At 29.9% G+C, this 72,089-nt stretch overlaps 2 protein-coding genes across 5 annotated transcripts in view; both read left to right on the forward strand.

Annotated features, from left to right (window-relative positions):
* LOC107456992 (zinc finger SWIM domain-containing dorado) overlaps positions 1 to 4,861 on the forward strand; it is a 59,337-nt gene extending 54,476 nt beyond the window's left edge. For all 3 annotated transcript variants that reach the window (XM_043047858.2, XM_043047860.2, XM_043047861.2), the window contains 2 exons: positions 2,007 to 2,184; positions 3,699 to 4,861. In XM_043047858.2, coding sequence (XP_042903792.1) covers positions 2,007 to 2,184; positions 3,699 to 3,915 — 395 coding nt within the window. In that variant the 3' untranslated portion in view covers positions 3,916 to 4,861. The remainder of the gene's footprint in view (positions 1 to 2,006; positions 2,185 to 3,698) is intronic.
* Positions 4,862 to 23,615: 18,754 nt separating this feature from the next.
* On the forward strand, positions 23,616 to 55,765 carry LOC107456996 (protein spaetzle 5). Of its 2 annotated transcripts, XM_016075012.4 has the most exons (5): positions 23,650 to 23,792; positions 40,968 to 41,116; positions 47,536 to 48,330; positions 50,921 to 51,073; positions 55,312 to 55,765. In XM_016075012.4, the coding sequence occupies exons 1-5, from the start codon at positions 23,778 to 23,780 to the stop codon at positions 55,496 to 55,498; spliced, it is 1,299 nt and encodes a 432-aa protein (XP_015930498.1). In that variant the 5' UTR covers positions 23,650 to 23,777; the 3' UTR covers positions 55,499 to 55,765. The 2 variants fall into 2 exon arrangements, with proteins under 2 accessions (XP_042903791.1, XP_015930498.1); XM_043047857.2 differs by lacking the exon at positions 40,968 to 41,116 and having other exon boundaries at positions 23,616 to 23,792.
* The last annotated feature ends 16,324 nt before the right edge of the window (positions 55,766 to 72,089 follow it).

Below are 72,089 nucleotides of genomic sequence, written 5' to 3' on the forward strand. Positions count from 1 at the left end.
TTTTTTGAAATGTTTGAGGATATTTTAAAATTGTATTAAAATATTTTTTTGTTAGGAAATATTTACATTGGTACCTTATTTAAATTAATGTCTCACACTTATTACTTTTTTTTCCTGTTAAATAACTTTATTTTTTCAAAACTTATTTTCTGCCAGTCAAACTTAAATAAAAAAAAATTACTATTTTTCTCATTAATATTAGGTCTTATTTTTAATTACCTGAGCTGTTAAAAGACTTGCTATCAGTTTCAGGTCTATTGAAGATGAAGGTTAGATATTACATCAGAAAGGTTGCATTGCGAATACCTTAAAAAATATGCAGTATTTTTAAAGCTCCTATTTTCTCACATCTACATTCTGTTGCCAGGATAGTGTGACTGTTAAATAGAATTATTAAGCATATTTAATGCTCACAAACAAATTAATGACCTTCGCAATATCTTTTTAGTTTTGAACATAATAAAACTCAAATTTTGAATTTATGAGGTATATTGTTTGTCCTTTTAAAAATTCCAATTTTTCCCACACATAACTATAACAATATAAATTCTAAACAGGGCTATATAATATAATTCTAAAATAATTTCATTTTTTAACGTCAGTAGCAAAGTTTGTTCATGCAAAAAAAAAAAATTATTGTTGCAAAACCAAGGCAAGTAAAGTGACATTGCATTTTCATTTTATGAAGCGGAAAATTCAACAAAATCATAAATGTGTGACAAATCTTAATATAAAATGGTTATTAAAACCATTATTAAATTGGTAATTACATGTTAATGCAATGTTATTAAAACAGGTAATTTAAATGTTTACTCATTAAGAAAGTTTAAATAGCACTGTTTTATAATATTGTATTATATTATATTAAAATTATGCTCTAAATTTGGCACATTTGACAAAATGCAGAATTTTTACCATGAAATGTGGTTCCTTTGAAAAAAAGATAGTTAACTGATGTAAAAAGTATCGGATAAAACTATAACAATGTGAATTTATGATGGAATCATCGCTAATTTTCCAGATGTCAGCAGTCGTAACTTAAATTCGAAATTTGTGAGTCATAACAATGAGTAAATCATTTGAAAAATTAAATGGAAGTAGCAAAATTAAAAAAGATTATTAGTTGTCAAAAAAATTATCCAAAATAGATTTGTATCAGAAACATCACAAACTGAGCATGTCAAAAAGTGATTACTCAAATATGAAATTCTTGTATCATAATAGTATTGTATTGAAATACCAAAATTTGAAAAGCCTTGTAAAAATTGGTCAGAAAACGAATAAATAACTGTTTAAAAAAAACTATCACCACAAACTGACCATTCAGTCTATAATCTAAAACCATAAAAGGTCTCTAGCTATTTTTGCTCCTTGCTAGTCAACAAAATCGCACCCTGTTTCTAAATATATATAATTTTTATCCTCTTTTTAATTTCAGCAATTTGAAAACAAAATTATCCAATTTTTAATTTTCAATAAATATCTTTGTTTCTTAATAGTTTAAAATTTGTCTGCATCTGAATGGGGAGGTGGAAGGTTTCTGTTAACAATAATGCTATTAAATTACCTTTCATAAGCTGTTTTTCCTGTAATTTTACTGATTTAAATTTTTGAGAAGAAATCTTAGTAAGTTCTAAGTTATCATTAACTATTTTTCTAAAGATTTTGTTTAATTTTTAAGACTATCCAACTTAAAAAAGTTTTATTAATCTATATAATTTTAGCAAAGAACAATTATAAAGGACTTAATCCTCACAAAATTTTATTTTCACATTGCTGTTATTAAACTTTCTAAGCTTATAAAAACAAGTGTGCAAATTCATTTAAAAATAACAATTTTGACAATGCTGGTGAACTTTTGATATAACATGATAAGAATGTTTTTCAAAATTTTATGATTGCTTAATAGATTGCAAAAAGTGAAAAATTTTTGCAAAAAGTTTTTTTGAATTACCATTATTGATTTTATTCATCTTGATTAACCAATTTATTTTTCCCGTTTTTAGGAACATCATATTTACAAGATTTTTGTATTTGCACCGTAAACAGTGTTGCCAGTCCATTCATATTGCATGAGATTGTAGTGGAAGCTGCACAATATTTAGCTCGCTCAGCATCACCGCCTCTTCCTCAACCATTGCGTTCACATCTTCTCACTCCACTGATACAAAAGTGTCAACAAATGTATGCAATTTTTCTTCCTTTTCTTTTTAAAAAATTATACTATTTATATCTTGGTTAACCTGTGCTTTTTTTTCCTTTGTTCAGAACAGTCTACAACAGCAATTATATAAAATGTAACGTGTTTCAAATTCACATTAAAATTAAAAGTTCTGCATAGCTGTTAAAGTGTTTGCATTCATATTGTATTTCTTTTTCTCCCTTTCCTTTCATCTAATATACAACAATGAATAAAATAGTTATAAACAACATAGTTTCCTAAAGATATTTGTTTCTGAATTAATAATGTAATAAGTCATTATCTTGACATTTTTTTAAAGGAATGTGTGGAGAAAAGCTAGTAATAGTTATCATAAAATTACCTACATTTATTTTGTTATTCATCATAATTTTGAGCTGAAATAAAATAAAATCTAAGCAGCAGTCAAAACTTTTTTTTATTTTTATCTAAAAGTGACTAAAACATTTTCAAAATTAAAATGAGGAGATAATTTTAAAACAAGCTATTTATTTTTCATGTTTTCTAAATTTAAGGAGATAAGTTAGAGTTAATGATACATTGTAACGCAACTTAATCAAGTAATCAAGCGAAAAGTTTTAGTTGTTTAACCTAGTTTTTTAAAAGATAGTTTTTCATATACTAATAGTCTACTGAAAATGCCTTCATTGACATTCACTTTTTATATCAATTTACATGTGCTGTTTTTTTTTCTATTTATTGGTATGTTCTAATTGTAAGCTAACATTTAAAGCTATTTTTTGTTGGTGTATTCATTATTAAACAACTAATATAATCTGATTTTTCTCATATTTTTTTTTCTTAATCTTTAGAATTGCAAATAAATTTCTAACTGATATAGTATCATAACAACTGTAATGGTAGAATAATAATGCTGCCCCTCTTAAAAGTGGAATATAAAAAATTATGTTAGATAAATTCTTGTATCGTATTAGATAATAAATTATTCCTAGAGCCTGCGCTAAGCATTCGCCACCTCACAAAATTCAATAAAATCGTAAATTTGGTGAATGATTTTTTCCATTGGAAAAAAAGATATATATATATATTTAACTCTATCCTCAAAATTATGTCAAAATGAATTTTTCTGAATGAATAAGTATTTTTTATTCGATTATAATAGTTTTCGGTAGATGCGGCGCATAACCAATTGGGTCCAAGTAGTATAAGCCTGGAGCAAACTACCGTAAAATAGTTTTCTATAGGAAAAAAATGAATCATAATAAATTGTTAAGATTTGCATTTGGCATAGACTTTCAAATATTAGCGATTACCTTTAATATTTGGTTAATTTGCTGGATAATAATTTGAAATCCTTACCGCAGGCCCTGTTACATGGGAACTGAAAGTTTTTGTTTCAAAATGTTAACAGCTTTGCAAGAAAGTAAACAATTGTTGATTTATAATGATAAACAATCTGCAATTCTGTGCTTGTATTACAATTATTATTTGTATAATGATACAGTACTTAATTTTTTGTTTTTAATTGCATCATTAGGTTCACAGCTTGTACACATTTCAAAATGTATCACATTACTCCAGCTGAATACGATGAGTTTGTCAGCATCATCCGCAGTGCAAGAACTGCATTTCAGCTTACACCAGGAGGGATTGTACAATTCAATGAACTTCTTCAGAGCTTGAGGCGCACCAAATCCTGCAAAAAGGAGTTGTGGCAAAGAATTGCGAACACACTGGCTACGCCAACCATTTGATGGTGAAGTACAAGTAGCTGAAAATTTTTGTCAGTTGCTTTAGAAAGGGAATGACATGTTGCTGTCCATGTTTTGTTATACTGTTAATTACTGTATTCATTTGTGCAGATTTTACCTCCAAGGACTGCTAGTATATGTTTTGTTGATGTCATTGTTTGTTACTTTTATTTAATAAACTGTTTGCTATTAGGCTCAGTCAATAACCATCTGCTCTATCTGTAACATTACTTTTTATCCTAGTTATAAAGGGACATAATTCAAGAAACTTAATAGAAGTGTGCCGGTTTATATTATTTGAAACATTTTCTAAACATCCATATTTAAGTTACAAATAGGAAATTTTGTGATTTAATTTCTTTTTGAAATTTTCTATTTGCAGACTTAGATTATTGCATTATAGAGTGCTTACTTAAGCTGTTGCTGTTAAGCACATAAAGCATCATCCAGCACACCAGCTCTGGTGGAAGATTTGAGTTTTCTGTTTTAGTCACTAAACTTAAAAGGAAGAGCAACTGAAGAAATAATTGTATGAACCAAAGTCACCACTCCAGGCAAAATTATAATAGATACTAATAAGAACATAAATAAAAATCTGCATTGGTATCATTGTTGTGCTCTGAGAGAAAAGTTTCTGGTTCAGTTCAGTTCGATGGAAGTTTTAAGTTTCTCACTGAGCTCTACAAACCAGAGCAACAGAAATTGTAAGAACTAAGGTCACAAGGCAAATTTATTTCAGATTCTAATAAGAAAATGAATAATCAAAAATCTGCATTGGTATCAGTGTTGTACTTTGAGACAAAATTTTTTTAAAAAAATGCTAAGGTGGCAAAATAAAATTTCTACAATTTATTTTATAAGATTTGAAAAGCGTAAATAGAATTGGAATTGTTAAGAATGTGCTAAGTTATGTTGAGAAAACACTTGCCTATAATAAACTAGGAAAAGAAGTTGATTATTTCAGTTTAGAAAAGGAATGTTATAGATTTAGTGCATATAGTTATTGTCCTTCCTACATTTTTAAACAATTCATGAACTGTGGAAGGGATTGAAAATAATCAGAAAGTTTCTAAGTGCCAAACATTTATTCGATTTTTCTTCTTTTTTAGTGTTTTGTTCTGTGCTCAAGTTTAAATAATTCGCTTTATTTATTTTTGTTTCAAATGATCTCAGTAATTGTTATTTTATTTTTTTTAATAAATAGTAATTTTTCTTTACCTGTGTTTGGTTAAAAGTTTTTCATTTTTTGTACCTGTTTTAATAACAAATGTAAAGTCTAATCATATTATTTTTAATCTCTACTATTGTAATATTGCTGGCACTTAGCATCTTTCATGGGATATTTATGTGATTGTTTACTTTGTATCTATTGTTGTATACTTAAAAAATTTATAAAAAATTATTCATATATCATTTATTATTAATACCTTTTTTCTGCACTCAAAAAAAAAGTACTACACTGCACTATTCAAAACAACATTTATTTTGGTGAAGTGCATTTTTAGTTAGTTATTTTTCTTCTCTTTTTATTTTGTGATCTTAGTATATTTATTTTATTTATATATGTTATATTTATTTATATATGGTCTTATATAGCTAAGTATTTATTTGTTTTATATTAATTTATGGGTTTCCATTTGTGATTTAGATTCATTTGAGGATAGTACTTTATGATTATCAACAATTTTGTTAGTGTAAGCAATTTGTATGTGTTTGATGTAATGCCTTTAAGATTGTTTGATGGATGTTAACAAAAACATTTTTTTCTTTTTGCTATTATGTACTTTTTATTTCATCGATAACACTGCTCTTAAAAAAAAACTTTACGCCATTTCTGCTGATCATTATGTCTTATCACCTACGAATATGATCCCATTTTCTCCAATCGCTCACCATTTTCAGATGATGTCTCCTCTTCATGATTATCTCTTTTGATTTGGCTATAAAATAGATTCAGAACAAGGAAAGTATATAAGTTAAATTTTCAAAAATAATTAGTTGTTGAGGTCTTATCCTACATTTAATCTATCAAATTTTCTTGCAAGGGCTTTTGGATTCCCCTTCTCAAAATACCTTATTTAATATTTGGGATTTCACTTCCTATAATACCTTTTTCAATATTTGGAGTAAAAGGGAATTTGGAATGTGTGGAAAACAAGTAGTTATATTACTTTTTTTTTTTCACTTAAGGGGCAAAACCTTTAAACCTCCTTACTACTCCTTATGTACTAAACCATAACTTAAGGCCCTTTAAACCTCCCTCTTTGCTACCAATGTTCATGTTTTAAAAAAAAAATTCTCGCCTCTCTAGCGCCGTTGAAGAGATACAACCCTTTTCATACCAATATCCCCTTTATATATTTTTTCTGACATTCTAATTACAAGCAAAAATATATTTTTCATGTTATTTTTTTAATTATAAAAAACAGTCTAATAGTTGCTAAAAAAGATCTGTTATATTATTGGAAGAATATTTGTACTGAAATATAAAGTCTAATAAAAATAGTTCGAAGTTTTTTTTTTCCATTCATATTCAAAAACATTTTAAATAATTGATTTTGTAAGTTAAAGAAATTTCAATGATGAATAACTTTCTCTTAGATCTAAGAAACTGCAAATAAGTGCAAATTCGAAGAAAAAAAATATTTTTTGGAAGTGAGTTCTGTTTGGAAGATTTTACCTTTAATGCAGAAAAAGACACAACTGTTTCATGCTGTATTTCATAACCATAAATTATTAAAATGCTAACCATACTATTTTTTTACTTACTTTGATCTAGAGTAATCCAAAATAATGAAAAATATGTTCAATAAAATTTCTGCATCAAAGGGTTAGTGGTTAAAACAAATTCCTTCCCTGGATTCAAATCAGCTTCATGGCCATACAATTATGTACTAATTATAATATTTTTTACTTTGATCTAAATTTACACAAAATAATGAAAAATATGTTTAATAAAAATTCTGTGCCTAAGGTTTAGTGGTTAAAAAAAATTCTTCTCCCAGATTCAAATTAAATTCATGGTCTTAAAATTAGATAAAAAAGTTATATGGGGAGGGGGGATTCTCATATAACAGTGAATGATGAGGTAAATAGTGATCGTGATTACAATTCATGAGTTAATCAGCAGAAATGGTGATTGGGTTGATTTTCATGTAGAGCAGTGTAATTGAATTAGTTTACTTCTTTGTTTGTGGTAAATAAAAATTGTAGAAAATGGTGTATCAGTATTTTATATGTGTAAAAAAAAAAAAATTAGTGCTTAGGACAAAATTTTGCGTGAATTTTTCACTGTTACTATTTAACTATTCTATATGATAGCCTTTAATTTTGTATGTGTTAACTCTGTTAATTAAACTTTCTCTTGCATGCCTGGTGTGAGATATACCTTTTATGGTGATAGAGTAATATTTTATAATATATCTTTGGATTGTGAGGTAATTAAGTAGCAGAAAAAAGTTAGTTAAGATCTTAACCAAACCCTCAATTGTCAATACATATGCAATATAATTTTCCAGTCTCACTTATATTTACGGACTAAAGAAATTAATATGCAAATAAACAATTTTGTTGGTATCAATGAATTTGAAAGACTTCAGTTTCAATTGAAAGCTTGTTGCTACCTGCACAGCTATTATCATGTTATAACCTATGCAAACTTTTCAGTGCATTTTTCTAATATTCACGTTTTTTGTCATTAAATTGATGTCTTTTTCTCAACTGTGTTGACATTTATTGATGTGAAAATGGTACTCAACATATTTTATAAATGTTTTTTACGTGTTATGAATAATATGTTCGATTGTTTGTGGAATCTCTTTTTTAAAAGTATATATTTTGCTTATGTGCATTGCTTTTTCAAGAATTACTTTAATTTTGTAAACTCAAACAAAAGTACTGTATTTTCCTACTCAAATACCCATTGTAACACCGATCGAGCGAGATTCGCTTTAGACACTTTTTTACATTTGTTGTTAACGTGTTATTTGATGCTACATATTTGTTATACTGCAATCAGAATTTAAATCTCAATCCTCTAGTTATACTAGTGGATTGCAAAATATTTTTATGAGAAATATCCGGCATTTTATTAATGCACATTGACATTTTTCACAAAGAACAACCTCTACTCATATAGACTACTATTTATTAATTAATTGCACTATAAACTAAATCTAATTCATAAAAAGCACTAAGTGTCTTAGATTCAGAGCACTAGATGAAAAAACAAAATTAGCACTTATGTTTTTGTTATGTGTTTTGCAATTTCTTCACCCTTAAAATTAACCATATGTATCATAATTTATGCAGAATGACAGAAAACTAAAAGTTTCTATCTAAATTGTTTAGTTCCTGAAAGTACTTTTGAAAATTTCCTTTCTATGACTGTTTAAGAATTTGTTTTTAAAAAGATTTTAAAAAAATAAAGCATTAAAGATTATTTTTGTTTTTAATATGTTATTCAGCCACTGTTTTTAATTTACAATTTTTAAATTTGGTTATTTTTTTCTAGTTTTTGGTATTTTCATTTTTTACTTATTAATTTTATTTTTAATTTTAATTTAGCAATGATTTAAACTGGTGTTACTTACTATTCAGCATACAAACAGCTTGTTTACGACTTATTAGACTGAATTCTGTTTTTTAAAAATTTTATGAAATTATTTAAATTTTTGTTAAATAAGTTTTTTTTTGCTGACAAATAAAGCAATACCTAAAAAAGTTATAGGTAGTGAAGTTATACCCAGCTATATTGCACAATCTGTGAATTCAACAATAAATCCACTATTAATGATGATTAATGATAATATTGTTTGAAATTATTTGAAATAATAACTTTTAGTATATGACAATAAATAATATTGTTGGAAGCAGGAATTGTGATAGTACAAAATTTGCTTGTAAATTAGTAACGAATTACGCAAATAATCAATCAAATATTAAGAAAATAAGTAATTAATATCTAAAACTCAATTTTCTTTTTATATTGTATGAACGAAATTAGTGGTTTTCGACTTAATGCAATTAAATTTTAAACAGAATTCTCCGATCCCCCCCCCCCCCCCCNNCCCCCCCCCCCCATCAATTAGTAAAGAATCCAGCATTTTGTGGTTTGAAAAAAAAAAAATTCAAGACCTTTGCTGGAAATTATATTTTTGAGATAGAAAATGATGAAAATTTATCTTTTTCTTCAGCATTGGGGTAAGAGAAAATTATGCATTTTAATAATTATGAATTAATAATGTATTTCATTAACGGATTTAATAATTTCTTTCCCTTGTTTTAGGTGATCTGAATTTAAAGAACCGAGAAGAAAAAAAAGTTATGGTAAAGGGAAATTTTAATCCACTATAAATTAACTAACACTTTCTCAGCTGTCCACTATCAATATATGTACTCTAAAAAAAATCCCTACCACAGAAAATTCATTAGATCACACAGGTAGATATACCGAGATTCATTAAATATAGCAGGATTTAACTGAAGTAATAATAATTATTAATACCTTATTTTATTTTAATGGATTGTTCCACACCAATGCTACCATTTTTTGCATTTTGATATTTATAAAAATATCAAATGCTGGGTCTGCTTTGAAAATAAAATTTCATATTTAACTACAGGTTTTATTGGACAAAAGTTAGTTTACTCAATTATTAGTCTGTTAGAGGGAGGTAATATCTAAATTCCCATTAAATAAAGTATATTATTTTTGCAATATAATGTGCATTAGTTAATAAGCATTATGCTTTAATATAAGAATGTCTAAAAACAAGGTTATATCTGTTACAAAAGTATCTTTTTTAATTATAATTATTTGAATATTTTTTATTTATGGCTCAATCATATTTTTTTTTATTTATGACTATTGTGCTGGGATTGCCCAAATATATAACTAGATTATTTTTTTTAAAGTAAAGCTTTTTAACTCACTTCTTTACTCATAAGGATCCATATGATTTGGCTCATAGAGATTACTAATTACAGAAACAAAAGGAGGAGAAACAAAATAAATATATAGTAAAACTTCCAAAATACGAATGAAATGTTAAGAATAATTTGTTTTTCTCACTTGTGTCAAAATTTATATTTTTACAATTATGATATATATATTTAATCTGATTTTGGCCATATTTAAAAAATATTATAAATCATTCTAACCTTAATGTTTTTTTTAATTGTCACTTAAAGTATTGCCATATTTTTGAATAATTTTAAGCTTCACAAACAGTTTTCTTCCCTGAATTTTATTTCTTTAAACTATTATGTGCTGTTAAATGTGTTGCTTATTTTTTTTATTTAGTTTTAAAACTTGTTGCACATTTTTTTTATTTATTTTATGCATTACTTAGTATGTATAAATCTATTATAAACTTGCCTGAAATACTCTTTAGAAAATTTTGCTTGAATATGCAAGAAAGCCTTCTAAATTCCTAATCTTTTATTAGATAAACATAATAAGAAAAATAAAACTGAGTAAGAGTCAGCAGTCCTTTAATTCAGTTTTTTGCTCAATAAACAATTTTTAGGTTAAAATTAAATTGATAACTTAACTTTTTTAGACTTGTAGGTTGATTACCTTTCTAAGCCTTACTTAAACCAAATAGATACAACTTATTAAATATAAAATGCATTACCTTATAAATCCAGAGCTTTTAATTTCAAAACCAGCACATTTATTTAAAAAAAAAATAACAAAAAGATCTTAGGGGAAAGAATTCAAGTTATATAAAAGCTTGCATTTAATGAAACTGCATGTACTGTGAGCCACTGAGCTGTCGATGTATAATATTTCGAGGTTAGATCCCCAGTAGTGACTTCAAACTCTTACGACTTCAGATCAATGGATGCAAGTCTAATCTGATGGGTTAAAACTGCTAATGCGCAATTTTTTTCCAGTAGAAAGAGTTAGGTTCTTAACAGAAGCTGCTACGATGTTTTTAAAAAGTTAAAATCAGAAATAAATTGTCTTGTTGAGTGTGCTGATTTTGAAACCAATTGCATTATTTTAAGAGGTTTATAATTTAAAATTTCCTTCAACAGGAATTTGCTTATCAACAGGTGTCTTGATTATAAAAATTTGACCCATTCAATAAATTCCGTTATTTGCTGGATAACAAATATTCTAACTGAATGACATGCCGAGCATTTAGCCTAATGCTTTTTTTAGAAATGTAACATAAATGCTGCTTTATTTTAACGACATAGCTTTTTAACACAATTTCTTCTAAAAGCGAAGAATTTTGTAGCTATTTCTTTGTGACTCATTATTAATATAAACTCTTGTGGCCAATTGTTTTTTCAAATCTCATCATGTAGATATAATCACTTTCAGATCAGAAACTGGCTTTTTAACATTGCAAAGACAAAAAAAAGAGATTATGTAATATATAAACTGAGCCTAGTTCAGTGCATAGTCTGTGTGTCAATTTTTACATCTAAACAGTTTCCAGTGATTGTTGTACAACAGCCACAACCTGTTATAGTATTCTATGTTGTGAAAATTGTGTTGTTTGTTACATTCTTGTTATGTAATTGATGCTCTTCACTTTTTAAATTCCGTAGATTCTTTGTTTTACCACTCGTGTAAAATAACCATCATCATTTGCATAAACTTAAACTTTAGGTCAATCACACAATTTGAAAATAAAAACCAACATTTAAAAATAATCATTCTCATGCATGTTTTATGCTCTGCGGCATTGTACCCTATTAAGATTTAATGTAGGGATATGCTGCTATCATATTTATATAATAGACGATGAGCCATTTTATTGTGAATGTGTCATAATATCTTATGTTTAGATGTGTCATCTTATATGGCTACTTTTAAATAAAATAACACAGCATTAAATTAAGTACAATAGTTGTTGATCTCTTTATTTATTAATTCGTTGTATTCAATTATTTCTTGACCGGCGATTTCAAAAATAGATTTAAAAATATTGTGGGGATAAAATGTGCAGTTAGGCTTTAATTAAGAAACGATAATTCATTCATATACAATTTCATAACTATTTACATAGTCCGACAACAGATCCCAAAAATGCTCGTTTTCCCAAAAATGCTCGTTCTTTCTCTTGGTTAACTAAGAAATATGAACTTATAGTTTTCGTATTATCTATTCTAAATACTTCGTAAATTGCATAAAAATTAATAGTTAAATAAGACATTTACAGAAAATGTTAACATAACTACTTGTCCTAAACTAGGGCATCGGTTCCCATTACAAATATTTACATGTCTGACGGGATAGCTTGGTTGGTTGGGCCCATGTTTAAGAGGTCGTGAGTTCGAACTTTGGAGGTACAGAAAACTTTCCGTGTACAAAATGGTGACTGGTGCATGCTACATCTATCGAGGTTAAAAAGTCCTCCTAGTTCCCATAACAAATCAATACTTATGGGAGTACTGGATCAGAGATGGGTCGTGCTGTGGTTCAGGTCAAAATTACAATCTGCGGATGGATGGTGCGTGAATGTGTTCTCCCTGTAAAACGAGCTGTGATATATGTGTATGGCAGTATTCGAACTCTGGGCCGTAGATGGCACCACTGGAAAACAAGAAGAAGCGCACCCTTCTGCTTTAAAATAGGCTTGTTAGTATCGACAAGTGGCATAAGACTACAACATCATATTTATACGTCTTGTAGTCATCAATCAATATTGTAGTTTGCCTTACATAAAGGTTTTTTTTTTTAAGTTATTATTTACAAATTGAGGATATAGTAAATGAAAAATGTTTTTAGAAAAAATATCTTTCAATCGAAACCATCTAAGTGAGAACCATCCATGAGATGGAAGCTCCATCTCATACACCGTTAACTTTAAACCGACTTGAAGGAAAATTTATGAAGTTATCAATGTAAGTTGTTTAAAAAATATATATAAAAATTGGATAGTCTTATTCAATAAAAAATGTTTTTTAAAAATGCTATGTGAGGGTAATTTAAACTTTCTCATTCACTATAACTTAAAATAATACAGAAAAAGGCCCCCTTTAAGTGTCCTGCACAATACTGCTTGTGGAACACGAAAATTGAGTGTTTCCCCTGGCGCTAAAAACCCTAGCTACTTAGCTGGAAAAAAGAGGGTTGTTGTTGTTGTTGTAGTTCATTTACGTCGCACTAGAGCTGCTCAATGGGCTATTGGCGACGGTCTGGGAAGCATACCTGAAGATGATCCGAAGACATGCTATCATAATTTTGATCCTCTGCAGAGGGGATGGCACCCCCGCTTCGGTAGACCGACGACCTGCACGCGAAGTCGAGCATTTTACGGTAGCACAGTTTAACGAGGGCAAATACCGCACACCCTCGGTCCCTACGCAGACTAATACAAGTGGTCACCCACCCGCACACTAACCGCAGCCAGTGATGCTTGACTCCGATGATCTGCTGGGAACCGTGTCTTAACAATCAGTCCACTGCGGGACGAAAAAAAGAGGGAGTCATTGAATTCGGAAACAATGGCTTTTAAAAAAACAGAAATGAGAAAGCCATTTTTACTTGTTAGTGAAACCAACTTGACAATTGTAAGGTTGAGATAAAAACAAGCTTGTAACTGTTTTCCAAGATAAAAATAAAATTCTTTGTCTTTTATCTTATTATGCCGAAATGTCACATAGAATAATTAGTATTACAGAATTATTTATCATTGTTGTTTGTGCAACTTTCCATCACAGCAAGCCTGCCTGAAACCAAACGAATTTTAAGGCAGAGGGTGCTTTTCTTATTTTTCAATGCATCCTTCTATGGCCGAGAATACGACACCCACACACTTCCGTGTTACAGGGGGAACTCATGCATACTTCATTCATTCATCTATGTACAGATCGTAATTTTGACATGAACCAGCAGAGAACGATCTATCTCCAATTCAGTACCCTCAGAGGTATTGATTTGGTATGGGAACTTGGAGGACTTTATGACCCAAACAGATTTAAGGTGCACTATTAATCACCATTTAATACACGGTTTTTCTTCGGCCGCCGGGATTGGAACTCGCGAGTCCAGCGTCCTACCAACCAAGCTATTGCGGCCTTATTATTTATCGTACTAGAAGTGTTGAAAAAATATAGATATTTTAAGCTTTTATCTAAACAAAAAATTTGTATTTATATCCTAATCAATGGTAAAAAAGAACATTTTTAAATAAAATAATTCTTTTATCAGAAAGTATCAGTACTATTTAGAGGAACGTGAATTTAAATTTCCCAATGTAGTATACTGTATGCTCTTGTGTAAAGTGCTCGAATGATTAAACTGAATGTATGAATAAAAGTTCCAGGGCTTATTGTGCTCCGGAAAAATCCAGATTTCCGGATTTTTCGCTAACCGTGATCCGGAAGTTTCCGGAGATCGAAGGTTCAGACGTTTCAAAAAATCATTGGTCACAAAAGTTTCCGGAAATCAAATTTTCACAGGTGGAACTTAAAAAACACAGTTTATTTTATTTGTTTGTAAGGGAGAGCCAGATACTTTATAAGCTTATATTCAAGATTAATATTCAATTTTTATCAGTAAATTTCAGTTATTATAATCATAAACTCAAGAAAGAAAGACATATTTGTAAATTTCAGTTACTTCTCCAGGTCATCATAGGTATGAGTAAAATTTTAAATGTATTTTAAGTAAACTAAGAAATATTGAGAAAAAGGAAAAAACCTTGTTTGAATTTTTTTCTAATTTTTCGATTAAAACTTTTGTTTTTTTTTACTCAAGAAATTTTCCGGAATTTTGACTTGAGCTCACAATCACCCCTTCGCGCTTCCAGAAATTCAGCTTTCGGAGATATCATCAAAAAATTAAATTTTTTTTCAAAATAAAATAAATAAAAGGAACACTTTTAACATAAATTAGCCTTATGTAACTGTTTTTTCTTTTTCTTTTAACGTATTCGTAAACGTACGAGGAGGCTTCGCCAGCTATTCGTTCATGACACCAACCTCAGTGGTTGCTTCGAATCTAATACATCTTTGTTTTTCTTAAAAATCAACAAAAAAGACCATTTTGTTTATGAAATATTACTATGATTTTATGTAAGCATTATTAATAAATTAATTAATTTATTAAAATTTTAAACGTAACGAAATGAAAGGATACCATATATTTGAAAAACAATCAACTACACTTGTAAAAAAAGAAAATTAAACCTCAGAATAAAGAATGTGCAACTCAGTGGATGGTTGACTGAATGTAAACAATAAAAAAAAAATTCCTGAAACCGGAAGAAATTAGGAAAACTTCTGGTGTATCCCTCCGCTTATGTTACGCTTACGAGGCAGTATATGATCAGCCATGACATTCTAGGAAGTCTTATTATTGTGATTTTTTTTGTGTGTCAATTTACGCGAAATTTTATTATTCACAAAAGTTTTCTTCTGTGACTTATAAATTATAAGTCGAAAACAAATTTAAGAAAATTAATATCTCAACATTAATAAAAAGTAAGGTTTGTCACGTTTTCAGAGTTGTCTCTTATTTGGCTATAATTGTGTAAAATATCGCCGGTTGTTATTTTTTGAGTAGCAGCATAGCGTGCTTGCGAGATCTTCAAAATATATTTGTTTCATTGAGAGTTAAAGTGAAAAAGAAAGCGTATGTTAATACCCGGCCGGGATAGCCTGGTTGGTAGGGCGTTGGACTCATGTTCGTGAGAATGGGAGTTCGAATCCAGCCGACAGAAGAATCCACGTGTATTAAATGGTGACTGGTGCACGTTAAATATGTTATGGTCGCAAAGTCCTCCAAGTTACCGTAACAAATCTATACCTCTGGTTGGTAGGGCGTTGGACACGTGTTCGTGAGAATGGGAGTTCGAATCCAGCAGACAGAAGAACCTCCGTGTATTAAATGGCTACTGGTGCATTTTAAATCAGTCAGGGTCACAAAGTCCTCCAACTTCCAGTTACAAATCTATACCTCTGGGGGTATTAATCCAGAAATTCGCTTGTCTTCCGAATTGGGTTCAAAATTGCAAGGTTGCGGAATTGATCATTGGTAAACTCAAAATTGGGTCAGCTGTTCACCGACGGTTATAAAATAAAATAATTTGCTACAAAATGTGGTTGTTTATCAAAATTTAGACATCAGTATTTTGTTTTGTAGACTTCTTTCGAAATTAGTAACAGAATTGATTTGATATAAGAATTAGATTTTTTAATTCTATCTGTCCTATTTGTATAAGTTTTCAGTTTAAGTAAAGAATTTTTTTTGTTAATCCTCTCACTTTCAGAGTTGAAAAATTATGTTAATTAAATAATTGATTAATCATGTATGTACTTCGTCTTATTTAGACCACTCCTTGACTCCCACAGACAGCTAAAATAAACGACACAGATGTCTTTGTTTTTCGGTAGTCTGGGCAAGGCAGAGTGAATATCATCACATATAGTGTGAAAGAATCCAGAGCGAAATAACTTTCTTTTGTAATGTTAATTTGAATTTCGTGGTTATAAGGCGTAGAAATGATCTCAATTTCCGTTTCATTCGTATGAATGGTTAATTGCAACTTTCAAGGTATTTTTTGATGTAATAAAAGTTAATGGAGATTAAAGATCTCACATCTAGCGTTCTAAATTAGGTATAACTTTGTCTTACGTATGTAGGAATTTTTCACTGTAATCGTTGAATTGTTTATTTAACCTCCTTCACTTATTTGGCTTAAATCGTGAGCATTTTTTAAATATTTTTCTCTTATTGTTTAACAAATATTATTCTCTGTATAGTTAATTTAAAAGCAAAGCTACACAATTAAAGAGCTCCAATCTACTTTTATCATAGGAGATGAAAGAGTGCAAGCATATCGTTTTTATCTTTAATTGCTTATTCAGCGTCGAAAATGAGAATTTTTAGCGAAAATTTCTTGATAGCTTTGATGTTACATTTTTTTATTTAATGTATCATATTAGATTAAAATGTCTATCTACAGTGGACTTAGTCAGTGATGTATCCCTCCAGATTTATTTTCAAAGCAGCATCTGTATTTTTCTACTGCAATAGCATGAAGACTTTATTGAATATAGTAAGGCAGTTACTACTCAAAGAAAAAATTGCCTCTTTCCAAACTTCTGTTAAATCAAGGAATCTTGATTTCTAGTTATCTGACACTTTTTTTAGAAATTTACGTTAATTCTCTTAATAATCTCTACACATAACAATAGCAAAAAAAAAAAAGAAAGAAAAACAAAGAACCATATCACATATTTTATAAACGGGTCTACTCCTCGAGACTGAGCATTTTAAGCCTACTCCGAATTTCTTCAACTTTTGATAAAGTTTATCATTTTACAGTTGTTAATCGAATGTCATTATTCTTCGTTCCTTAAAGAATAATAAAATACAATTCACGATTTTTACGAACTTGGAAACATTCCTACTGCGTGTGTTATGATCGTTTTACTTTAAATGCACAATCAAATTCTTAATTTCTAAATGCTTATTTTATATGAATTTTAATTTTGATTAAAAAAGGACAAAAAATTTTGTCGCTACAGCTTTAGAAAATATTTTGTTTTAAAATTTTTGGTTTCAAAACGTTTGAAATCGTTTATTTATAATAAACAAGGAAGGATAGAGTATATCTCCTCTCTTCTCTTAAGATGATAACCGATTAAACTTTCCAGATTGTTTTCGAACTCTGTCGTCAGAACAGTTTGGAGTGAGCTTCAAAAACTTCACATCGGAGAACTGACCCATTAAATGCACAATATCACTAACAACAAATATTAATCAATTTGAAGTAGTAGTTATTGGTTTATTTCCAATAAAAGTCGTCTGCCTTTTAAAATTTATTAAGACACCTGTTTCTTGCCGCATTATTTTTTTTAGTAAGAAATAAATAAGTCAACTCAAATAAAAAGTAGAGCGATGAGGTCTGGCCCAATTTAAATGTTTATTCCTTATTTTACTTCTCGCAGCATTTAATTATGCGTGTCTTTTACATTTGTAATTCTTCATTTAAATAATTGGTAATTATTAATTTCATTGAATTCATGGAGTGTTTTTAATAAATGGCTTTTTTTTTTATCTTCTTATGTTTTTTTCTTATGTTTCAGAATTTAATTGTGTTTTAAAACTGTATCAGTATTTGATTTAATTTATTCCTAGTATCTACGGTTCACACGTAAAAGTATGATTAAATGTATCATTTATATTAAATTTCGGCATTTTAAAAATTATCTCCATTACACAGTTTTATCCAACCTATCAATGTAAACTAGAACAGTTGACGGTCAGCAATCCGTCACTTTAGCTGCCATTAGCTTTATTCTTAAACTCTAAAATGTATCTCATTTGTAAAATGTAAGTCATTTGTTATACATAAATGTAAAATAATATTTTTTTTAGAGTTGTGGTTATTTATTTAGTAACATTTTTCTCACCCCAAAAATTTCGTTTATTCCACTAGTCCGTCTAAAAAAAATTATGCTTTATAATAGAGTAATGCAAAATGTTTATAAGACATATTTGAATTTGCTCTGGCTGTATAAAGATTTATTTAAATGTTCTCGCTAATTTTACGTAATTCGTAAGCTCGCTAATTCAAGCTTCTCTCTAATTTTGCGATAAACTACTTGCCATGCATTTAGCTTTAATGTAAGTATACATTGCTTCAAATTAACTTTGTGATTGTAATTTTCAAGTAAATTTGAAACTAACCAATACAATTTTACTTCCTCCGAAGCGAAAATCGCCAACTCTTTTATTACAGAACACGAACTTAAATTTATTATGTATTAAAAAAATTTTTCACATTATAGATATTCATATTAATGTTTCCCCAATCTTTTTCGGAACTAATGTTTTCTTTATTGTACATAGTTTCTATACAAAGTATTTGTAATTGACCTAAAGACATACATCGGTTGCTGTTGTAGTTTATTTACGTCGCACTAGAGCTTCACGATGAGCTATTGGCGACGGTCTGGGAAACATCCCTGAGGATGATTCTTAGACATACCATCACAATTTTGATCCTCTGCAGAGGGAATGGCACCCCCACTTTTGTAGCCCGACGACCTACGAGTGAAGTCGAGCACTAAGACATATATCGGAAAGAAATGTATGTAACAAAAGCATATCTATTATTATATATAGCGCTATCTTACTGTCAAAAGAGACTCCAATAAAGGAAAGTTTCTGAAAAGAAAAAAAAAACACTCGCCAATTGGCAGAAGTGTAACGCTGGTGGCCGAAAACAAATATATAAATAAAATTCAAATGAAAGTTTTAATAAAAATTTTCATTAATAAAAGAAAATTGTAAATAACAAGAATTTAAATAGACGAGCCAAGTCGTAAGGTCCGTATACTCTATATCAAAGTCTCATTGTCACGATACCAACCAACGCTACAGCAATATATGACCATGCAATTGTGGACTGATCAGTCAAGAGCAGGTGCCGCACCCAGCAAAGCCGGTTGACACACTTCGATCCATTGGACCAACTTCAGACTGGAATTCAACCGAATTGTCTTTATTTACATATTTACTCTCAAAAAATTTGTATTACAAAAGTAATATCAAAATTTTTGAAATTTTGGCATGAAAATGTGTTAATTTGTTTTAAATTACATCGAAATCGAAATTCAAAGTTTATACTGCTTATGGTATGTTAAGAAGTTTATTGACCAATAATCATACAGCTTATATACATATGAATTATTCAGCCAGGACTACAAACTCTATTATTGACAATTGCTCTTACTTTTAAGTCGTATTATAAATCATCTTTTCTATGTCCGACCCAAAAATAAGGTCAATATTTTATTTACAGCATTTAAATTTTTTTGTATTCTATATGCGCATAACAATAATTATGCTCATTATGAATCGTTACTACACACACATTAATTCGCTTTTGTTGAAAATACATAAAGAATGTTGTTAGAATTTTATAACAATGACCTTTGTATACGTAAAAACTGACAAGTCTAACGAAGAAAAAAAACGGAAGCCTAACCTATATTATATAACAATATCATAAAAATGTTCTCGAATTTTTTTTACTACCTTCTTTTTTCTTTAATTCCATATCCGAGTCAATTATGTTTTGATGGAAAGGGTCATCGGTGCTTGACTAATCCTTGATATTATATTTCTTGATGATAAACCGGACATTAGCTTTCATAAAATTCAACAAATATTTTTATGGGAAAGGTTGAAGAGTTTTTTTTTCTGCGTTCATTATTATAGTTTTGATGCGTCGTTTGTTCAGGAACAAAAATCATAAATAAAATTTCGTTAAGATTAAATGAAGTGGCCGTTCGAATTGAGACTAATCAATGCAATTTCTAAATGTTATTTATGAAATCCATTTAAGCTAATAAAAAGAAATACATATTATTTTATTTATTAGCAGACTTCAACATTTTTGGGTTTCCGATCTGTTTGGTTGGTTGGTTCTAATGCCACTTGCCACACGGGCAAGCCTGCTTGGTGAAACCGAGCAAATTTAAGGCAGAGTATGCGATTCTTGTTTTTCAGTGGCGCCATCTATGGCCAAGAATTCGACTTCGCCACATCATGCGTCACAACTGTTTTTATAAGGCGGACCTATTCATTCATCCATTCATTCATCCACAGATCGTAATTTTGACCTGAATCAGAGAACGATCGATCTCCAATCCAGTACCCCCAGAGGTATTGATTTGTTATGGGAACATGGAGGACTTTTGTGACTCGACAGATTTAACGAGCATCAGTCACTTTACTACACGGGCAGTCTTCGACCGGCGGGGTTGAACCCACGAACTGTCGGACATGGGCCCAGCGCCCTACCGACCAGGCCATCCCGGCCTTTTCCGATCTGTTCACTTAACCTTATGACGTAGTCGGATCAGGGTCAACTGCACGCAGAAAAGGCAATCTAAGAACTCATTTTTACCTCTCACCAGTTAAAGTGTCTCTTTTCAAGTTACGAGAGAATATGCGAACATGGCGTATGGCCAGACCAGTGGTCGGTAGTATAGCGCCACAAGTAGCGAAACTACTGTAGTCACACCTTTTTCTGTAGCGCAGTGCGCTACTTTTTAAAAGAAGTAGTGTAGTGAGCAATGAGGTACAAAAAAAAACAGTTTGTAGCGATTCCTTACAACTACTTTTAACGTTAGTTGAATAAAGAAACAAAGTTCAAACGAAAGAAAAGCTTCGAATCTGATTAGGGCAAATCCTTCGAGGGGCCATCAATGTATTCAATGAGAATGCTTCTGTGGCCGAGCGTTTATAAGATCTACGTCTGATGCTCGGAAAAATTGGTGCGAAATCGGTAGTGTTATTTCTGAGAAATCGAATTTTAAATTTCTGACTTTTTGAAAATTCGACTTCACATGAACTATAAAGAACGTTTTTGTGCCTGATTTCGCAACTTAAAATATCGTCTACATTAATTAATTAGCATATTTGTGGTTACTTCCTTAAACCATTAAGTCCTAGAACGTGAAGATCCGATCATTAGATCAAGTTATTCAGGATGGTCCGTATTTTGTTTTTCGCACTGTACCTTATTTTTTGAAGGATTTAAATAAGCATTGATCACTTAAATCACAAATATTTGATCATTTCCTAGCATTTCTTAATTCACTGTCGAGAAAAGCATAGAGTTTGAAAGTTCAAAGAACAAATTCGCAAATTGTGCTTTAGAATATAAAAATTATTTCATGTAAAAATGAATTAAAGCATCTAAATATCTCCTCATATTTAACCAAGCCAATTTTTTTTTAAATTCAAAATCATTTTTAATATTGCTGAAAATTAAGTTCTCCAGTTAAGTTTGTGTGTTCTAAAAATATCGAAGTAGTAACTACATTTCGAAAGTTGTTTGTAGTTGCTACATTTAAAAAAAAAAGTTGTATTTGCAGTTAACTGCAATTGCAATAAAGTAGTTGTTGTAGTTAACTACAAAGAAAATGTAGTTTTTCCGACCACTGGTCCAGACCATATTTCCGCTGCTGGAATTGCTGATTTCTAGAACATGTAAGAGCGGTTAGTGATCCCTGCTTCTCTTCACAAGAAACATTTGAACCAAGAGCATGTTACCTCCCCTTTAATATTCGAGAGATGAGGGGGGGGGGTTGTGGGACTTAAAAGGTAATAGTTGCATTGCCGAACACCCCTTCGAGACTCTCTGACAATTGTATGGTATAGGGCTTAAGTTTGGAGCCCTATGTTTTTCTTTTGAGGACTTCAGTTGATCCTGATTTTATTTTAAAGATGACAACAACGACGCATAGACCGTATCGGTGGGAGGGGGACCATTTTATGGAAAGGGATATTCCCCGGATAAATTAGCCAGCCCCGGATAATTGTAGAGTTCCCAGAACTCTACAATATAAGGCATGTCTGCGACACTCTGAATGAAAAATTTATACTCACAGTCCTCATATGACAGTTTTCAAAAGCTTGAAAATTGAGTCACAAAATTATTAGGTCGAATTTCTACAAAAACTTCTAAGCTGCTTTATATCGAGTATAAAATCAGGAATCCTACGTTTATATTTTTACCGTCAATATTTTTTTGTTAGATTTTGTAATTACTGTTTTATATGTTTCGTCCTTGAAGTCTAACACAGGATCATGCATATACATTGCAACGCAACTGTAGAGTGACTATTATTTTTGTGTTATATCAATCAAATCTTGTCGAATTTCATTCAATTCTGTTTAATTGTTTTGGAGATAATCGACCAAATTTGAGCTTTTTTTTAAAATTTTGAACACATGTATGTAGTTAATTTGTAGCTTTAAACTCATCAACCAAAATTGATTACAGTGAACTGAACACAAATTCTATAATATTTTCAAATAGTATGATTGATCAAATAGTATTGTAAACTTGACTCTTAAAAAACGTAAAAAGGAGAAAGGATCACTGGTGTCACAGAATTTTGTTAATACCTGATAAATTGCACATTAAAATTTACACATATATGATTTAATACGTAATTTTTCAGCATTTAATTGATATTTTAATAAGTTGATATGAGTAACTGCTATTTTTATTGTTTACTAAGGTATTGTTTCTGTTATTTGTAGTAAAACCTTACGAAAACGTCCAGTAAAATGACAGTAATAATAAAATAGAAATAATTATAACGAACTTTAAAAGAAATTATCTTCTAAAAACCTTTTTTTATAAATAAGCAAATAAAAAAAAACAAGAGTGTTAAAGGAAGTTACGCGCAAAATATTTTAAATAATAAAAAATGAAACTATATAAATTCAGAAAATGTCATTATTCCAAAGTGAATTATTAAATCAGAAAACACATTTCATTTTTTCAGCTAAAAATTTATAAATTAAAGAAATTTTATTAAATGCCCCTTAATCTCAGTGTATAATTCTGCTTCAATAAGTGTATAATTCGTTTCCTTTGCAAGCCGAAAACGATTAATAAGTAAACTTCGAACACAACATTTCTAATTTATTACTTTCTTTTTGAGCTATAAAATTAATAATTATATGATTACATTTATGTACTACAGAACCTACTTATTTCAAAACAGCTCGAAATAATTTTCCTCTAAGAACCGAAACAGTCGAAAATTAAATTACATTTGAATAGGATCATTAGTGAAGAAAGAAAATCACAAACAGCGGCAAGAAGTTGTTGATTTACATAGACCTTTAACCTATCGGAAGCAACCATTACCGCAGATTGGCCACTAGACAATAAACGGCCGCCCATGTCAAGTTCCCTTTCAAGCCGCAGGGAGCGTTGCAGTCAATTAGTGTACGTTAGGTGAAAGTGGGTTAGTAGGGCCTCACTCTCGGAGAAAGGTTGCACTTTAGAGATGCCACAGTTTGCCGTGGGTCACCAGGCCGAAGAGATAGGCGGCGCATTATCGATAATAGATCTGTGGACATGGATACTATTCAGGTATGTTTTGATCACGTGAAGGTATACTCCCTTGACGAATTGATTAATCGCTTCGATGACTGAAGTCGAATGCCGGCTTCGTTTCTTTTTGTGTATCAAATTGTTCGCGGGAAATTTTAAATTTGGATTTAGCTCGGAATTTTCAAAATCATTTGCAGTTTCAGACATTTTTTATTAATGATCATCGTGAAAGGGAAAATTGCTAACGTTGAATTTTTAATTCTTTCTACTCTACCGAAATTTTTTTTGTTATATGCATCTTTATAAATAACTTATCATAAAAAAATAAAACTAGTCTTATTTAATATTTTTTCATTTATTTATGTGCATAATGTTTAGTAATTTACCAAGCAAAAAAAAAATACAGTTTTATTAGACGTATCATCTAAGAACTAACTATCAAAATGGGTTAGGATAATCAGGATTTATAATTAAATTACTAAATGCTTGCTTGTTTTTTTCTACTGTTCAAATTCTGATGATTCAGCTAGCCGTTTCTATATTGTTTGTGAGAGTTCTTATCGAATTTATCGGGTTTTAAATAGAGATGTTATGTCATCGATTATTTCCAGACAAGTCTACTTTTTCAAGGTTATATATATAAATATACATATATATATTTTCTGGACAGGCAACATTTTAAAATGCGATAAATGCTTTAAGTATTAACTGGATAAATTGATCTAGCCATACACTATTTCTAACTTCGAAACACTTATTTTAATAGTTATATAGGTATACTGAAATGATAACTTCCTGAATTAACTAATCATTACCATTCATGCCATTAACTATGTAACTGAATGACTGCAAAGTTTCAATGATTTTTTTTTATTTGTCATTAAGGTAGTCCTTGAAATCATTTTTACATTGATAGAATGGCTGCTATTACATAAAAAAACAGGATTTTGTTAATATGAAAAAAAGGAAGAAAATAATTTATTAAAACGAAAACTCGCTAATTCTTTAAACAGAAAATAAATTATGCCAAAATTAAAGTACTTGGATTGCTATCTTAAAATAATTTACTGTCTATTAATAGTCTTATTTCAGTTTATTTTGGGAGTTTTTACTTTAAAACATTTTCTTGCCTTTGAAAGTTAGTTTAAATACCAAAAATATTTTTGTTTCACTCTTTGAGAAAAGCTGAATGTAAAGTTTAATGGTAACAGAAGTCGGAATTGGCTATACTGCGTCAAACTAAGCGGCATTATGTTTTCTGAATAAGCTGATCAAACCACTTTGTAAACTAAATGTAGCGCATAAGAAGAAAAAAGACGGGGGAATCACTGAGATATATCTGGGTGATATAGTTTGGATCACTTCGCCCAACAAGTTGCCAACTCATACAGATACCGGCCTGTTTGAATTCGATTGAATGCTACAACCTATCATCTTTGTTTACCAAAGACATCGAAAACCAGACCCTATATTTAGAAGGGCTTTTGCGAAATCCGAGCAAATTTGGGACGGTTGCAACTTTTTTTAAAAATTTTAAATAACTATAATTACTTTTAATTAAATTACAAGCAACTATTAATTGTAAGTATTTTGCTTAAGAAATTCTTTAAAAAAATTACATTTTTCTATTTAAGGAATACAAAATTGAAGGAATTTCGTAATTTTCTCAGTTACGTTAATTACTCAATTTGTTAAAAAAAATTCATTGCATTGTTAACGCGGTTATACTACCATTAATTTCAATGCAACACATACTTTTTCATTTTCTTCAAGAAATTCGCTGACATTTAAATTCGCTATCACAGGAATCTTTCACTTCAGGAAAAAACATATTCCATTATGCAATTTTTCAATTACAACTAAAATTTGTCATTAATCTCTCTTACGCCTCCTGTGACCCAAGTTTTAAATAAAGGCAGAAAATTCGATTTTTGCTTAAAAATATGCAGCTTAAAAGAAAGTAAACTCATTAATGCCATATTTTCTTTTTAAATAAATAAATTTAATAATTTATTTTTAAATTTTTAATTTTATATAAAAATTATAATTTTTTATTTTTAGCTCTTTTTACACATTATGGGATGCTTTTATAGTGTGCTTCACATTTGAGTCATGAAACAAAATCCACAAAACTAAAAAAAAAAGATTTTTATGTACCGTCAAACTCCCTAAAAGGACATTTGAATCCAATTTCTTACTTTTCATATAATTTTTCAGTGTTTTCAAACATTCAGACAAACGAGAGATAAATCAATTTTATTTTTACAAAGTTAATTTCGTTGTGAAGGCCTACAAACAGAAAAACAAATCTTAAAATTATTTCCTGAGTGGCGAAATTATACAAAATGTTGTCCAATATATTGGACGCTGGTTAATCGAACCTTTAGAAGTTGTCTTTACAGCACAAATTTTGGAAAGTGTTATTATTGCTTTAATCAAAATTTCGTATTCTATGTTATTCCAATTGCATTGCATCCTGATGCACTTAGACAAATATCCCTAAGCCTGGCAGAAAAGTAAATCGGCAGCACTTTAATCATAAATCCAAATTTGTCTATTAGAATCATATTTTAGACTTAAAGTGAATTTATTGCATAGTATGATGCATATTTATCATTTACGATGATGCATTATATACAAAATATACTTGTTTTTTGATGTACTTAAAAAATATTTTGATTTTTTTACGACTAAGTTTCAATGCAGAAATAAATGAAAGCAGTTTCACAGACAACAGCCACTTGATTATTTCATTGAAGTATCGTGTTTTGCATGCTTTTGATAGAAAATTGAAAATAAAAGATTTGTATTGAAATGTGTAAGTGATAATGTACTAAATATACTAAAAAAAATACATAGGTTTTACTGAATTTAAAACTTTCTTTTTAAGACAAACTGTGGATACTTAGTTTTGAAGTGATATAAATGTTATTGTTCCCATGTATAATGTTATAGTAACTATAACATTATGCATATTAACATAGCATCCACCTACCATATAATATTATGAATCTTCAAAACAAAATTCCCTAATTATCCATGCTTCAATCTTTTCTTTGATTTAGTCTCGTTTTGCATCTTCTAATACAGAAACTCCGATTTAATAGATAACATTTTTTTTTAATCAAATATTTTATATCTGCTGTAATATTAGCCTGGGGCTTAAATTTTATTCCGAAACTATTTCACGATCATGTAGTATTATTTGCCAACAATAATGCACAGATTTTTTCCGACTTTTTCTAATTTTAGCTTTTTACAAAGAAAAATGAACAATTAGAAAGTTTTTGTAGGTAAACATTTATTGAAACTGCATTTTATTTTAATTAATTACATGTCTTACTATGCAAGTAAAATGACCAGTTGAGATGTTTTAGCTTGTAGTTGTTATTAATATTGCAATTTCTACTTCCTCTAAGTCATATGACTATCTTAAGTTTTTATTAAAAAGTTCATCTGCTTAAGCTTTTTTTTTAATGTATTTTTAAACGATAATATAAATATTATTTTATCGCTTTTGAAAAAGAGTGTATTTATTTATATTGAATTTTTTTTAATCAAGTGGATGAATTTATTTAACTGATTGATTTAATTAATTATTAATTCGATTCATTTATTTAGTTATTTACATTAGCATAATCAACTTCAAACACATTTTTAACACTAGAAAAACGGAACATTGCTGTATAGTGTATACCTGGCAAGTTGTCAGAAGCTGACAGTCTGGCTCTTCCCAGATTTCTTGTGTGTAGATCAATTAGACATCCAAAATCTTGAAAATATAATCATAATTTAGTTAGAAATATATTAGAGACTTGGTCATCAAGATTCTATGGTATTCGATTCAATTTGATTAACGAAAATATTTGATTAAACGGAACATATGCCTTTTCAATTACACTTTTATATTAATTTCTTAGATAATTGAGTTCTTTCTCTTTAAGTAATACTTGATGACACGGGAGAAAGCTTTTTTTTTTTTTTAAATTAGACTCGGGTACCTTATACCTACTAAAGGGTACTGTATACCCAAACCTACCTGGGATTATGGGGTACCTATCAAAACAACTTAGGGTCTAGTTTGGCCTCTCCCGTCATTCTAAGCATAAGGTTCTACATATAAGTTCTTATCAGACTAACACATGATTAAGTAGGTACTTAAATTGGATCAAATTAGAAAAAGTCAGAAATACTGAATACTTTCAGTAAGTTTACTTTTGAGGCCGACTGAACTGTGTAGGGGTCATGGAACTGGCCTTACATCAGAAAGGTTCTTGGTTCGAATTCCGGGCAAGGCATGGATGCTCTTTCATTGTCAGTACCATCTGTCCTTACTGCGAGAGCAATATTGGCCTACCCGATATTGGCTCTCCTGAAAGAGTGACCAACAAACTTGCCCTATAAATGTCCTAATTGACGAAATATTAACACAGGTGGGCATTGGAAATTTAAAAAAAAAGTTTACTTTTGAATTACAGAACAATGAAAAGTGAGAGGGAACAATCTGGCATCAGCCGCCTTTATAATGCTAAAGGCGTCTTTGTTTCTGATGCATTTTATATAATCAGGGAGAGTGGGGTCAATTGTAACAGGGTACGATTGTAACAGAGCAAAAATTTCGAGTGTCGGCTTCTAGATTTGATTCCTAGGCGGCGCACCAAGTGTATTTAATAAATCTACATGTACACCCCTGCTGGCAACCATTTTTATGTACTTTTGAAAGAGTTACATCACAAAAGATATTTTCACGCTATGTAAGTACTTTTTTTGGTATTAGAATATTATATTGTAACAAAGTAATTTTGTTTAAACAAATAAAAATTATTAACCGAATATGTAAGTGGACACCTTAATTAACAAATCAATAAAAAAAATTAGTTTTGTTAATTAACTAGCATTGTTTTTAACAAATGAAGCTGAAATGGCATCTTGGCGACGATTGTAACAATAAGTAAAGGGACGATTATAACAGCTGAAAATAATCTTATGTTTACAAACCATTACTGAACTCTTTAAGAACCACCAATAGTTTCTTNTTATTTTATTTTATTTTATTTTATTTTATTTTATTTTATTTTATTTTATTTTATTTTATTTTATTTTATTTTATTTTATTTTATTTTATTTTATTTTATTTTATTTTATTTTATTTTATTTTATTTTATTTTATTTTATTTTATTTTATTTTATTTTATTTTATTTTATTTTATTTTATTTTATTTTATTTTATTTTATTTTATTTTATTTTATTTTATTTTATTTTATTTTATTTTATTTTATTTTATTTTATTTTATTTTATTTTATTTTATTTTATTTTATTTTATTTTATTTTATTTTATTTTATTTTATTTTATTTTATTTTATTTTATTTTATTTTATTTTATTTTATTTTATTTTATTTTATTTTATTTTATTTTATTTTATTTTATTTTATTTTATTTTATTTTATTTTATTTTATTTTATTTTATTTTATTTTATTTTATTTTATTTTATTTTATTTTATTTTATTTTATTTTATTTTATTTTATTTTATTTTATTTTATTTTATTTTATTTTATTTTATTTTATTTTATTTTATTTTATTTTATTTTATTTTATTTTATTTTATTTTATTTTATTTTATTTTATTTTATTTTATTTTATTTTATTTTATTTTATTTTATTTTATTTTATTTTATTTTATTTTATTTTATTTTATTTTATTTTATTTTATTTTATTTTATTTTATTTTATTTTATTTTATTTTATTTTATTTTATTTTATTTTATTTTATTTTATTTTATTTTATTTTATTTTATTTTATTTTATTTTATTTTATTTTATTTTATTTTATTTTATTTTATTTTATTTTATTTTATTTTATTTTATTTTATTTTATTTTATTTTATTTTATTTTATTTTATTTTATTTTATTTTATTTTATTTTATTTTATTTTATTTTATTTTATTTTATTTTATTTTATTTTATTTTATTTTATTTTATTTTATTTTATTTTATTTTATTTTATTTTATTTTATTTTATTTTATTTTATTTTATTTTATTTTATTTTATTTTATTTTATTTTATTTTATTTTATTTTATTTTATTTTATTTTATTTTATTTTATTTTATTTTATTTTATTTTATTTTATTTTATTTTATTTTATTTTATTTTATTTTATTTTATTTTATTTTATTTTATTTTATTTTATTTTATTTTATTTTATTTTATTTTATTTTATTTTATTTTATTTTATTTTATTTTATTTTATTTTATTTTATTTTATTTTATTTTATTTTATTTTATTTTATTTTATTTTATTTTATTTTATTTTATTTTATTTTATTTTATTTTATTTTATTTTATTTTATTTTATTTTATTTTATTTTATTTTATTTTATTTTATTTTATTTTATTTTATTTTATTTTATTTTATTTTATTTTATTTTATTTTATTTTATTTTATTTTATTTTATTTTATTTTATTTTATTTTATTTTATTTTATTTTATTTTATTTTATTTTATTTTATTTTATTTTATTTTATTTTATTTTATTTTATTTTATTTTATTTTATTTTATTTTATTTTATTTTATTTTATTTTATTTTATTTTATTTTATTTTATTTTATTTTATTTTATTTTATTTTATTTTATTTTATTTTATTTTATTTTATTTTATTTTATTTTATTTTATTTTATTTTATTTTATTTTATTTTATTTTATTTTATTTTATTTTATTTTATTTTATTTTATTTTATTTTATTTTATTTTATTTTATTTTATTTTATTTTATTTTATTTTATTTTATTTTATTTTATTTTATTTTATTTTATTTTATTTTATTTTATTTTATTTTATTTTATTTTATTTTATTTTATTTTATTTTATTTTATTTTATTTCATTTTATAACCTTCGTTGAACAGCCGACCCAATTTTCAGTTTACGTCTACCGATATTCAACTCCGTATCCTTGTAATTTTGAAACCAATCCAGAAGACAAGGAAACACCTGTAATAAGGATTGGGAGAAATTTACCTTCGTGGAGGACTTTTTGAGGGAACTAACCCTCATTTGCGTTGAAACCGTGAGAACTCCCATGGCTAGCCTGACAGCAAAGGGACTCTAACCCATGATTCGTCTACCACTGAAGACATTTTACGTCAGCTCTGCAGTCGGTGCTGGCCTGGTGCGGAGTTCGACCCAACCAGCCATTGCCGGGATTCAAACCCGGTTCACCTCATTGGGAGGCGAGCACTCTTTCTCCTGAGCCGCCACGGCTCCTATGGTTCAATTTAAACTAAAATGTGACTCAAATTAGCACCTTAGTTTGCGAAATATTAGGATTCAAGTTACCGATATTGTACTTGCATTTCGATCCCATCAGTGACAGAAGAATTTTAAATGGTTATTAAGTATTTAAAAATTATTAACTGTGGGAGGGAGACATTTGTTTTTTTTTTAACTCCTTTTTTCTCATTCTATTAAAGGTATAATTTTGGAGGGTGGTTTAGGAAAACCTCTCCCCTCCCCCCAAACATACGAAATTCATAAATAATATTTAATGAGTGGAGGAAGAAGAAAAAAACTTCGCCAAACATTTTTTTCTTTTAGTCACAAAAAATACAAGTTGCTAGAATCTTACGAAATTTCATTTCTCTGACTTTAAAGCAAACAAAATGTTTTTAACTCGACTTGTTTTTTTAAATTTTTTATTTTGCCCTCAAGCGTCCCATTCCTTTTTTCCGTTCCATCATATTCTGGAAACTCTTTTCAAACAATTTTGACCTTGAAAAAAGGCAAAAATGTTTTACGACAGAAATTAATAATTTAGAAATAAGGATCATTAAAATTGCATTGGAATGCTTTTCTCATTTGTTTAAATTTTATAAATTTCAATATTTAAAAGACAGAAACAGAAATGGCAAAAGGGAAGAACGTTAACGGGACCAAAACGTCCTGCTTCGCATGTTTTTGTTCAATATTGCACTGATTTTTCTAAAATTGCAATCAGCTATAAAACGTGTCGTATTTTCCAGAAACGTTGATTTCAACATCAAGCGCAACACCGAAATCAATCAACTGATTGATATAGATTTGGTTACGGGTTCTCTAATGAATTTTTTTTTTTCGCTTACCTCTATTTTGCCAAGGATTGATTTTTTTATTATATGCTACCCCATTACCATAGAAAACAAGGAAACTTTCTGCCCCTCCTTGCTGTCCTAAGATCCTTGCTGACCGAATATTATTTTGAGATGGCCACAAACAATCAAATTCTGGCCATCACATTTTATTTTATCGAGAACTAAATTCAAATATTCTTAATATTCCTAAATGAACAGGATATCCCACGGGTATTTTATTTTATTTTATAACCGTCGTTGTGAACAATCGACCCAATTTTTTGCATTTACGACTGCTAATGTTCAACTCCATAGCCTTGTAATTTTGAACCAAACCTAGAAGACAAGGAAACTCCTGAATCAGGTATTGGGAGAAATTTGCCTTCGTGGATTACTTTTTAATTGAACTGACTGGCATTTGCGCTACAAGCAGAGGATATCCACGAAAATCTTTCCCGGTTAGCCTCAAAGCAAGGGGACTCTAACTCATAATCCGTCTACCACTGAGGATATTTTACGTCATCACTGTGTTCGGTACGAACCGGGTGCGGAATTCGTATCTATCAGTCATCGCTGGGATTCAAACCTGGTTCACCTCATTGGAAGGGGAACGCCATATACTCTGAGCCAACCACGGCTCTCCCATTTGTATTTTATTCTACCTTATAACCATCGTCGAACAGCCGACCCAATTTTGGGTTTACGACTATTTACGTTCAACTCCTCAGCCGTTTAATTTTGAACCCAATTCAGAAGACAAGGTAACTCTGGATCAATTTTTGCGGCTTTCGTAGAGGTTTCTTTGGTGGAACTAACCCACACATGCTTTACGTGGAAAAGAAAACCACGAAAACCCCCACGTCAGTATATCTTATGTCAGCACTGTGGTCTGTGCGAGCCGGGTGTGGAATTGGTATCGACTAGCCATCGAACCCGTCTCGCTTTCATTGGCAGGCGAATGCTCTATCCCCTGATATTTTCCCACTGTCAGGAAAAGCAATTTTGAGGCTCATTTTCAGCATTTGGAAAACTGAACAGGTCAATGAACACCGCCCACATCTCAATATATTTTTTATGAGAACAACATGTATCGTATAATCCAAAGAAAAATTATTAATTAATTACTTATTAAATAAAACCTTTTTTAACCGAATTAAAAATCGAATATCACTACAAGTCACTAATATAAGCCACGTTCAGTATCAAAATTTGAGAGCGCCCGAAGAAAAGTATTCTTGAAGGTCGTGGCAATCCTGTCATTATTTTAATTTACTTTAAGTAAGCGCCTTTCGTGTTGCGTCTCCTGTCACGTTATTTACGCCACTTCAGAAATTGTTCTTATTAAGAAAAAGCATATTTGAGGAAAACAAACGAAGGAGCCGTTTGATGATGCTCGCTTCTTCAGAAAGTTACGAGATTTTTTTTCCAAATTAAAAGAAGAAGAAAAAAAAAAAGGAAAATTTGTGGCAGAGATTTTTTACGAAACGCTGTATGATATTTAGCAAAATATTAATAAATATGTTATTGAAGTACAAAATAATTGTAAATAGTATTTATGAAATAAAATAAGAAAGTGAAAATTAATGAAAATGAATTCACTCTCGAACAAAGGCGTGTGTATACCCCAGGTTAACAATTAGCTTAAAAGGCCCTTAAAAAGCGTATGTCAGTACAGAAGTGACTTAGAAAAAAAAGACAAATGTCTCAGGGGATAAGGCGTTCGCCTTCTAATGAGGTGATGAACCGGGTTCGAATCCCACCGATTGCTAGTCGATACGAATTCCGCATCCGGCTTGCACTGACCACAGTGCTGACGTAAAATATCCTCAGTGGGAGGCGGATGATGGGTTAGAGTCCCTGTGCCGTGAAACTAACCGCGGGAGGCTTTCGTGATTTTCTTCTCCATGTAACGCAAATGCGGGGTAGTTCCACCGAAAAGTCCTCCACGAAAGCAAATTTCTCCCAATACTTCATATAAAAGATCCCTTGTCTTCTAAACTAGATTCAAAATTACAAAACTACAGAGTTTAACATTAGTAGTCGTAGACCCAAATAATGGGGTCGGCTGTTCAACAATTTGTTATAAAATAAAATAAAATTCTAATTCAATATTTTAAAGAGCCGCGATGGCACAGTGGTAAGGGTACTGACCTGTCATTGTGAAGAACTGAGATTCGATTCCCAATGGTGACTTGAAGCTCACCCATCTTCAAATCGATGAGTATTAGCTTGTCAGGGAAGTAAGAGTGGGTTGTGCTCAGTGCTGACCACTTAATCTTCATGAACCCCCTGGCCCACAACGGGCTGTTGCGGGAATGCTTAACCTCACTTAAATATTTTAAACTCATATATGGTACAGAAATTCTTTTATGGTTAAAAAAAAATTCTTATTTCCAATAAATATTTTCTTAAATAAAAAGAATATTTTAATTTTAGTTATTGTATCAGTTAGAGTAGGTGTGCACAATCTTTTTGAGTGAAGGGCCACTTGCACAGCAAGTTAACTATCGAAGGACAGTATGCATATTTAGTCATGTTGGTGGCAAATATAATAATTTTTATCTTGTAATTGGTGCTCAGAACAATAAATATTTTCATCAGTAAACTTAGTAACATATTTTCCTAAAATTGAATACTTTAATTATTAAAATTCATTCAGTAAAAAAACTTAATATTTTTTATTTTTCTGAAAATATTTTTATTGTTCTGCTGATATTTTAGGAAAAGAGATGTTATAACTCTAACAAAAAAAAGTAGAATGCTCATAGAATAAATGTGTAAACAAAACTACATATATATTTTAATGAGTAATATAAATTTTAACTTTATTTAAAAAAATTTCATAATGTTTAGGCAAAAATTTAAACTTAACTACCAAAAATTTAAACTTAACAACTTACAGTACATATTAAGATTCAATATTTTGTGAAGAGAAATTACGAAGATTCTCAATTTTTACTTCACAAAGAAAAAAAAATTGTGTTTAGGAGCTCTCGCGGGCCGCACATCAACAGTCGGCGGGCCGCATGTGGCCCTCGAATGGCAGGTTGTGCACCCCTAAGTTAGAGTATTCAGAACGGTAAGAATTATAATAGTCTTAAGAATAAAGTTTTAATAATTTTATAATATCATTATTAAATTCGTTTGAAAATCATAGTATTTTCTTCATAAAATATTTTGCCTGAGTCAAATATTCCATTCAATTTTTACTTCACAGAAGAAAAAAAATTGTGTTTAGGAGCTCTCGCGGGCCGCACATCATGAGTTGCCGGACCGCATGTGGCCCTCGAATGGCAGATTGTGCACCCCTAAGTTAGAATATTCAAGACAGTAAGAATTATAGTAGTCTTAAGAATAAAGTTTTAATAATTTCAGACTATCATTATTAAATTCGTTTGAAAATCATAGCTTTTTCTTCATAAAATATTTTGCCTGAGTCAAATATTCCGTTCAATTTTTACTTCACAAAGAAAAAAAATATTGTGTTTAGGAGCTCTCGCGGGCCGCATGTGGCCCACGAATGACAGATTGTGCACCCCTAAGTTAGAATATTCAGAACATTAAGAATTATAGTAGTCTTACCCCTTTTGAAGGCCGTGGTAAGTATGCTTACCACCATGTTTTACCACTTTTAATTTAGGTTTCCATTTTTCAATAACTTCAGCTTTCTTGAAGTGAGTTTGAATAAAATTGGTAACCTTTGTCACTTTTAAAAAAAGTATAAAAGTTATAAAATACATAATTCCTTTTGAAGTTTGTAGCATTTAAGGAATTTATTTTATAAATAAAGAAAAATAAAAGTCAGTAAGTTCGTAATCAGTCATGTTAAATATATTTACCACCAAAAAAATGGCATTTTTATAAACTAAATGAGTTTCTTTTTTTTTAATATCAATTACTGTTCTTGAAACAATTTCAATTCCAAAAATACTTTAATTTACCTTTACTAGAAATAAAGGGCCCGTTAAAGGGTTAAGAATAAAGTTTTAATAATTTCATAATATCATTATTAAATTCGTTTGAAAATCATAGCTTTTTCTTCATAAAATATTTTGCCTGAGTAAAATATTCTGTTCAAAAAAATGTTTTTAATATAATCATGCAATAATAAATTTGAAAAATAATTTACAGGACAAACGTTTACAGGGCAAATCCCCTTTCTGAAGTTATTGCCCACTTTATCCTAGCGTCATAAGTTTAAGTATTGTGTAACTTTCTCCTTTTAATTTCTAAAACAAATAAAAGGACAATTTTAAGGTGTCATTCACTTAGGGGTTTTCCCTGAGGAACGAATATTCTAAAATGCAAGAAACACCCTTCCAACAGAACTGGATACAAAGTAACGTTAGAACAAAGACAGACGGACTTCCATAATCATTACGTGCTCTTCCAAGGTTTCTAGTAATTAGTAAAGAATACAGGGGCCCCGCGTGAAAGGTCAAGGGAAGAAGAAGTCTTCTGTCTTGAGGTTTTTAGGCGGGGGAAATCCAACCTGCAGCGATGGTGTTTTCATTGACAGATTTAGAGAGCAAGATTATGAAAGTTCTTTTTTTCTCCAGATAGTTTAAGTTCACTCATGCGATCAGAATACGTTGGCGCGTATTTACTTTCACTTAAAACCTTTTGTTATTGTTGTTTGTTGCAATGATAGATTAAAAAAGAGAGCTTATTGTCGGTGTAATATTGTGAAAAACAATTCATAATCGAATTTTTGTGAAATGAAATGATTATGATCAAAAAAGAAGGGAACACATATGCAATGAAAATTGAGTTTTATGATTTTGATGTTGAAAAGGATGATTTTATTTTGAATAATGTTTACTGACAAAAAGATGTTAAAATTTAAGAAGAAAACAATGCTGGTTGTTGCAGTAATAAATAAGCAAAGTTCGATAGGAAAGGTTTTTGATCTAGCTGCCGTCTTATAATGCGAGGTAGCTAGATTTTGGTATGATGTAGCATAGTGACATTTTATTTTATTTAATAACCGTCGTTGAACAGTCGACCCAATTTTGGGTTTAAGCTTAACCCCGTCCCGCCCCCGTAAGGGGGCATCCGGGGACACCCCGAGAGTTCAAAGTGAGCGCAACAGTTCAATTACGTAAGCAAACATATTCAAAATTTTCAAATTAGAGTTTTAACAAATAGGTAGAATATTAAATATGAAATCCAGAAAACAGTGCTACTTAGAAGCAAACAAACATTACAAAGAAAATAAACAGTAACAATCAGAAGAGATATTGATGTCGCATCTTCAGTAGGGGGTGCATAGGTAATAAAGGGAAACGATTTCACATGGAAAATATAGGATGTTCGTAACTCAGAATTTAAGGCTATTAATGCTCAACTCAGTAGCCTTGTAATTTTGAACCCAATCCAGAAGACAAGGAAACTCCTGGATCAACTATTGGGAGAAATTTTCCTTCGTGGAGGACATTTTTATGAAACTATCCCGCATTTGCGTTTCATGTAAAGGAAGACCACGAGTTCCTCCCACGGTTAGCTTGACGGTAAGGAGACTCTAACCCATGATCCGTCTACCACTGAGGATATTTCACGTCAGCACTGTGGTCGGTGTTATCCGGATGCGGACCGTATCGATTGGGATTCGAACCCAGCTCGCCTTATTGGAAGGCGAACACTCTACCCCTTGAGCCATCGAGACTCTCATCTTTTAATTTAATTTTATTTCATATCCGTCATTGAACAGCCGACCCAATGTTTACGACTACTACTGCTCAACTCGTCCTTCTAATTTTGAACCAATCCAGAAGACAAGGAATCTCCCAGATCAGTACCCCCAGAGGTATTGATTTGTTATGAAAACATGGAGGACTTTGCGACTCGACAGAGTTAACGTGCATCAGTCACCATTTACTACACGGGGAGTCTTTAGCCGGCGGGGATCGAGCCCATGAACTCATGGACATGGGCCCAGTGCCCTACCAACCAGGCTATCCCGGCCCTCATCTTTCAATTGTAATATACTAGTACTGCAATTACTAAAATGTACCTATAATATTACGGTCACCTCTAAATTTTAACCGTAATACCATTATCAACCGCAATACCTTTGTCATCTATAAAATATAACCTTAATATTATTGTCAACTTTGAAATATACTCATTTTTTAAATTATTTTGATAATACTAGATTCATGTCTAAAATGAACTCATAATACCAATTTCTATTTTTTCCGTCAAATAATAGAATTTTAAAGTAATGGAGGACATTGAAAAGATATAATCTAAAATTCAAAAAATTATTATAACATTCAGAAAATTAAATTTTGGTTTTATTAGCTGTGGGTCCTTATTAACTTTGACAATTTCTTTCAATAGAGTGAAGAATCAATCTTTACACCAAAAATTGTAATTAACACATTTTAGAATAATTATTAAATAATAAGAATAAAAATTAATAAATAATTTTGAAAAATGCAAAAAAAAAATTTGAAATCTTTAAAATGCTTCCAATTATGTATTAAAATATTATATATTAATCGTATATTATTTTCTTTTGGCACAATGCATTTAATGAGAAAAAAATTTATTAATTCAACCCCAACGAAACAATAATGCCTCACATTATTTAAGCATATAAATAAAAACTCCATTAATCAAGCATAATTTGCTTGATAAATTTCCTTTTCAGCATTTTTATTTCTTTTTTCATGCATTTTTACGTTAAACAGGCATATTATTTTAATATTATATCTCAAATTAATGAATTACTTCAGAAATCTTTACTGATTTCAAGTTTTTAATCAGATTTACCTCAAGTAATGACGCCAACTTGTAGAACTCGATTACGCATTTATATTTGTAGAGAATGCTGTGGGCTTGAACAATGAGAGAATTAAAGAGAATTTCTAGTTCTTTAATTTGTTAAGTCAAAATTATTATTATTATAATTATTTTGATTAAATAGATATATAGAGATTTTTTCTTATTGTTTTCCTCCATTTTCTTTTAGCGATGCTTAAAAACGTTGACAAATGATAGAAAACCCGTTATTAATGATTCATGTACCTTTTATTATTTATGTGTAATGCTAGAGGGAATGTTTGATTTCAAGACTAATGTCTTTTGTGTATGTATAATAGTATCTTTTTACGTTGTTTTGAATAGAAAAAAAAATTTTTTTTTAATCGTTAGCAATAAATGTTGGAATGATGCATGAAAATGAGCTTTACTTGGAGAAATGTTGTTTTTGTGTTTGGGAAACCTACATTTTGGTTTTTTACTTTTTATAGATTTGAAAACCCCTTTTTTCCTCCTGTTCTCTTACGTTTTGAGAATCCCATTTTTCTATTTTTATTTATTTATTTATGTTTTGCCTTATTTTGTGCATCTGTAACTCGTATTTTTGTGCTTTTTATCATTTTTGTTTTGGAAATATATTTTTCTGTGCTTCGACTCTTTTTTTTTTTTTTTTTTTTTTTTTTTTTNTCATGTTTCTGTGTTTTTCTTCTTTTTCGATTCAGAAAAATTTTTTGTGTATCACTTTTCATTTTGAAAAAAATTTTGTGCTTCTCTTTTTGTTTTAAAACCACGTATTTTGTGTTTTTTTTTTTTTTTTTCNACGTATTTTGTGTTTTTTTTTTATTTTTTCTCTTTTTCGATTTGGATACATATATTTTTGTGCTCTCTTTTTCTTTAGGAAATCCATGCTTTTGTTTTTGTTTCAACAACAAAAAAAAAAGTTTTATCTTCTTTTTTTTACTGCCGCGGCTGAGTTCTTAAAAAGGAGGAGACTCGCTGTTCTGCTAGAATTAAAATTACCCATGATTTCAATTATTTTTCCTAACTACTTTATGAAAATATTTTCAAAGTTGTTGTTTGTTTGTTTTTCGTATTTTACAGCTTTTTTTAGGTGCAAAATCCATTTTATCAAATTTAAATTAACCTTTTACATTTAATTAAACAACTTCTACTAACAACTAAACAACTTTTTTTTTTTGGAAACCAGTTTTTTTTTTTTCATTTTAGAAACATTTTCGTGCCTCTCTTTTGGATTAGTAACCACGCATTTAGTGTTTTTCTTTTTTCTTCTTCTTTTTCTTTCTTTTTTTTCTTTCTTTTTTTTTCTTTTTCGCTTCGGATACATATATTTTTGTGCTTCTCTTTTTGTTTAGGAAATCCACGTTTTAGTGGATTTTGTTTAAAAATACGTCCTATCCTTTTTTTACCTAGTGTCACGGCTGAATTCTAAAAAAAATGTGACTCTTAAGAATTAAAATTACACATGATTTCCCAGCTTGTTCTTCGCCTTTTCCAAATGAAAAAGAATTTTGACTGTAATTCTTTATTGTAATAGATTTCTTTTTTACTGATGTGAAAAATTCCAATTTGATGATGATGATTTTTTTATTTTTTTTACGAATGCAGTTGCATTTTTGAGAATACAATTGCGAAAATACTTTTTTATTTTAGAATCTTACAGAATTTTACAATCAGCTTGAGTTTTCCTCATTTTACATAGACGTTCTAAATTTTGCAGATTCTTCTATTTTTTTCAAAAAAAGAAAGAAAAAAAAACAACTTTGAAATCAGGCTAACATAAGCATTAATTTAAAAAAAAATGCAGCACATTAAGATGAAATAAAAAAAAGCAGACGATAAATTTGGAACTTTTTCTTTATTTTTACCAGAGTGCCTTTTTAATGTTTTCATATAATATTAATTTAAAGTAGTTTTATGTTCTTTTTATAACTTATTCATAATGACTGTCTCGGAAGCAATTTTAATATAAATATGAATATTTCGAAGGAAAAAAATTTTATGGTGTCTTAAAAAACGTATAATGGCTTGATCAATGGGTAACCAGTATTCGCATTAATGCGATCACAATTTTCTCTCTTTTGGAATTAATCGTTATTATATTCTTTTCTTTTATTCATTTTGAGCTGAAGCCAGCCAGAGATTTTCGAAATCTCATTGAAAATTAAGAGTCTAATCATGTGATTTTTCTGACTAATCAGACGGCACCATTCAGGAACTGTCTTAGACCATAATGTTTTTGTTATTTAAAGAAATATTTCTAAAAATAGCGACTTAAGCGCTAATAGATAAGGCAATAATTACTTTTTTATTTTTCCAGGTAGCACTTGTTCTCCTTTTAACGAATTCATATTTTCTCATGTGCTATCCTTCACCATGGAGAACATACAAACCAGTGTTTCTCCCTGGACCTCAATTTTGTCCGGATACTGGCAGGACTGTCTGCACAAGTGTGGAATACTATCCAGCGTAATGATACATTTTATTATTTTTACAAACTATATGTGTACATGTGATTTCTTAATTTTTTTTTGCGAAAATTCTTAGTTTATACTTAAAATAGTTTTTTTTTTTTAAAAATTAACCAAATGCTTAGTTTTTTTTTCTTTTTGAATTGCAGAAAAAAATCCACTTTCGACAAAAAACCTATTATGTAAAAATATATATCATGTAAATGTCATTTAACGAGTTTTTTTTCCATTAAAATCGGGAGTTCTCGAAGCTTCTAAAAATAACAAGGATGCAAAGCTTAACATTTATAGCCGTACATTCGTTATAGATTAACTATTACTAACAGATTATTAAAAAAAAATTACCTCCAACTTTTTCAACTCTGTATACTGTCGCAACTGTTACATGAGCAAACTTATATAAAAGTTTCTCGACCGAACATAACTTTTTTTTATTTTTTAAATAACAAGGGGGAGGGGGAAATACTGGTTTTATGAGCGAGAAAGCAAATAGAGAACTAACGTTCTAACTTCGGCTTAACGGTTTTGTGTTTTTAAAAACGATATGTCTTCGTTTTTTTATTTTTATTATTATTTATTTATTTACATTGTAAAACTTTTAATAGCTTTGTCTGTTTCACAATAATTAACACTTGACCGCGATTTTAGAAGAGAAGGATTTTTATTAGTATTCTAAATAAACTTTTAAACACATCTGTGTAATACTTCATTTTCTAATCACTTTTAACGACGTGATCTTTATTTTTTGTTGTTTAACCTAACCGTGAAGAGTGAGGTGTTAAGTTCTGAACGTGACCTGCATATCCTTGCAAACAATAAAGTTGCTTTTGGAACAACGGAAGACGATGTTGCAGTAGTCTCTTGTTCACCTGCTGACTTTTTTTTTCTTCATTCATTATTAATTCTTCGTATTATTCTTTACTTTTTTTTTCATTTGCTTTTATGTATCATCATTCCGCTGTCATCCATAATAGCAGACGATTATAGAAAGAAAGTTTTATTCACTGGATGGTCTATTTTAAATTTTGTCTGACAGAATTATGTTATTTGTCTATCTTTTTTTAATTAAATCGTTTGATTTATAACGTTGTATACTCGTAAAATAAATTTCATTAAAAGGCAAGTTCTTTTCTGTTGTTTGTGGGAGCAATTTAGATTTATTTTAAATTCTCATTCAAACTAAAACAATTTTAATTTAAGTAATTTTATATAATATTTAATCTTTTTTAAATAGCATATTTCGACAGTATGCTCATGTGAAGGCATTTTTCTAAAATTATGAATTGAAAACCATAGAAACGATAAATCTGCCGCACTACATATATCTTCGTAAATTTAAATTTATCTGCGACCCTAACACACTCAGACAGGAAAGATTATTATTGTGAAAATTAAACTTAATGTATCATACATGTTACATAATTTGCAAATATAAGGTACTTTACTTATTCATAAAAACTTCATTTTGTTTAAATTTAAGTTGAATTTCATACTATGATGATAAAAAAATGGAATAAATAATTGCCTGCACTTGTTTAAAAAACGCAACTCTCGTATATAAATCGCGCGTTTATCACTTTTTTGCCGTACTTTTCATGTCAATTGCATTATAAATCCAAGTTGGTTTTCAATAATTTTTGCAGCAGTTTCTGCAATGCATTCTTACGTAGTTTTAAAAATTCCAATTTTTATTACGGCATGCGAATTTTAAATTACGTATTTAAATAGTTACTTATTACCGTATTTTATTCATAATAATTTCATTGTAAATTTAATCAGTTTTTATTGTTGTTGTAAATGTTGTATTGCTATGTTTTTCGTGATTTCGACGATTCCGTTTCTTTAGTTACGATATTAATACGACACGCGAATTTCCAATCGCAAATTCATGTAATCACTATTTGATGCAATTTGTTTGTGCGTATTTCATCGCAAATATTTATTTGTGTAAAAAGCTATTTTTTCGTAGTTTTGGCAGTTGGCACTATGCATTTGTACGCGGCATTTAGAATATCATTATTTTAATTCAATGTTATTGTACCATGAAGAAATCGAAAATTTGAGGAAAACGCTAGCTTTTAAACTGCGTAATATTTGAAATGCTTAATATTTGTAATTTATTTTATTGCAAATTCTTTTTTAGCTTAGGTGATTTCTTTAGGAAAAAGCTAAAGAGGAAATGTTTTCTATTTAAATTCTTAAAGCCTCTAATAATTCAAGTAATACAAATAATATCTGAAAAATAATGTTAAAATATAAAAGTTAAAATATTGAGAAAATATGGAAAATAATAAAAAATAATGACAAAAGAAGAAAAATTATTAAAATTATTTTTTAAAAGTATTTAAAAAAATATATTTTATTTATCTAAAAAAAAATTATTAAAAATCCGGAAAGCAAAATTTAACTTATTTAAGTTATTTATGTTATCTGAAAATTACTTATTTAAGTTGTCTAAAAATATGTTATTGAGTGTACTGATAAAAGAAATCAGTTCTTAGAACACTAATGTTTAATCATATTTGCCGCTAACATAAGTAAATATGATTGCGGCCCTTTGTTGATCTACCTGCTGTGCAAGTGGCTCTTCACTCAAAAAAGTTGTGGTGCTTTATTAAATAAAATTGCAATTTAGTAATTTTTAAAATGCTTATGAGTAAATAGTTATATAATGTTTATTCTAATAGATGAATAATTGATGTTCTAATTCTTTCTTCTTTATTTAAAGTTGTATCCAGTAAATATCGTATCGTAATCGTAAATCGTAAGGCAAAAACACCGGAGACACTATGCCCAAATACATTGATATAACAAAAAGGGATTACGTTTTTCCTCCTACAATATTTATGTTTTCTTAGTTTCACCAGGATATTTGAAAAATAAAAAAATTTGATAGCTTGCGAATTAAGTTCTTTTTTGTCCCCAGGGTGACAATCCTAAAAAAATGTTGCAATACGGACATTTAGGAAGTCATCGAAGATAAATGAAAAGAGAAAGACAACAATATTCAAATAATTCACAAACAGGAAATGTGACTGTTCCAAATTTAGTTCATTCAATCTGTTTTTATTCATTCTTGAATACATGAAGAAGAAAAAATGTATATCTATGTGACATCCATTAACATTGAAGGAAATGGATTTTGCAAAAACATCTTCTTTGGAAAGACGTCTATTTTGAATGTATAACCAGATTGCATTAAAAATAGTGTGAAAATGCGACACTTTAATAGCTCTTAACGCAGACAAATAGAATAGCAGACTGTGATTTAAAAAAGTGGACATCCGTGTTTAACTGCTTATTTAACAAGTCAAGGAAGTAAGTTAACAAACATCAAGACGGAAAAGAGCAAAAACTGGCGAGAAAATCATTTTCTTCTAACTTATTTTCGTGAAAAGTAAAATAACTATAACTTCCAAGATATTTTTTTAACAGTTATGAACGCATTGACTGTTTCTTGACCGAATAAATAATGATGAATTGTTTATTATTAAGAGCTTATTTTGCTTTTCCCGAAAATCAGCTAAAATTGAAATTGGTTTCACTACTAGTTTTTTTCCTTTTTCAATCTCGCTTTCCGGCTTTAGTCTAGAAGGGGTACATTTAACTAACAGGGGGTACATTTTAACTAAATAGTTCGATGGAGCATGAAGATTACAGTTTTCACCGTATAACGGACAGTCTCTTGTATATAAACACGAAACTAAAAGAAATTGAGTACTTTTCGGTTAGCTAGGAACAAGGAAATTCTGCTTGTTTTTTCTTAGTTTTTTTTTATTTAATTTTTTTTAAAATTATTTAATTTTAAAATGTCAAAAAAAAGTTGGTGGTCTACATTTTTTTGGTGACTTTTGTGCCCGGCGACTGCATTTTTGGCGACTTCTACGATTATGCCCGAATAACCGAAAAGTTCACGAAATTGAAATACCTCTAGATTTTTTAGTTTCACTGTGGTTGTTATTTTAACAAGTGGTTGTTATTTTGTACGCATAACATATTTTTCTCATGTTTCAAATGCATTTTAATTATTTGATGGAAACATGTTTAAAAAATGAAAACTCCAATCGCTCAGTTGAATATTGAAATTACAGCAAGAGATTGCTAGTTTTCCTTTTAATTTTTTTTAAAATTCAACCAAGATGTTTCACTAAGATAAATGTATCTGAGAGTTTACGAATCATGTTTTATATTTGTATAAGCCCAAAAAATGCTAATGAACTTTGAGGAAATCGCAGAAGATAAATGAAGGGAGAAGAACAACAATACCCAAATAATTCACGAACAGGAAAAGTGACTGGTCTAAATTTAGTTCATTCAAACTGTATTAATTCATTCTCGAAAAACAGTCTTCAAAAAAGTTATAAAAAAATATCCATATCTATGCGACATCCGTCCCCACTGGAGGAAACGGATTTAAAAAAAAAACAAGTATCTTCCTTTTCCTTTAAAAAGACATCTTTTCGAATATATACCCGGATTTTACTATAAATATTATGAAAATGCGACACATTAACAGTTTTTACCGCAGACAAGTAGGACAGCAGACTGTGATAATAAAAAAAAATTGGGCATCCGTATTAACTACCTATTCAACAAGTCCAGAAGCGTCTTCCTTAGGTGGCTTGAAAGAACACGAAGGAAATTGTTTTTAAACAAGGGACAGACTGTCCCTTGTTTATAAACAAGGAGCTTTACGAGATTGAAAGTACCTCCGGGTTTTAAGTCTCACTTGTCAGAAACGTGAGGTTTTCACCTCTTATTTCCTTATTTTAGATGATCATTAGTTTTTTTTTTCTATCTTCTTGAAGACGTCTTGAGTAACATTTCACGGCGGTGTCGTAAAAACGACGTTGACCTTCTTTTCACTCAAAAAACCACAAAGAATACATTTCCTATGGGATAGATCAGCTGAAGAAAAACCTACGCGAAACAAAGATAAATTTGCCCTCGTTTTTGTTTGAGGGCTGCTAAAATGATTAAACAATTTGAATAATCATGCTCTAAAAGTTGCACTTTTTGTTTTCTACTTGGCGATTTTTTCTTTCTTTTTCCTGTTAGATATTAAAGTGTTGAAATGTTTTTGAATAAAAGATATTACATATTGTTTTAATTTTACTAGGTATTGTTTGTAGAAAAAAAAGAGCCGTATTGAATATTTTATTTTTTTTATAAATGACAACTATGTATTTTACCCTAAATGTTAAATAGACGATATTGCGAAAATAAAACACCTTTAAATTTATATTGTGAATTTCGAAAACAAAAGGAAATAATATAAGCTCGGAAAGTATATTGCTAATAAACACTTTTAAGCAATGCATAATTCAAATGCTATCTTTAATATTGTTTCAGTCACAGTATTTTTTATGAGTTTCTATATTTTAGTGTAACTCTAAATTCCGAAGAATGTTAAAACTGATAATCGTCGCTTTGTTGAATTTCTTTCTCTCTCTCTCTCTTTTTTTCTGAAAGAAATGCTTTGTTTTTTGTCAGAAATAATGTAAGAAAAATAAACCTTCTATTTAAAATAATACTTTAAAATTATTATACAAAAGGAGATAATATATATATAAGGTATTGAAAGTGTAAAAACGTTTAATGTATTGAAAGATTTGTGCATAATTGCAACTCTATATTTATTTTGCGCAATCACAGCATGTTATGTTACCGTGAGATTCTGAATTTTTTACTTGATGACAATCTGCCATTTCACAGAAAAATCACGTAAAAAACAAAAGTAATTATGCTGTCATCATCATAAAATTAATAACATTCATAACAATATTTACCTCTAAATTATTTACTTATCCTTAAAGTAACGGTATTAACACTAGAAAGACGGAAAATTAGTATATACCTGTATTGCCCAAAAGCAGTCAAAATGACTGGGTTGTGAATGCGTAAATAAATTTGTTTAAAATTAATTTTTAACATTTTTTATATTATTTACAGTTATATAACAAGTTATTAGTAAATATTAGCAATAAAAAAATTATATGTTGTACAAAAAGTGACAAAATTCTAAGAAATTGTGTCATTATATACATCATTGTTTTTCTAATTGAAATTAAAAGCAGTCAAAATTACTTCCTTATGCAATCTAGTGTTAACCAGATTAACCGCATTTGGTGCAGAGGTTTGAGAGGTTTCATTGGTAGAGGTTTTGATGGTCTCTCCTAAAAATTTTCTTTTAACATAAAGTCTATGGAATAAATACCATGCCTCCCAAATGTGGTCGTACAGAAAGGAGGATGCTATTTAGTGGTGGTCTTGCTTCAAGGTTCCACTGTATTAATGTATAAATTACTATAACGTTTTTTTTTTCCTTTTCTTTTCAGCTATCAAATTTATCATCTTCTATCGATTTCCCGTCAAAGATTTAATCTCACTATAACGTTTTTTTCTTCTTCTTTTCAGCGATCAAATTTACCATCTTCTAACGATTTCCCGTTCTCAAGGATTTAATCTTACATCTCTTTTTGTGGATGAGAGGAAAGGTGACATCGAACCAAATCTAACCCAACTACCAACTCCGCAGCCATATTATCAAAACGGATACGGAAATGACCAACAGCCTCCCCCAGGAGGACGTTTCTCCCCAGCTGGATACAACAACTGGAATACGCCAACGAGTAATAAACCACCCGATTATCCTGGATTACAACCAGATCGTTGGCGACAAGTTGATCAACCACCAGGAAATGGCGGCACCCTATCGCCAGGAACAGTATCCAGAAACTCTTATGTTAACACATCAGCTCGCCAATCCAGAACTCAAGATCTGTCATCAAACCAAAGAACGTTAAACTCAGGCAGAAACCCATCAGTGCCTCAATTAGAGAAATTTAATTACAATGAACGAAGGACTGTAAATAACCAGAGGAATGAAGGGAATTTTATGAATAACGGATATAATGGAGTGACTCAGTTCAATCGAATGGATCCGAATTCGAGAAACGTTCCATTCGAAAACCCTCAACAATTTGATAATAGAAATTTTACTAGATATTTCACCCCGAATAGTCAAAATCCCCAAGAGCCATTTCAAATACAACCGCCAGTTGTCCAGCAGCGCATCAAAGGTCGAAATTCGCAAAGTGGTCAGACAACAAAACCTTCGATGACTGGTAATTGGAAAGGAGCTCCAAGCTTTAGTGATTATAGCAACTTTGCCGTTGGCGAACAGTCACGTTTCATTGGTAGAAGAGATAGGTAAAACATATTGCATATATTTTTTTTTAATTAAGTCATCTCATATCTAAACCTTTCCTTGTAAAGTTATGTCTAATGAATTTATGTGTGATTCATGCATTTACCATTAGAGCTTAAGATAAAGGTAGTTAAAAGTGATAATTGCATATGGGTTTATGATCTTGACAGGTTAGGGCGTATGGCAACTAAACCAAAGCACATATTCATATTTCTCATTAGAAGTTTTTTGGATATAAACTTCTAATGTAACTTAAGTATCAATTTTTATACTGTTTTTTAATTTTTTACTAATTATTTTTCTTTTTAATTGCAACAATTTTTTTAATAAATTGCTTAGTAAAAATTTAATAAAAGTGTTTGAGTAAATTTCTTAGACAATTCTTTAAGTCAATGTTTTATAACAAACTATCGTAAATCAATTTTAAAATCATCATCGAGACTAAATGTTCTAAATTCTATTTTTTTTTTCGGGTTCTGTTCTCATCCTGTTTTTTTTTCTTTCGATAATCTTTAATTTCTTCGTTTCTAACTTTTTATCGACTTTTTCCATAAATGATCCTTAAGTTTGGTTTGGGGTAGATTTGAAAAAAACAACCGATTTATACAGTTAATCTAAGTGAACGAATCTGCATATTTCTAAAATAAAAAAGATTTCCAACATTGAAGAAAAATAAGACCTTTTTTTCACAAAAATATCACGCTTGATATTATTGTGCAGGCTTATTGCTAAAATCACACTCAAATATCATTCTGTATAACGCGTCCTAAACGTGACACTGCAAAATAAAAATTTAAAATTTTATGGAAATAAATACATTTTATCTACTACAATAGACAAGGTATTTCAAAATAAATTGGGCAAAATGGAAAAGCAATAAGCATGCCTACAAAACAACATAATAACAATATACAAAACAACATAAATGCAAGTCAGTGTAGTTAGAGGGGCTGTAAAATATACACTATGTAAAAGAGCAGAGCCGTGGTGGCTCAGGGGATAGAGCACTCGCCCTCAATGAGGTGAACCGGGTTCGAATCTCAGCGATGACTAATCGATACGAATTCCTCATCCGGTTAGCACCGATCACAATGCTGACGTAACATTTCCTCAGTGGTAGAGGGATCATGAGTTAGAATCCCCTTGCCTTCAGGCTGATTGTGGGAAGTTTTCGTGGTTTTTCTCTGCATGTAACGCGAATGCGAGTTAGCTCCGTTAAAAAGTCCTCCACGAAAGCAAATTTCTCCCAATAATTGAACCGAAAGTTTCTTGGACTTCTGGGTTGAGTTCAAAATAACAGGGCTACGGGAGTTGAACATTAATAGTCGTAAACCCGAAATTATGTCGGCCGATGTTCAACGACGGTTATAAAATATACGTTATATAAAAGAACAACGAACAAAATACATTCTATCTCATTTTATTTTCACTATATTCCCAATTTCCGCACAACGATCAATGCTACTACAGCAGATATCTCAAAGTTTTCGCTAGACTACTGTAATTTCAAAATGTATTCGATAGACATCAGGTGCTCTATTTCTTGCAGTATCGATGCAATTCGTATCTCAGCAGGTTTTACTAAAATTTTGAGCTTCTCATGAAGTGGTATTGGTCATAAATATGTAATCTCTGTAGAGATGCAATAAAATCAAAATAATGTCTATCGATTTTTGTGTGCAGCCTACTCTTATACTCCCGATAGCTTTACCGTTCCCATTATTTCTTTTTATTACTTTCATATGCCTACTTTACCCTTTCATTTTCGCCACGTTATTTTAAAACACCCAGGTTCATAGTTTAAAAAAACGGCAACAAATTTCGAGGTACTTTGATGTTTAGGGGCCCCCTTAAAAAAATTCTTTGAATGTAAATTTAAAAAAATTAAAAAAAACAATGATTTTTAAAAAAAAAATCAATTTTGAAAATATATTAATAAATACGATCATTTTTTTAGTTCTAATTTGACAAAATAAAGTAAAATCTAATTTATTATTATTTATTTTAATTTTAAATATCTTTTCTTAAATGAAAAGATAGGTAAATACTTTTATATTTGAATAAATAAAAAATATACGAGAAAAAAAATTAATCTAAGGGTCCCAAAATTTGAATGGCCTAGGCCCCGCTTGCGCTTAATCCGGCCCTGTATCGAAAGATCCATTTAATAGAAAATCTAATAAAATAAGAAAGTGGTAGCAAATATATATCTAAAATTTGTTTAATTTATGAATATGATTGGTTTATCTTTATTTAATTGTCGACCACTATCGATTCAATTATCTGACACATTTTTCTCAATTACTTCTAAAATAGAAATTGGGTTCATGCGCACAACTGTATTTCCACAGAGATTTTGGTTCACTTTTTAAATAGTCTGCGCAGACTACTTCTTAAAAACCGTGTGGAGGCTTTCTGATGTAGGAGGTGATGGTAATACACAAACATTATATTTACATTGTTCAACACTACATTACATGCTGATATTTTATTAATGTTCCATTTTCATTTTCGCAGTTAAATATTTTCAGTTGTTGTAAAAATTAGTTTAATAATTGACTTTTTGCTTATCTTTGCACTTTAAATATTTAGGCGGAATGAAGATGTGGAAGTGGCATGTGAAGTACGATCTACGTATGTTCCGCCCAGAGCTGCCCTTAGCGACAATTCTGAATGGAAGTATGTCGTGAATGTCCCTGAAAGGGATAGCAGATTCACTCAAGTAGTCAGAGTGGACATTTGCTTGTAAGTATTTTAGTAGTTACTATACTATGTTGCAAGTTTAGAAAAAACCAGTATCCCTATGGAGAGAGCCTGTTTGAATGAAGTGCACGCCAAATGTATATCAAGCACGCCAAATGTGTATCACCAAATGTGTATCGAAGGCGCGGACGAATGTCAACATCGCCAACTCTTGAAGCGACGTTGCCTTCTTTTCGCTAGCTTTATTAAATCGTGTGAAATTAGGAAACAAAAATTATTGGATAATCAATTGACAAGTATAGTTTGTCTAAACTAAGTACTGCCCTAACCATTCGTCTGGACTCATGGCGGTGACTATGGTTACGAGGTGTAATTATTTCAAGTAGGGGTGTGAGGTCACTGTTTAGGGCAGGTTTTGGCTCAGGTCAACGAAGGAAAGGGAATCTTTTTCTTCGGTTTATTGTGTCAGCCCTATAATGAAGATTCTCCCTGAAATGCGCTATTCCATAGCAGTAGACGGCCTCAGAACTTGCAGCGAATAGAGTTCTTACCATAGACAAACTATATTAAGAATTAAATAAAATGATTTCTGAAAATCGTAACAAATATACGTCTTTCTGTCCTCATTTAAGGAAACTGTTGAAAGAGTAATAAATATTGTTTCTTACAGAGTATTTTCTTCTACAGTAAAACAAAAGAAAAAAATTCTTTATCTCGTTTTTGATTTGTTTAGAATCATGTCAGCATAAGACCCGCCATTTTTAGTGGTCCAATCAAATCCAATGCTCCTGCAACGGCATGTAGTTTTTTTTTTCAAGAACGAATGTTTTTATTTATTGAAATATGTCGTAAAATCTAGGATTCCAATAAGACTACGAAACTAAAACCTTTTTTTTAAATAATTATATAATAAATATCGTAAAAAACAGCATGAATTAAACTCCTGCCTGACGTGTTTATCTTTTTAAAGCTCTTATATTATTTTGAAAGCATATTGTATAACTTGATAACGAAACAAAATGGAACTATATGCAGTCACTTAATCCTAATTACTTAAATCGTAAACAGCAATGGACTTTTTCTTAACTTGCAACGAAGTATAGCGTATTGCTATATATCCAAAATATTGAAACATCCAGGTGTTATGAAAGCAATTTGAAGTTAAACCATGAAATCTATTCATTCGTAAATCTATCATGAAATATACTTCATTTGGTGAAAAAAAGATTTTTTTTTAAATGTATAATTCTACGAATATTTGAAGGGGTGTTGTTTTGCTGTTTCTAATCCTCGAAATCTTCCATCGAATTTAGATAGACTAAGCCATAAACATTCAAAATGGCGAAGTAGAGAAGAGGTTCGAAAATTTTTTCTTCCAATGTAGATTCAATATATTTTAAAATATGAACATGTGATGCAGACCTACGCTATGTTTTAAAAATCATCAGTCGTTGGAGCATTGTCCATAGGAGAGACTCCTCAAGTGTCAGCTAGCAAAGCATAATATGCAAGTTTGCTGGCTTATATGGCCTCCCAAAAATAGGACTCCACTAAATCAACTTGTTTAAAATACCTTTTAGTTTTATTCATAAAATTAAACAACAGCAACCATTTATATTTTCAATTCTTACAAGAAACTCAACAAGAGCCGCGATGGCTCAGCGTTCGTCTTCCAATGAGGTGAACCGGGTTTCGATCCCGGCGATGGCTGGTCAATACAAATTTCGCATCCGGCTTGCACCGACCACAGTGCTGACGTGAAATATCCTCAGTGGTAGACGGATCACGGGTTAGAGTCCCTTTGCCGTCAGGCTAACCATGTCTCGTGGTCTTTCCTCTCCATGTAACGCAAATGCGGATTAGTTCCATCAGAAAATTCTTCACGAATGCAATTTTCTCCCAATACTTGATCCAGGAATTCCCTTGTCTTCTGGATTGGGTTCAAAAATACAAGACTATGGAGTTGAACATTAGCAGTCGTAAATCCAAAAATTGCGTATGCTGCTAACATCGGTTATAAAAAGAAACTTAACAAACATATAAAACTTTTAGAGACGTTTTTAAGCAGAATAATTAAATTATTTATATGGGAACATATAAAAACTATTGCTCGCTCTTGTCATAAGTGTTTTGAACAACTAAATTTTTTTAATTGTTGAAATATTATTATTATTTTTTTTACAATTGATGATTTTGAGAACTTTTTTCTGGATCGAATAAATATGGATAGATTCATTTATACCCTAGAGACAAATCTCTTTTCTTTGTCTTTTAAAACTCGAGAGATTCATACTCTGTTGCAAGTTAAGGAAGAATCAATAAATGACGAATTTCCTCCATGCACGATTTGCTTTATTGACAGCCCTTAATATGCATTTTTAGAATACTAGTCAAGGATAGTTGAAAATTAAACTTCTTTAGAGTCACAAACCAATGCTTAAACGTGGAAAATGAAGTATAATAAAAGAAGAGTTTCCTCCATGCAAGATTTGCTGTATTGACCGCCCTTAATATGCATTTGTAGAATACTTGTCAAAGGAAAGTCGAAAATTATATTTGTTAGGAATTCTAAACTAATGCTTAAACGAGGGAAAAATATAAAAAACGATATTGAAATCTAAGTAATCACTAGTGAGGAAGGCATGTCTAAAAACATAAAATCTGTTTGATTGTCGGGGGAAACTGTGGATATTTGAAAGGTGATAGTTAGGAAAGTGTAAGCTCTTAAGTTTAATTACGATATAAACTCTACTGTGCAGTGTAATATAGTTTTCGCTGCCCTTATTTTTGAATTACTTACTTTTTAAATTCTTTCATTTATCCACGAAATTAGGCCGGGATAGCCTGGTTGGCAGGACACTGGACTCATGTTCGTGAAAACGGGAGCTTGAATGCAATCGGCCGAAAACTTCCCATGTAGTAAATAGTGACTGGTGCACGTTAAATCTGTCGGGTCACAAAGTCCTCTATGTTCCTATAACAAATCATACCTCTGGCGGTACTGAATTGGAGATGGGTCGTTCTCTGGTTCAGGTCAAAATTACGATCTGTGGATGAATGAATGTATGAATAGGTCTGCCCTATAAACGGGTGTGGCAGAAGTTGAATTTTTGGCCATAAATGGTTCCACTGGAAAACAGGAAAAATCGCACCCCCTTAATGACCGACGACAACAACAACATCCACGAAGATTAATTTTTTCCCGAAGTTTTTAAAAATAGAGACATCAAAGAAAACCTTGTTAAGAATCAGATAGCCAAGAATTGAAAAATTTGATAATTTTGAAAAACAAAATAGGTGTCATTAAAACAGTTTCTGATATTTCCGGTGGAACAAAGTAATTTAAACCCTTGCACTCGATCTCCTTTATTCATCTGTTAAAGAAATGAATCGAGCTACTTAAAAGTTTGCAAGACCTTAACCCAATCTTTACATGTAATATAACACATAGGGGCCATTTAATAAAAGAAGTTACTGAACATTGACAGGTAAATATTTTAACGTTAGGAGGGGTACGTATTTTGTTGGTCACTGAGAGATAAATCCCGAGTGCAAAAGGTTAAAATGGTTTTAACTATTACTTCATGTAAATAAAATAAACATTTATATGATAATTTTACACGATGGCGAATTTCTTAGTCTCCCGCCCCTTTTGAACTTTAACATTTATTGGGAGGGGCCTCAAGCTATAGAGGTTGGTAATACATATGAACTTGGCTGAGACGTTGTTCTATATTGTAATTTAAAAAAGTGACTTCCTTTTATATCTTCACATTTAATTCATTATATAAAGTTCTATGAAAAAATTACATGTTATTGGTGAAATTTCTATGTTATTGGTGAAGAAATTACAATTAACTATTCTAACAGTGCGTTTTTTCTTTCAAAATGCTTTTTAACTTATAAGTCCACTATAGTAGCTTGGACCTACGGGCAATCACAATTTAAGGCCTATGGCCAGCCCAACCCTACTCATACCCCTCCTTTCTTATTATCAGAAAAAATCTCTCAATCACAAACCCCCTATCCCTGTTCAGTGCTTGCGTAATATTTGAACGACCCCTTTTTAAATTTGTTCTGAATTTTAATATTTGAACGACCCCTTCCAAATTTGTTCTAAATTTATAATATCAAATGCTTTTTTATATATTGAATTCTAAATCCACTTTTGTAATATTTGAACGACCCCTTCCAAATTTGTTCTGAATTTATAATATCAAATGCTTTTTTATACTATATTGAATTCTAAATCCACTTTTGATAATACTTTCTTATTTCAGAAATGCCGGACAACCTTGTTCGTCACGACTGTCCTTGCCTTTTGGGTTCGAGAGTAGGTGTCGACAGAAATATATTAAAAAGAAACTATTGTCTTTGAATTCCGATGGACAAGGAACGTCCGAAGACAATTTCTTTATACCATCTTGCTGTGTGTGTGAGATTACGAGAAACACCGAGAAAAAATGATTTCTACAGCCTTGTGATTATTTTTTACAGGTGGTATTCTTCAGCTAGTGCCAACAATAGTGCGAGGAATGGCAGCAATAAGTTTGCTACGGGAGTCATTTTCCAAGTGATACTCAGCAAGAGTTTAATGAGTCATGAGTTGGATAAAGTACTGTATAAACTATTAAGAGATCGAACACAATAATTCTGCATAATTTTGTACTCGTTGCGTTCATAAGTGAACTTCCTCAATCCAAATTAGTGAATGAAACCTACGTCTGCAACAAATTCGCTGTTGTTTATTTTTTAAAATTGTTTTTAATATTAACATTCTTTTGTAGATTCTTGTATAATAGATAAGGAGCATCGGTAGTTTTAAATATTTCGGTAGTTTATTATTTTTACAGGTGATATTCTTCAGTTAATGCTAACAATAGTGCGAGGTATGACAACGTTTCTTTCGTAACGGGAGTCATTAATCAAGTGATACTCAGCAAGAGTTTAATGACTTATGAGTTGGGTAAAGTGCTAGATCAGTGGTTACCAACTGGCTGCCCCCGAACTAAAATATATTAGTTGTCATTTTTTTGCGGACTATTTTCATAAAAAATCTATATGGGTTTAAAATACTTTTATTTCGTTAAAGAAAAAACCTAATTTCTTCGTTTCCGTGAAATTTAACATACCAACGGTGCAAAAAAAATTATTTCTCAGGTTTTGTATCCAAGAAAATATTAAATCAAATACAAAAATAATCGTGTATGATGCTCTTTTTTATTTCGTTTTCTTGTATTTTGTGAATATAATTTAGCATGTGCATATCTGACAGTAATATTTAATGTTTCTTCAAACATAAAAGAGTCCTACATAAAATTTTGAAAAAGTTGCGGCCCGCCATTTGACTGGTGTTTTTAATTGCGGCCCCTGGGTTCATGTACGTTGGAAACCCCTGTGCTAGATAATCTATTAAGAGATTGAACACAATAATTCTACATAATTTTGTACTCGTTATGTTCGTAAATGTACTTTTTCAATCCAAATAAGAGAACCAATCCAATGTCTGCAATAAATTTGCTGTTTTTTTTTAAATAGTTTTTAATGTTAACATCATTTTGTAGATTGTTGTATATAAGGGACATCGGTAGTTTTAAATTTTGCTTTAAATATTTTTAAAGATAATTTAAAAATCATTTGTCACTGAAAAAGATTGCTTTTGAAGACTTATGTATCAGTGAAACGTTTTCAATACATTTAGTCCAGGCCTTGATTGTTGAGAAAAAGCTAATTCCAATCCAAGATAACGGAAGGGAAATTTGGCTCACAAAGAAATTATTTAAAAAGTTTGAAAACTCATGTTAGTCTAGGGAAGAGAAAATCTTGAATTTGGAAAACGCCATTTAACAATACTTATATATTAACACAATGTAACCGTTTCTTCTTCTTTTAGGGTAATTTATATGAGGTCAGTTTTTTTTTTTGTAGATTTTTTCACTTGTTTGTGTACACATTTTATTATTATTATTTTTATTTTGACACATGACTCACATTTTAATCCTTGAAAAAAGCTCTCTTAGTGCGTAAAAAAATCTCGAATGGACACAAATTGTCCTGACGTCAGTTCATCGAAAGCTTGTGTCGTCACGAGTTTTGTTTTTCAAGCGTCTTTTTCATTTGAAATTGATAATGTCCAGTGTTTTTCACCTTTTTTTTACAATAATAAGGTGGCTGTTAATTTTATATTTAGTTTATCAAATGATATATGATGATTATTGATATAGCGAGTGAATAAGCGAATTAATGGCGCATGGGGAAAAAAGGTACCAAATCAGTGGATATGAGGATCAGAGAGTAAGCAAATCAGTTTATAAAATAAATGAAAAAATTGTAACTAATTTGTATAACGATATTTTTGTGCCTGCAAATACTTTGTTTTCCTATGAAATAACCAAAATTATAAAAAGAATCCTTATAATTTTTTCTTACAATTATTTTTCATCAGCTGTGTAGTTTTGAGTGTAAATCTTTGATTCAAGATATATTATTTCCAGACTTACAAAGGTGAAAAATATCCAAGTAGTTTAATTTTCAGTACAAAACATCTATAAAGATGTTTGTGTCGAAGAAAAATAATTATAGAATTCATTTTTTTTCTTCTCTAGAATAATAACGTCAGTTTTGCTTCTTTTTTTTTCTTTAATAATTTCTGTAATTTTAATAAATTTTTAAAAGTAATATTTATATAAATACATTTACTTTAAAAAAGTATTTTAAAAAATCGTAAAAGTTTTTGATATATTTTTTAATGAACTATTAAATACTGAAAAAATTTTAATACTGTTGTTTATTGCTATAATAGCATAACTGTTATTTCTTCCGAATTTTCAGAAAGATTTTGTTTTTATATTTAAAGTGAGTTAATTTATTTATCTATTTAATTCTTGAATTATATATCTTTTCTTCATCAGTTTCTGAAATAAAAGTTTTTCAACAGCTAATATAATAAAATATTTGCTGATTATTATTGTATTACGTTGATAATATTTCTCACTAAATTTTACATGAAATTATGTACCAAATTTTATAACGCTACATTGGCAATCAAGATATATTTGTATTAATTAATCCAGATTGATTTTTTTTAGGGATAAGCACGAATGGCTTTTACCTTTGTACTTATCTAGAAATACAGACTCTTCAAATATACAAGTTTTTTATTTTAAATAAATTTTTTTTTAAAAATTTTCTTGATTTTTTTTACAATGCGTAACAGTTAAAAAAATTATTTATTTTACAACAATTGATACTGAAGCCAGCAACCCTGAAAAAATAAGTTCTACCGATGTTACATCAAGCTATTTCTTTTTACTTTCTGAAAATTGGTTTTAAAGATACATACATTTCAGTCTGTAAATAAATTGTTTTGTTGTTCTGTTATAGTTTAAAATAAAAAAATAAAGTAAAAGTTTCAATAATATTTCATTTGTCTTGTCGTAATACTTTTTGTAGAGAGCACCGAAATATATATATATATANATATATATATATACAATATTATTTAAAATACAAATACAACAATAATGAAAATTAAAGATAAAAAATATAAGAGCGTGATTTTTATTAAAGCTATATAAAGATTATTAATGGGTTAACAAAAATTAAATTAATTGAAAAAAATTCTTGCTACCAGATGCGTAGAAAACCTGAAACATTAAAGATAATAAATATGTAATACACTGGTTGAAACTGATAACCATTTTTAAGAAAGCTTCCAAAAGAAAACACTTTTAAAATTTTATTAAAAACTAAAATTTTATTGTAAACGAAAAGTCCTTACCATAGTTTTTACGATATTTTGCAGTTATGTCAGACAACGAGAATAACTAAATTTTAGAAAAAAAATATTCTGCCACTTTACTATTTAAATTTTATTTTACATTAAATATTAACAGTTCAACAATTTTTGACATATTGCACAAGAAGTCAAATTTTAAAACACTAGCTGAAACAAGCTTAGTGTTTAAGTCTGATGGAAGGAAGGAATAATGTTCTCATTGTTCCTAATGCTAACTTGATCCTATTTGTGGAAAGTATTTTCTAGTGGTAACAGAATTAAGTAAGTAATTTTTAATTTATCATTTTAAATAATTTTTCCACCACTACGGGCCTGCCAACTACTACGCTTTTTTGTAAAATATTTTATAGAGTGGTAGACATTTTAAAACCAAAACTTTCAGAACTTTTGGCAATTTTGCCAACATAAAAGGCCTGGTCTGGTTTGCTTAGTTTAGCTGGACTCCAGAGGCCTATAATGGCCCTTTTCCCAATCATCCTGTAATGAGAACTTAAGCAAACACAATAGATTACATAAAATGCAACAGTTAAATGGCACATGTTAAGGTATTAAAAAAATAGCGCTTTGCTATGGTAATAAGAAACAAATAATTGAATGTATAGAAAAATACAATACATATTTACAAGAAGAATAACTATTTACGAAATATGAGAAGAGTTAGCAAAATTCAAGATGAGAAACGACAAGATCATAAAAAAAATTTCATTAACCAAAAAGTGTACCTCTGTTAAAGTAGAGATCCGACCGTCCTGGTTATTACCACTAGTGTCGGGTTGACATTTTAAAAGGCGGAACGAAGTGTTGCATGTGTACTTTTAAATAATTTTTCTGCAGTGGTGTGAAAAATACGTTTAAATGAATAAAAATAAATACATTAAGGCATTAACTTAGCTACCACTAGAATAATTGTTTTACAAAATGCGTAGAAAGTTGGCATTTGGGATTACGAAAATTTTAATTTTAACGAAAAGTCTTTTGTTTAAGTTTGATGGTAGGAAGTAGTGGTACAGGCAGATATGCAATGCAAACTCGTTCCTCTTTGTTAAAGATATATTCTAGTGGTAACAAAATTTAAGTTATTTTTAGTTTAGTATTTTTTGTTTGAAGTATGTTTTCCTCCCCTACATATCAAAAATTTAAACTATCATATAAAGTGCAACTTTATTTCATGGTCACTCTTATAATGAATAGGCCTAGTTATCCTTAATTCTCTACCAATTTATTAAAACTTCTGCAGAAAGCGGTGCAATTTGAATCTCTGTATAGGTAGCAGAATTCATTTGTAAGATTCAATTCTAATTTCAATTTTAAGAAACAGTTTAAAAATCCGAAATAGAGCATATAGTGTGACTTTAATTTCGTTATTCAATATAATTAAATGAACATATTTCATTTAGTTATAAAGAGTTTGAAACTACATTTTGTTTGTTTATTTTTAACCATAAATTCAAATCTTGAATTTATATAAGTAAATATGTTTCACACGTTGAATGCCGCGCTAATTTTACATGACTTGCTCGTCTGGCCACACGGTATATTACTACAAATTAAATTTGCAAATATTAGAAAGATTTTGCTAGTTTTTAAAAGGTTTAGCATGACATATCTGGATAAAATGGTGAATTATAAAGGCCAACAAATTGTTCAGAAATAGTGGTGGATAAAAATCTACTAAATTGAATTTATTTAGCGAAGAATCACAATTACTAAACTACCACTTGAAAATATTTATTCGCTGTCCAGAGCAAGTTGTCATCTCTGTGTAAATAAAACTATTTTTGTGTGTTCTATATTGCATTGACTTCTTCAAACCATTTTAGTAACGATAATAATATTAAAAAAAATTAAAATTTACTCGAATTATGTGTTTCTAATAATCTTGGCTTCGTCGGTCACCGGTGACCTCCGTTGCGCGACGAACAGACTCAGTGCCGGTGACCCCCATGGCATTCAACGTCGTAAAATGCTTTAAAGGTACTGAAAACAAGAAACTTAAAAGTTATTCCTAAATCTCAAGAAATTTTTTTTTTAACCCTTTGCACTCGGAGTTTTTTTAAAAGCTGTTTGATCTAATATCAGCACAATGGCATTTAAAATACGCAATATAGTATTATTATATAATTTTAAAATTCTTAAAATAATGTGGCTACTAATTATTAACGTATAAAATTTCTTAATTTTAAAGTGGTGACTGTTGATGGAGCCTCCGTGGAGACATCGGAGGGCAAAGGGTTAAATCAAGTGAACATAGAAGAAAAAAAAAATTCTCATTCTTAAACAGTTTTGAAGTATTTAAAATAAGGATAAAACATTGAAATTTAAAAGTAATGAAACACAATAATTTTTTTTTTCTGTTTCAGTTTGTTCTGCTTAAGAGTTTCTACATCAGCTTATTGCACTGTTCACGATAAAAAAAATAAAAAAAAAGCTAGCACCTAAGCAACTTTTGATCTAATAATCGATTTTTCAAGTCGATTATATATATCTGAATAATTAATAATCAATTTTATATATCTGAAATAAATCAAGTATTTCCTCACGCTGACCATCAACATTAATCAAAGATTCAAGGCACACATAGTTTAGAGCAAGTTGCTTCCATTATTTTTATCTATTCAAGCAAAGTGCTTGAATCTCTTTGAAACCATGCAATGACTGCTTACCCCCAATGAATGCATGCAAAATGTTAATCACTTCATGATGGATGGGATATGGGTGATTCGCGGTCCACATGCCCAGTTAAAATGTCAAGTCAAGTCAAGATGACGAAATACGAAAAAGGTTAAAATTAACACTAAACAAGTGCCGGTTGTTTAACACGTTCACGCCGGGGAAAGTGAAAATACTGGTAAAAACAACTGTTTCAATATTAGATAATATTCGGGGGGAGTTAATCTATTCTCAACAATAACAAAATTCAGTGTAAGGAAATTTATCACAACAAGAAGCAATTCAATATAAAAATTGCATCCGTTAAAAACAATTGGTAGTTATGGATTTTTATTATTCCCGGAAAAAAACTAAAAAATGAAATTTATTGTTACCAGTTTTTACTCTGGTGCGCTGCCAAGATGAGACAATCTAGCGTGACCCACCGGTGGGTCACCCCGGCGTGAACGTGTTAACGAAAAAAAAGGTAGTAAAATAAATTCATTTTTAGCTTGATTTCAGAAAGAATAAAATATCTATGACTGCCAGTATTTATTGACAGTTCTAATGGATCTAATATAATTTGTAACCTTTCTACTCGGGAAATGCTAACGGAGCCAGATGATGCGGTGCGATTGTCATCTCCGAAAACGAGGTCGAACTGGATTATGCCGTGCTGATGCTCACACTGAATAATGACTGATTGGTAATCTGAGACATAGACCGCGACCAGGGTTCATGGACTTTGCATTCAAGATTTCTGACCATTTCATGCTGACTACTGATCGACCATTTTCCTTTTCGAGTGGGTAATACGTATTTCATTCTCTTGCAATTATGTTTGGATGTGGCAAAGGAGGTAAAGTTTAGATTTGACCATTTCATTTTAATTACTGCAAAAATGTTATCTCGACGCTGCGGACGTGGCGGCAAGATTACTCACACGCCCACCAAGAGAATTGTAATACCAGTGATATATCCCAACTACATAAAGTCAGATGGTAAGCCCGGTGAAATTTTTGAAGATGAATATGGACACTTCCATTGCTGGTCCAAAAGAGGAAGTTATTGTACGCTCAGCGCTTTTAAAGTACCTGAAGTAGCTGTAAGACCATATTATTCGACCGATTCAATTCTCGTACCTCAGCAAATTAAGCCTGAAATGCCGACAACATCAGCTGACGCCCCAGGTGTAGATATCAACGATGGAGACCAGCATACGGAACAGACTAAAGAAGTTTCGACCTCTGATTCAGAAAGTATTAGCAAAAACAACATAGAACCTCCTACAAAGAAAAGGAAAATGAAGAAAAAGCCAGCGAATGTCAAAAAACCTGATAATTACACAACCACGACTATAAATAGCTGATCCTCTTTACCGCTAGAGACCGCCACTATCTTAGCAATCCAAAGAGGATTTCAACAAAGCTCCAGATCCACCCACAACTTCAGTGAAAGTTCGTCATATCAAGTTTGCAAAAGTTTTAATCCGTGGACTGCCAGTTGACTTCAAAACAGAGGATATTTCACTTGAATTAGGGAAATTAAACATCGAAACCCACCACGTAATACAGTTTAAAAGAAGAGTGGGAGGAACCTACAGGCTCCTCCCACTTTTTCTCACAATCGAAAGAAACGGAGAATCACCGGCAAATTTTCACATACACGGATTCATACAGCGGAAATTTCAGACATACAGCGGATTCCAGTCCGAGTAGAACGTTTTCGTGGCGGTCGAGGACCGCTGCAGTGTTTTAATTGCCAGGAATACGGCCACGCTCAACGGACATGCAATGCACCTCCCAGATGCGTGAAATGCGCTGATAACCACAGATCCTTCGTCCTTCGAGTGTCGTAAGGATAGACTCACACCAGCCAAGTGCTGCAACTGCGAAGAAATTCACACCACAAACTACACGGGATGCAAAGCCCGCCCCAGCAGGAAGAGCCCTCATTCTGTTCCTTCTACAACAGCCAAATTGGCTCACAGACTCGTATCACTAGTGAAAGAGCTGCAAAACCTACTAAAAATAGAGAAGTGTTTCGTCTTTTGCAAAGGATCCTAGGAGAGACAGCTCTAGTTCAGTGACATTTTATTTCTCAATTCCGAACTTTTCATTTCAACATTGAACTCTAAATTCCACACTTTCAATATATATCTTAATTAAACATGTGCTAGTTAAATGAAGAAATTTAATATGTATCAATTTCTGTTAATACTTATTTATGTCAACCTATGTATATATATTACAAATTATGTTTATATTTATATATGTCAACAGATGTCAATTTAGATTCGATATTCAAATTTCATATTTATTATATTTATTTATGTCAACCTATGTATATATATTTCAAATTATGTTTATATCTATATAACCTATCTGTTTATATCTATCTAATATGGGTCAATTTAGATTCGATATTCAAATGTTATATCCACTATATTTATCTATGTCAACCTATGTATATATATTTAAAATTATGTTTTTATTTATATGTGTGAATTTAGTTTCGATATTCAAATGTTTATTTACCCAAGCAAAGTGCTTGTAATTTTGTATTAGCTACCACATCGACTGCTAAATTCAAAATGTCATCACTTTAAACTTATGTAAATTTTTAGATGTATGGGATAGGGGACGCTGCGCTGCCCAGGTGCCCAATTTTTTATAAATAAAGTAAGTAAGTTCTACTCGGAAGTATACCATTCACCAGATTACACTGACTAGACTAGAACTCTTGTCGTATATTAATCCGCCACGTATCCAATCACCGCCAACGCCAATAGTCTCATACGCCTAAGGGCAAATTAGAGAGAGGACGGAGTCATGCCGGCTAACGCGGACAAGAACTTCGAAACAGCATATATCAAGTCAAAAGCTATTTCATGTCTGATACACCAGGAATTCCACATGCGACTATAAATGTAAAAAGTAGTCGAAATTTAATTCATTTTTATTTGTTTATCATATATTTAATTATTAAACCGTAGCTACCACTCTGGCTTAGATTTCAAATTTTTCATATTTAAAAATAAAACAGTAAAAATAATGTAGTTGGCATTTCTAATATCTTTAAATAAAATTTCGATTTTTATTCAACACTTTTCGCATTAATATTCTCCCGGGGCAACATTGATGCACACATTTTCAGTACACATGTGCATTCTCATTTAAATGCATATGTTATAATTTTTTATTAAGTTGATTGTTCCAAATACTTTACTCCTTTTGAAAACAGGTTGGAAATGAGATAAGTTTACTACCAGTTTGTCTCTCTTTTCCGTGTAGCAATCAACAATGCTTCAGATGAACCTTTCTTCGCCCTCTTTTTTTCCTATTATGATAACTTTATTGGATTTTCTGAAAGATTTAATTTTTAAATATAAAGTGGTGGGAAAAATTGCGTTTGCTTTAATTATTAGTTTTATAAATTTAATTTAAAAAAGTTTGGCTGCCACTTCATAAATACGAGTATCCGCGTATAATGTAAGTATAAGAATCATGTTAATATTTAGTAATTGTTACAGCTTGTAGAGATTTAATTTATCGACTATGTCAGGGATGGCGAACCAATGGCACGCGTGCCATTTATGGCACGCGACACAATATTTTGGGCACTCCACCGATCACAATTGTTGTTACACTATGAAGCATATGTAACAATTAAATTAAAATTCACAAAAAATAAACAAAATAATAAACAATTATTATTAAAGAAATTAATGCTAAAAAAACAATTAATAACCATAAAAAACAAGCTAACAATAAATAACTAGCAAAAAAAAATTAACAGTCCTGCCTAAACTAACATCTTACAACCTATTAGAAGTTATTTGTCATCTAATCTGCAACAACAGAAGTCACACTGATGTTACTTGAAAGTTGAATTACGCGTATAACTGAGATACAGGACTGAAAGCGAGACGGAAAAGAGAAAGTACTGGTAGGAGAACTCTTTCAATATTAGATAATTTTCGGGAGGAATTAATCTTTTCTTAACAATAAACAATTCACTGTAATTAAATTTTTCTCGGCGTAGGAGCAATTCAATATAAAATTGTATCCGTTAAGAACAATTGGTAGTTATGGATTTTTATTATTCCCGAACAAAAGCTAAAATATGAAATTTATTTGTTACCAGTTTTTACTCTTTTCCGTCTTGATATATATGGGCTTTCAGCCCTGCTGTAATATTGCAAAATGTTTTTTTTTTCAATGTAAATAAACTGTTTTGAGTTGATAGTATTTAGTCTAATTATTTTTCCAATAATCACAAAGTCAAAATTATTTGACGGCACGTCTATGACCTCATTAAGCAATTTTTTAGAGAAAATGGCACGTTGGTGTATAAAGGTTCGCCACCCCTGGACTATGTCAACCTTCATCTATCAAATTATACCTCATGTTGGAGTCAAGTTAACATGTTTTATATACTAAACAACTGGTATTTAATATTTGTAGTGGTAATTGCGCCATATTACTCCCCTTCCAGAATTTTATCTCTGATAGAAATCGATGAACGAATACCACTAGTTGATTCATGCTGTTTATTTATTTATATCAATTTTGCTCATTTTTTTAATTACAGGATAAATTACAGGCGACAGTAGTGATTGACAGTCACCTCTCGAGTAGGTATAAAGGGTTAACAAAAATTAATGGTTTAGGTAAGAAATTTATTCTCCCAATTGTAAAGTAATAATCAGAATTTCTTACTACCAGATGCGTAGAAAACCTGAAACATTAAAGGTAATAAATATGTTGTACACAGGTTGAAACTGATAACCATTTTTAAGAAAGCTTTCAAAAGAAAACACTTTTAAAATTAAGAAACTTTTATTGAAAACAAAAAGTCTTTATACTATAGTTTTGATGATATTTCTCAGTTATGTGAGACAACGAGAACAACTAAATTTTAGAAAAAAAATGACTCTACCACTCTACTATTTAAATTTTATTTTACATTATTTACTAACACTTTCATTTGTCATGCTTGCCAAAACAAGATCCTTAGAAAAATAACCTGTGCAAGATGGTTCATCCGGAATACCAACTCTATCACAGCATATATACAAGCTAAACGCAGATTTTTTCGATAAAGCCATAGAATGTAAAACAGCAAATTTTAATGAAATCTTTAAATTTGAAAATTATATCAAAGATAAAAACTACAGACCAATAGCTGCACATTTCACCTCCGACGCCTCATATCATAACTATCAAAACAAATAATTTCATCAACCTTTCTGAAAATAACGTTTACTCATGCTGATACAATTCTGAACAACTCCAAAATCAAACAAACACAGTTTAGAGCAAGCTGCTCAATTTATTTTTGATTCCTTTTTAGTTATTCAAGCAAAGAGCTTGAAACATTCATAAAAGCAACTCCATTGCCTGCTTACCTCATTGCTCAACCAAAACTGTTCAAAAATTCCAGATGAATGGGATAGGGGCCGCTTCGCGGCCCAGGTGCCCAGTAAAATCTAAACACTAGGACTAGGACTATTTGTTTCATGCTGAGTTTATAAAATAATGTAATTTTAAATCACTAGCTGAAACAAGCCTAGTGTAAAAGAATGAAAAATAAAGATGCTTACTTGTTCCAATTTGTGGAAAGTACTTTCTAGTGGTAACAGAATTTAAGTAATTTTCAATTTAGCATTTTTAAAAAATTTTCCACGACTACAGGCCAGCCAACTACTACGCTTTTTGTAAAATATTTTATAGAGTGGTAGACATTTTATAACCAAAGCTTTCAGAATTTTTGGCAATTTTGCCAACATTCTAAAGGCTAGCCCAAGTGTTTTGATTTTATTGGGCACCTGGGTCGCGAAGCGACCCCTATCCCATTCATCTGGAATTTTAACACTGTTTTGGTTGAGTATTGAGGAGCAGGCAGTGGAGTTGCTTTTATGATTGTTTCAAGCACTTAGCTTGAATAAGTAAAAAGGAATCAAAAAATAAAATGAGCAGCTTGCTCTAAACTCTTTCGCGTTTCATTATCTCCGATATGGAACAGTCTCATTGCAAAGAAACAAGCTCATGGTTCTCATTGATTTAACGTTCTAGTAAGTTAAAATGTTAAATAACTTTATATTTATTTTTTGGTAAAAACTGTATTTTATTTTGAAGGGTTGCTTAAATACAATTAAATTAAAATTAATAAATCAAAATAATCTGTTTGTTTGTTTGTAGTTCATTTACGTCGCACTAGAGCTGCAGAATGAGCTATTGGCGACGGTCTGGGAAGCATCCCTGAGAATGATCCGAAGACATGCCATACAATTTTGATCCTCTGCAGAGGGGATGGCACTCCCACTTCGTCAAAATGATCTAAAATATAAACAATTACCCCCTCCCCCCCTGTGGGCCGCGGTAAAATTATTAAACGTTGACAGGTCTGTAGTGATAAAAAGGTTGGGGAACACTGCAGTAAGGCATTTAGCTACCACTAGAATAAATTTTTTACAAAAAGCGTAAGTTGGCAGCCCTGCTTTTGGAATTAAGACAATTTTATTTTTAACGAAAAGTCTTTACAATAGTTTTTACGAAATTTTGCAGTTATGTGAAGCAACGGGAATATCTAGATTTTATAAAAACAAGAAGAAAAAACATTATTTTTTATTAATTATTATCAGTGCGTAAACTGATTTTTCATCAATTATGTCTTTCATTTTTCCAAAATCAATTATTGTACTTATCAAATCATGTTTTATCATTTTTTAATTTAAGCCTACTATCAATATTTCTAATGTTATGTAAAAACGTCAATTTGTCATATTGAATTTTCTATTGTTTTATTATTTCTCAAGCAAACGGCTTGATTTTTCATGGCCACAATGTTTGCCAAATCAATGCATTTTACCATACTGTATGTAATTTAATTATGAATGTGATAGGGGTCGCTTCGCGGCCCAGGCACCCAGTTTATTTAAAAAAAGCAAGCAAAATTTGATTTCATTCTGATTGAATGATTTAATCATAAAACACTTGCTGAACCAAGCATAGTGCTTAACCTGTTTTATCCCGACTTTTCATATTGAAGTGATCCAAAAAGTGGTTTTATGAAAAAAGTGGTATAGTATCTTATTCAACTAAATGGCTAATATCAATTATTTGTTACCATTTCAGTTCGAAATGTCCCTGCACCTTATAGTTATACATCTAGTGATAGAAACTTAAATCACTAATAAATTATGGTGGAAGGGAAACTTTTAATTCTCCTAGATAAAAGACACAATTGTCCTACCACAATATATGTTTTTGAAAAAGGAGGCTGTCCTATAAATATGACGCTGGGCACTAACAGGTTAAGTTTGTTGGTAGGAAGTAGTGGTACAAGCAGATATGCAATGCAAACTCGTTCCTCTTTGTTAAAGATATTTTCTAGTGGATATTTTCTAATTTATTATTATTTTTCTTCAATATTGTTTATTACTTTATTTACTTCACCGGATTATTATTTTTTTTTAATTTTCTTTGAGCAGTATATTTTTAAGCAAATCAACTGTTTTAATGTGGACCATCCATTGATGTTGGCAAGTTCATATCACGTCCGCAGGTCACCATTGAGGGGATTTAATTTATCGACTATGTCAACCTTCATCTATCAAGAGGTATCTTTTGATAGATGAAGGTTGACATAGTCTAAGATTAAATCCCCACAAGCTCCATAGCGATAGCGAATCTGTTGGCCCAGCTATAGCTCCATAACGAAATGTAGAAACATTACTGTTTGTAATTATGATTTGGTTGACACGTGAAAATTATCATCGAAGAGAATAAATGTTGGCAGGTACGGAACCATATTTTCTAGATTGCGGATGTCCCCATATCTTGAGGGTCCAGAATTCAAATCTAATGAAAATAAATTTCATTTATTCAGAGAGTTTTTTGTTTGTTTTCGTGTCTGATTTCGTATTTTAAAATATTATTCACTCTAATTAAATAGAAAAGTTATGGATTAGATTCTCGAGCATGTAAGATTGAGTTTTAGTACATGAAAAGTTAATAAGGTTCAAGCTTTTGTTAGCAATGTACCTTGAAACCTTCCATGGGTTTCACGCAAAGTTTTTCAAAAGTATGAGTGAAGATATTCAATTTTAAATAATACATAAATGAGAAATAAATAAAAAGAAAACTATCTAAATCTGTAAACAACACTGAAGAAAAAAAAAATTCTGTTACATGAGATTTTTTAACGGGTCTTGGATATTTTCTTGATCATGGATATTTCATATCTGCAATATTTCTTTCTCCTGATTTTTTTGAATGACATTTTTTAGCCCACTTTTTTGCCACGATGTACACGTTTAAAAACATTATTTATAACAGGGTGTCATATAAATGCTACGACGAACTAAGGAAATTATAGCATATCATCAGGATTAAAACTGCATAGGTACCAACTCCCGGAAATATTATCATCATATAATCCCTATTTTGAACTGTTTCTCAACAGGTCATAAATGGAAAACGCCCCGCGAGCCACGGTATTTCCGGGCATGGGTTCCTATGCAATTTTAAACCTGATGTGATTTGTCCTATCTACCCTAGAAGTTTGTCGCCACATTTATGCCATACCCTATTGTATAAGCCGTTTTTAAACTTGTACATTTCGATTAAAAAAAATTTAAAAAATTGACTAAAAATGTCCTTTAAAAAGCTTATAGCTTAGAGAGAAAAACCCTTAGCAGATGTGCAATCAGCATTGCGAAAGTATCTAAAACTTGTTTAAAAAGATCTCATGCAAGAGAAATGTTCCCTTGTACAATCTATAAAAGGTAAAAAATATACATGTACATATATTTTGAACTTAAAAGATTACAACCTAAGTATTAGTTAAGTCTACTATTTTATACTATAATTTAGTTTTCTGCTAAGCAAATCGTTAGCACAAAAATAAATAATTTAATTAGAAATAAAATATAACAAACCGAAATGACAATAGAAAATATTTCTGTATAAATGCTTTTCTTCTAACCAAAGCGGTTTCCTCAACCACAAAATATTTATTTATTTTTCTCGAGTAGCAATTCAATTAACTTAGAAGTCTCTTCTGAAATTTAGAATTCCTATCATTAGCATTTGTAAACTGTTTATTTGTAATTCTCAGAAAAAATTGGATAGGTGAATGCTTTAAGCGTGTCAGAATCACAAACAAACCGCAGCCCGAAATCTGGTACAAGGTTATCGACTTAGAATAAAATTACATCTTCGAATCTATGTACATTTCTATGTATTTAGATAAAAGACAACGTTACTTTACTCCCATTGTGACTTTTCGAATGATTACTTATAAAACCGGTCAGGGTCCATAAAAATTGGATTGGATGTTAGTTCCTGGAAAAAGATTTTCGTCAAAAATGTTGAAAAACTATTTTCAAGCGATTTATTTATCCTAATTTTTTTCGATTTGTAATTTCGTAATTAAATTATTTCAATCCAAAATAAAGTTGTTTATAAAATGGACTAAGTACAAAAATTTAGTAAAACTTAGAAACTAATAGGATATCGATGAATTTCAAGAAATTTAAATATCGATTTGGTCAGATATTCGAAAAAATAAAAATAAAATAAATAAAATGACGCAGTACAAAAATTAAACAGATTTTATTTATTATTTTTTTTTTAAAGTCCCTTTTGCCGAATTAATCAACGTCAAGGTATCGGTGTCATATTTCCCTTACCGTCGACTTGACGGCTGTGGAAATTTTTGAAGCAGAAAGTAATTTTAAGGAACTATAAATTTCTAAAAAGTGGGTGAACTAAAACATATAAATTCCTATAGTAACCGTATTCAAAAGGTGTCTTCCCATAAAAATTTCTATGGTTACCATAGGCTTATGGTATCTTGCCATATAAATTTCTATATTTGCGATTGGTGTGATTGGTCCATAAGGGCAATAATCAAATTACATCTCCATTTATCTTTTTAATGATGATTTTTCATAGACACCATAATTAACATTGAAATACTATTTGTTTAAGTATGCTAATAGTAAGCTGACCAGCATTCCTGGGAAACTAAACATCTAAAAAATCAGAATTTAAAAAAAAAAAAAAAGAATAATAATAATATTCAAAAACTGACAGCTTTTTATTTCTTTGCTTTAATTTTTTTTTGTTTTTGTTTGAGAATCTCTACTAGAAATTTCTAATCCCAGAAAAACAAATTGGAAAGGTAAAGCGTTGTGAGTTTCGGAATTTAATTACTATTTTTATTTTATCTGGATGTCAAAGTCCAATAGTCTTGTTAGCCAATAGTCATTTACCTATTTCGACAATCAAGAATTGTGAAACTTATATCTTCGCAGTCAAACTGGCAGGTAGTGTGGAGAATTTTTATAAATTTGCCAAAAAAATGAAAAGGTTAGTAATAATTATTTTGAACGCACAAACATTTTTATTTAAATTTAATCGTTTTCCTGCCGCACTCATATTGCTTTTAACATTCCTTTGGTTACCAACTGAGTTTAAAAACATAATAAAAAATAAACTATTTTAAAGTACAGAGCAGAGTTCCGATTCGTAGTATTTTCAATACTACCGTAGTATTTTGTCACTAATAAATAGGGATGTGGTATTTTTCGCATTATTTTTT

Source organism: Parasteatoda tepidariorum, chromosome 8, assembly GCF_043381705.1.
Source record: "Parasteatoda tepidariorum isolate YZ-2023 chromosome 8, CAS_Ptep_4.0, whole genome shotgun sequence".
NCBI lineage: Eukaryota > Metazoa > Arthropoda > Arachnida > Araneae > Theridiidae > Parasteatoda > Parasteatoda tepidariorum.

Coding starts and splice junctions, on each gene's coding strand:
- LOC107456996 (XM_016075012.4), top strand. Junction 48,331..50,920: donor TTCATTGGTAGAAGAGATAG/GTAAAACATATT, acceptor TTAAATATTTAG/GCGGAATGAAGATGTGGAAG. Junction 51,074..55,311: donor GTCAGAGTGGACATTTGCTT/GTAAGTATTTTA, acceptor TTCTTATTTCAG/AAATGCCGGACAACCTTGTT.